The sequence below is a fragment of the Sturnira hondurensis genome, unplaced genomic scaffold (genome assembly GCF_014824575.4).
Source record: "Sturnira hondurensis isolate 20B ecotype Veracruz unplaced genomic scaffold, ASM1482457v3 Scaffold0014584, whole genome shotgun sequence".
Lineage (NCBI taxonomy): Eukaryota > Metazoa > Chordata > Mammalia > Chiroptera > Phyllostomidae > Sturnira > Sturnira hondurensis.
Genome location: NW_028087215.1, coordinates 117,985 through 190,073, shown reverse-complemented (window position 1 = coordinate 190,073; position 72,089 = coordinate 117,985). Strand labels below are relative to the sequence as shown.

Genomic DNA, 72,089 nt, shown 5'->3' with positions numbered 1-72,089 from the left:
GAACATAAAGAATCAATTTAATGGTTGATAGTCCCATAAAGTCTACATTCATCTCTAGTGGGTAATAAAATGTCATTTGTGTTTGTACATATGCAGCTTTATTCTTCTTTAGTTGCTATTCACTCTACTCTGCTCTATTTCAAAGCATCATCTCTTCCAACAGGATAATTAGCTCTTTTTCTCTACTTAATATCCCACTTAGTTCTTTTGCTTATTATGCAATGACTCAAAGAGTTACCTTTACAGTAGTGGTCACTTTAACTTTGTCCACCGTTACCTCTGATGAAGAAAGTCCTAGGACATAATGCATCAAGGCTACATTGTGAGAGATGAACAACATTAACCAAGAGGTTGATTTCCTTATTAGTGAATGGCCCATTGTTTAAACAAAAGTGAGCATCTTTGCCCTGGCTAGTGTGGCTCAGTTGTTTGAGCACTGGCCTGCAAACTGAAACTTGACCAGTTCAATTCCTGGTCAGGGCACATGCCTGGGTTGCAGACCAGGTCCCAAGCTGGGGGAGGATGAAAGGCAACTGACAGATGTTTCTCTCCCTCTCAGTCTCCCTCCTTTATCTTTTCTCTAAAAAATAAATTTAAAGTGTGCATCTAGGTCAAATGGGACTCATTAGCTCAACATATTGATACTGTGAAAAGAGAAAAACAGGAGATGAAGAGATAGAAATGAGACATCAATGAGGTACCTATGTCAGTGGGACTCAGCAAAAATATAAAGGCAACCCAGAGGGACTGAAGAGCTTGCAGAATTCTGAGCATCTGAGTGGTACTACTAGTAAAACGGAGTCCTGATGGTGAGGGACCAAACCAGTCACATCAGGGTCCATCCATATGAGAATGTGTCCTTTCTGAACAAATAAACCACTGTTACTGAAGCAAAGAAACCCATTTTTTTAAAGATCCAGGTCTTGCTTACATATCTGACCCCAACTTTTCCCTCTCCTCACTCCATACACTGTTTTTCACACAATACTCAACAATTCCAGGAACCAAAATTGGCCATGCTCTCTTATACTTCATCACCTTATACTTGCTTTTCTGTCCATGAACAAGGAAGTCGCCCCTTCTCCCCACCCCACTGGTTTTATTTCTACTAATTAACAATATTAGGTCACAGTTTTGAAGTGGTTTCTTTTTCAACTTATCAAAACTACTTCAGAAGTTCCATTCATTTGCTCGCAGAGCAAGTATGTAATCTGTGTTATAACACCCATCGTATTGTAGTTGCTTGTACAACCAATTGCCCGTATTTGGCACTAGACTGAAAGTCTTTGAAGTCAGAGACTATATCTCATTTACACAGTAATCACACCTGCTACTATACTTGACATTAGCATATAATCTATATATTATATGAATAAATGAACAATCAAGTTCCTGAAATAGTAGAGTCAAAAACAACAGGAACTGCATTACATAGAATAAACATTTGCTTTGCTACAGAAGGTATTGTAACCCACGTACCATTTTAGCCCTGAATCTTAGGTAGCTTGGGGTAAGAATAAGGAAAAAACATGGTTGCTCACAACCAAATAACCTCTTTGGAAAGTACTCAGACGTGCCATTTCCAGGCATGTGCGAACAAGCCCACTGCTCTATTGAGCTTCCTGGGAAAGAAGCAAGCTATTGAGTCAAGATAAATTCTTTATAAATTGTGTATTGTCCCAGAAGTGGATAGACTTTTATGAATATAAGATTCTTTTCCTAGTGCTTTTCTTAGCCTGGATAAAGTGCTTCCTAGTGCTTTTCTTGGATAAAATTCTTTTTATCCAAGCAAATCCAGACCAATCTTTGAGGACTCAAGAAGACAGATTAAGAAACTTCATTGAGCCCTGGCTGCTATAGCTCAGTGGATTGAGCGCAGTCCTGAGAACCAAAGGATTGTGGTTCGATTCCCAGTCAGGGCACATGCCTGGGTTGCAGGCCAGTTCCTGGCAGGGGACTCATGAGAGGCAACCATACATTGATACCTCTCTTCTTCCCTTCCCCTCTAAAGATAAGTAAATAAAATCTTTATTTTTTTTAAAAAAGAAACTTCATTGAGTCATAAAAAGTTGGTTTTATGTCCCACTATCCTGAAGAAAATTCCTTCCAACTACCCCTTGTGAAGGTGCTTTTACACCAAGGCTAAAACTAGTAAATTTTTTAAAGTTTATTTATTTTTAGACAAAGAGAAAAGGAGGGGGAATGAGAGGGAGAGAAACATCAATGTGTGGTTGCCTCTTCCATGCCCCTACTGGGGACCTGGCTCACAACCCAGGCGTGTACCCTAACTGGGAATTGAACTGGTACTCTTTGGTTCACAGACCAGCCCTCAGTCCACTGAGCTACACCAGCCAGGACCAAAACTAGTAAATTTTTGAACCATCAACTCCATCACTAGTTTAGATATATGAACTTGGAGATGCAGCTGAGATTCTTCATTTGTGAAATGAGGACATTATTACTTACCTAATTGCTGTGAGAATCAATTACACACATGTGCACACAGTAGCCCTAATATTGATTAAATTAAAGTGATATTTAAGAAACTAGCTGGGATCACTACACAAATCTTTCAGTAATGAAGTTTCCCTCCCAAACTACAAATGTTCACATTCTAAAACTTCATTAATCTTGATCTAATTTTCAATCATTTTTTGGTAAAAAATTTAAATTCTATGTCAGTATTTAAACTAGTTTTTTTGTAAGTGTTCTAAAATTCTATAAAGTTTAAGACTCTCCATACTACAGATTTTTCAACTTGAAAGGGCAACTTTAATTCTAATACAATCAGAATTTGATCTGGGATTTTCATTATAGCAAACTGTAACTTGAACTGATGTCATTTCTATTATATTATGTTGTTACATTATATGCTGTAATCTGATTGGAGTTGGAATTTCAGAAACCACCATTTTTTAGGAATGCTTCTGAGGCAAAGGAGATTTTTAGGAAATGATTGCTGGTCTGCCATTTGGAAGCCAATCATCTGACAAAAATGAGAAATACCAACTGCAGTCCTTGGAGTAGAGGATAATCCACCAGTTTAAAGTTAATCCAGGAAGCTTACATATGTTGACTTTAGCACATATGTGGGTATTACTAAACCCATTTTATGCATGTAGGAAGTGGAACTCAAAAAGTTTGGCAGCCCCCCCAAATTAGGTGTCTGAACCAGAGTTTGAACCCACATGCTCTCGCCATGAAAGCATTTGTTGCTGACCTTTCCATTACTGTTACGTCATCCACCGCAGTTAAGTGGTCCCAGTGAACCACTTCCTGGAACACCAGCACATCTTCGTTTTACCACTTGAGTGTTCCATCTAAAATGTGTTATTTTCCCTTTATCTTTCTTTACTAAAGTCCTCCCGTCCTTCAATACCCTGCTCAAGTCAAAGTGCTTATGAAGGACTCTGCCCTTATGTCCCTCGTGGGTTTAACATCTTGACACCATTTACCTGTTCCGTAACGTGGTTAGGTGTTTAAGTTGCTTTCTTCTGATAGACCAAAGTCATTACTTGATAAATATTTATGGAACAGAATGAAAGGATTCATTCTGTGTAATATACATTAGAACAAATCCTTTGAAAAGTTGTATTATATTTATTGAGAACAGTAATTGTTCCTGGAAACTTTTTTAAGTGCTTAGAAAATAACTTCTCATAAAATGTGCCCTCAATAAAAGGTCAACGAGATTATCTCCTCTTTCATTACTCTAACAGATATAATTTCCCTAAAGAAATAGTTGTGCCATAAAAAGATAGTCATAAATGATCTTACTATAACAGCTGCTAGGTGGTACCATGATAAAGTTACCTGTAAATAGAAAGGAAAACAACTGATAATGTATGCAACTGGGAAGCTCTGTGCTTAAAAATATTTCAAAACATGTTTGAAAACAGACCTCTTTTTTTAAAGAAAATAAACTATTTTAAAGATCTAATAAAACTTTAGTTATGCTGAAAATGTGATAAGAAGCCAAATACAGAAGTCTGATGACTCAGGTTTGCTCACCGAGGTTGGCCGGAAGGCTGCAGATTGTGGAATTTCCTCTGACCTAATACAAGAATAAAGGTGCACATGATCTCCACTGTGGGGATAATATAAAAAGCCATAGGAGCTCTTCATCCAACACAAGTCCTTGGGGACAAGAAAGCTCACAGGCGTCTAGGACAAGAGCCAATACGACACCTCGTGCAGACATGACTTCCAAGCTGGCTGTTGTTTTCCTGGCAGTGTTCTTGCTTTCTGCAGCTCTGTGTGAAGGTGAGCACACTTTCTGATCCCAGGTTTTCCTTAGGTTTAAATGTGATTGGAGGCTAACAAGAGCATCTTTAATGCTTTGATAAAAAAAAATAACATTTTATTCAGGAAAAGAAAATAATTGTCAGTTAATGTTAATTAAATTGAAGTTTCAATGTTTTAGGCTGTACAGCCTAAAACAATTAGAAAACTGCTATACAGCTTAAACAATTAGAAAAGTATGATTTTTGTTTAATATGTGCATTTGTTCTTATCATGCATACTCTGCAGTATGCATTTATTGAATATAAATCTATAATTTAGAGTGTATCTTATTGGGGGCCATAGTTACCCATAATATCTATTAATGTGGAGAAAGAGAAGCCAGGTAATTTTATTCCATGTACTATATTAATGGCAAGCTTCAGACACCTATCAATTCCTGTTTGGTTTAATGATACCCTGACAAATTATAGACCTTCTTGGGATCCCATTTATAAAACAAATATAGTCAGTTCAGAATATATATAGTATATAGTTTAATTTTTCTTTTCTCTGAAGCATTAAGGATTTTTTTAAAGGTAGAAGACATCTCTGTGCAACTCATTGATATGTCTCTATTAATTCTTTCTGAAGGCAGTTTTCATATTGGTGAATCTTAGTTTGCATACTATAAATAGCATTGAATGAAGATATCAGAGAGGGTTATGCAATATTAAGTAGGAAAAAAGTGTCACAAGGATGTCAACATTGCATGAAATCCAAGCCCTTATGTAGAAAGTCTTCCAATGTTGTCAGAGATGACTGTTTTTTAAAACAAAGAAAAATTGAGGTCAGGCACACTGACAATATGCAGCCTTTAATTTCAAGAATGAGTTTGCTCAAGATGTGATGTTTACTAAATACAGTGATCAAGTTATCGTATTGGGATTAAAGAGGAAGGAGTTAGCAGAGCTGTGCCTATTAGGGAGATCAACCTTTAATGGTTTTTGTTTTTTTCACAGCTGTAGTTCTGTCAAGAATAAGTACAGAACTTCGATGCCAATGCGTCAAGACTCACTCTACAAGCTTCAGTCCCAAATATATAAAAGAACTGAGAGTGATTGATAGTGGACCACACTGTCCTAATTCAGAAATCATGTAAGTACTTTCTAATGTGTTGAGATATTTTACTTTAGTAAACCTACATCTGAGGAAGGTAGAAGTATCCAGCAAATTTCTAGTACTAAGAATACTGCAGTGAGCTAAAAAAAAAAAAGGCAGCTGGGCTGGCGTTTGTCACTTCTTCATACCTTCCTGGAAGCACGCTACTGGCCCAAGTTCTGCCATGTTTATAGCAACAATCTTAACCTATTTGCTGACAAAATTATTGTGAGTTCTTTGCATGGCGTTTAAGTATGGTGACTTCCATGATTCATAGCCTGGGCTTAAGGGACAATAACTTAAGGGATGTATGAAACCCCTCAATATTTATTTTCATCATATCCTTTTCCTTTCAGTGTAAAGATCTTAAAGGGAGATGAGGTCTGCCTGGACCCCAAAGAAAAGTGGGTGCAGAAAATTGTGCAGGTGTTTTTGAAGAGGTAAGTTGGTTTTTATAAAACAATTTAGATTTTCATTTATCCTGAGGTATACAGTCCAAAAGTCAGCCTATAAATTTCCTGTTGCTGCTGAAAATCTTTTTTGGGTAACTGCCTCTTTAATTAAAAATAAATAGCAGCAATAGTGGGTTTCTTGTATTCATGACTGGGAAAACCATACATCTCATATGTTCAGGAAAGTCTGGATTTATAAGCCTGTTCCCCGTGTCATTATTATGGTTCCTTTCCATTTTCAGAAGTGTGCTGGTTTGGATGAGAACTTATCCAGTCTCTCTATTAATAGTTGAAAGTATAGAACATTTCTAACACATGACTATCTAAAACTATATTAGTTTTTATTTTGAAAATAAGAACCACACTTTACTGCTTATTAGAACATTGTTAATTTTTAAATTTCATTTTATTTATTTTCAGAGCTGAGAAGCAAGGTCAATGAAAGAAAAAAGCATTCTCCATAGCTTCCAAGAATTCCTCAGTAAAGATGCCAATGAAACTTCAAGCAAATCTACTTCAGTGCTTCACATACTGCATGTGGCTGGTGCAGAGTTGCCAGATAAAATACAGGATGCTCAGTTCAATTTGAACATTAAGTAAAATAATGAATAGTTTTTTCACTGTCTCATGCAATATCTAGGTCATTTATATTAAAAAAACTAATTGTTTACTATAAATTCAAATTTAGCTGAAAATCCTCTATTCTCTCTCTATATTTTTTGATTAAATATTATAACACTAGTCTGCTAGCCAAGATCCATGAATCCCTTCGACTGTGCATTGGTGTTTTCTTTAGGAGACAAAGTATCAGCCACCATCTTACCTCACAGAGATGTGAGGACAGTTGAAAGCAATATAACTTTTGTTCATGGTCATGTAAATTATTTTCAAGTGTAACTTATTCACCTATTTATTATTTATATATTTATTGAGGCATCAAATATAGTTATATCTGTGCATGAATTTGGAAATTAGGATAGTATAATGATAATTGTAAATTTATATTTGTTTTAGATATTAAATAACAGAGAACTGTCTTGATCAAAGTTTTATTTTGATCCAACTTGCTAGATTTAGCAAAATTAAAAACAAAGAAACAGAATACTCTGTTATTTTTATTCCAGGTAAACGATGAATAGTTTTTTAGTCTAAATACATCATTATTTATGTAAAATGTTAAGTAAACCAGCCATCCTGCTTTGGATATCCTCGCATGAGGTCCTGTCGCCGCTGGCGTGGTTATGCGGCTGTTTGTTGGGTCACCAGGATTCTGAGTTAGGGCCATTTTTCTCAAGACAGCAAAAATTCACCAGGCGATATCAACAAAGTAACTTCTTGCTGGTCAAAACCTTTTTATTATGTGCAAAGAAATTCTTATAATTTTATTTAAGTAATTGTGTTTTTTAACAGTCACTTAAAGATACTTTTATGTATTTTCAAAGAAAGTTTTTCTACTGTTTTGTTCATATGGAACTATAACTGCAAACCTAAAACCATTATAATAAAATTTATTGTCATAATCATCAGATGCTGGTGTTTCTTTGACACTTTTAAAAATAATTGTTTTATATTTTTGGTTGTATTACAAACATATGATTTAGAAAATGCAAATGCTCCCCAGAGTGTTCTGTATATTATGTGAAAAATGACAAGCCTTTATTTGTAGAGAAATAGAACTTTCCAGAGATGGCTGCAAACAGGAGTCTTTTCCATAGAACAATGGAAACTTCCTCGACTCCCTGTTGTATGCCATTTTACTAATACAGCCGACTTCAGAATTTCTGAACCAGCTGGGTTGTCTGCACAGCTTAGCCTACAAAGCCCAGGTGTCCAAGAGAGGGGGAAGAGGGTACACGTGATAAGGTGCTTCTTAGATAATTAAGGAGTAAAACTGGCACCTATGAGGCAAAGGAATTTAAAATATGAATAAGACCAAGAACCTGGTTAAAAAAAAATCAAACAAAACTCTTAGTAGAAACTAAGTAAAGACTTAGTAAAAACTACAATAATTTAACTAGAACACTTAGTGGATGAGTTTTATAACAGATTAGACACGGCTAAAAAGAAAATTAGAGATCTAGAAAATAAAGTCACATAACCTTGAATTTATACAAGAGATAAAAGTTAGTAAATTTAAAGAAGAAATGGAAATACATGGAGAATACAAGGATAAGGTCTCCTCAGTGTCTAACTGGATTTTTACAAGCAGTCAAGAGGGCCAGAAACAAGATTTAAACTAACAGGGGCTGAAAAACTTTCCAGAAATGATGTAAAATAACAACCCACAGTTTCAAGAAATCCATTTACCCAATGCTTACATTTACATCCCTAGTAAAAAAAAACAAGGATCTTAGAACTTTGATTCATACTTGTCCACCTCCCAAGACCATTTGTTACTGCTGTTGGGCATTTTCAACGTACTCTGTTTTAAACAACGCGGAGTGAAGAAGGGGGCCCTCTGTTATTTTCTCACGAGTTAGTTGAAATTGCAACCTACTTCTCGCATGTCACTTAGCTCCTCGCAATCACTCTGTGAACCTGCATCTGCCATTCTATGGGTCAACATTATCTCTGGTGCAGAATAAAGCCCATTCTCTTTTCTAATTTCCAGTGCACATTAACACAACAGTGTGCAATATCATAGAGTTAGTAAAAAAATTGTGAGTGATATACAAGCAGAAGCCAAGTGGAAATTCAGTCCCAATATTTGTTGTTCTTAGAAACATTGTTCCCATGAGTGGTGTTTTCTCCCTCCCTACGTTCTTCTCAGGCTGTGTTGTGGGGCTGCTTCTTCTTCCTCAGACCTCTGCCTACATTTCATCTCCATATTTTCCTCTTTAATGTCAAGTTCCCTTGTCCTACCCTCCTTTGCAGCCTTTTACCTTGTGGATCTTACACATGGGAATAAAAACACTCATAAACAAAGAATTTTTGAAAAAGAGTTTGCTTGCATCTGTTAGATCAGCCATGACCTCTGCAGGGTTAATCAAATATTGTAGGAGAGATACAGGGCTCTTCAGAGGAGATATCAAGGTGTTATCTAACTTAACTACCCTAGGTTTTCCTGAGACACCGAAGCTAGAGTGTGATGGATGAGTAGGAGTCAGACACACAAAGGGAAGAGGAACGTGTGGGAAAGACCAGTCTAGATGGCGGAGAAGTATCTGTAAGTGACAGCATGACCCGATTGGAGAAGTGAAAAATTTCGCTGTGACTGGATTTGACACTGAGACAGGGCAAGTCCTAACAGACAAAGTTATGCCAGATGGACGATGGGAAAGTTCTAAAGGGCTTAGATTTGAAATCGAAACCTTCTAGTGGATTCCCATTACCCTCATTTTAAATTGTGAACATTACAGGACATATTTCTGGAAGTAGGAAGCCATGAAAGCAACTCAAAAGTCTGAGTTGCTGAGTTTTGAATGATATTTGGAAATCAAATTATCAAAAAATTCCCCACTTTATATAAAACCTATTAATGTGTTAATAGGTTTAACACTAGTTTAATACAATCAGCGTCCAAACTTGAAAGCAAATTGAAGACATCCGAAAGGCCATTAAGTGAATCAAATGGGTGTTAGGCATCATGTCCACAAGCCAAAATGGAAAAATGAAAAGTGAGAGAGTGTGAGAGCAAGATGGAGAGGGAAGCAAAAACCAGTCACTTTGCTGCAACTGGAAATTTTCACTTAATTTTGCCTCAGTGATATTGGTGAAACTGCTCTACAGACACAGGTTTTATTTATATGGACCCAGATTTAAACACAAATTTAAACATCCAATCTACCAGCTCATACTTTTCATCCATTTGTGTGGGTTACACATTTTGACTCTAATTTTACCAAGTAGTAACATGACTATAAAGATACACACACACAATAAAAGAGGGGTGAAGAGATAATAAAAAAGTGTTCATCTTAAAACTGCATTAATATATTTCTCACAGAACGTACAAAACCAGGCAATTTTCATAATTGCCTTTTTTGGTTTGCTAGAGATGCGTCAAGAAATAGACTCATAGGTTGAAGTCACCTAAGAATGATTTTTCATTCTCCAAATTTTAGCATATGTACTTATTTACTGTAATACATGCATTTTGCCATCCAGGCTATGTTTGGAAAGGTCATAAGAAAAAATTAAAAGAACTACTTTGCTTTTTGCTTGTGGTAGTGATATTGCAAGCAAAAAATTGCTTAAGACTGTATTAACCCTGCAATAACCCAAAAAAAGGCTTAAGAAATCAGTAGTTTCTCCATTATTGACTTAAAAAGACGGCCAAACCACAATTGCCTCAAGTTTGATAAATGTCAGCTAAATTTGCAAAGAACCCACAAAACAAATATGGAATTTTTAAATGTAAATACCAGGCTGATTGCTCCTCACAAGATTTACTGATGGGGCAATCAGGAATTCTCCAGAAGATTACTTAAGCATCAAACAACCCAGCTCTTACTGAGTGCAGACAGAGGCGTGCCATGCTCTTTGCATTCCCATAGATGAAAATCACATTGGAAAAATATAATCTGCCTATCATGTATCACCTCTACATCGACTTAAAAAGCATAGCATGTTGGAAAACGAAGACAGCAAACACTCACAGATATTTCCACTCAAAGTCTGCTCCAGATGTATCTGGAGGAAAGTTCTAATAGCTTTGTAAAAGCTCATGGTGTTGGACCTGAAGATAAACTCTTAATGAATCTAGTAATTCTATTTCCTAGGGCATGATTTAGCTTAAGTTTCAATAATTACATGTGATTCTTTCTACAGTCATCCTAAATTAATCTTCTGCCATTCACCCCATGTTACTCAAAATGCCTTCACATTTATATTTTTAGTGTTCCCCTAAATGTTTATGTGAAAGTGTTCTATATGTAGATACCTCTGCCTAGATTTACTTTTTTTTTATGCTTGCAAAAGTATTCAACATGGCCCGTGTAGGAATTTCCTATAGAAACAGGTTTTATTACAGGGACAGTTTCCGCAGGTCTCCAGTGGCCTCATAATGACATATGGGCTGTCTCTCCACCAACTTCCCACATTTGTTTTAGTCTTCTCTAGTACAAGCCAGACATGTTTGATGGCCAGAACATCCTCAAATTTTCTTAAGTGAAACTTTGTGATTATTAATTTCATTTATAAATATATATGGGTACTAAAAATTCTCGTATTCACACCATCTCTCTATAAAGCTTGGATGAGGCTTCTGTGCTAACATGAAAACCATGGACTTGTACTTGTAAGTCCCTTTTCCAGAAAATGTTTTCCTGAAGGAATCTTTCCACTCTCCCAGTTTACTAAAATACTATTTCATTTTCTTTATTTCAAAATGTAGATATGGGTTAATGTAATCTACTTAGAATTTAAATTACAACTTCGATACATAATATTACATAGATTTATATGAACTGTGTTTTTAAATCCATCTTCTCCAATTACTTAAAATTCTCACAAGATTTTATAGTGAAGATACATGAACTCCAATTTTAAAATATGGTATGCTCTGTACAGAGTTTATAGGGAATAGAATCAATGCCATTTTTTATTGTTTTGCATATAATATAATATATTAACTTTTACAGATTTAACATTGAATTCTGACTCTTGAAAAATCTATGGCGTGCGGGGCAGTTGACAATTCTGATACTGCTACACACGTAACCGAACAGTTTAATTAAACAAGTAAGTGGTTGGCTGCTGGTGGGAGCCACGGTTTTCACTGTTCCAGGAGGAGTTTTTTAGATAGGCAAGGGGAGGTGACTAAAATGGTTCATGTAGTAATGAATTAAAGTTGGGGACATTAGTATGAATTTATGTTTAGCTTAACACAGATACAGATGGATACATATGGAAACACTTACAGATGTATATAAATGAGTTAGGAAGCACATGTATATTTCCTTCCTTTGTCAGCTGAAAGGACCTAAAAGCAAGGACAGTCTAGTAGCAACAGCACACTTGGCACCCCAATCTTGGTTTTTAAGACCACTTCCTAATAAGACGAACCAGGGATTTTTTGTGAAATGTCTGATCTTAGGACTGGGGAAGGAAATATATAAGATGAGTCTTGAGCATTTTTCAGCATCAGAAAATAAGAAATTACTCTCTCTGAATAGGATTATGGAGGGTAAGTCAGAATGGAACAGATCCAACAAAAATCTGGAACAATAGCCAAATGAAACAACCTAAGAACAAAATAAGTAAAGCAATATACAGGATCCAACACAAATAATGTCTCTTTTTTATTATGAAATCTTTTATTATAAAATCATAAGCATGTAATTCTGTAACATAACAATATTACGCTCAAGCACACCAGATGACATTGTAGGTGAATCATTCAAATTAAAACAATAAATTATTACACCCATATTATTAGCCTGACAACTACACTCAAGCAAGCCTTACTTCTGCCAGACCCTGTATTATAACCCAAAATATAAAGCAAATATTTTTGAGTCTATATTGATATGAATGCATGTTGAGTTAAATAACTGAATGGAGGAGAATACATACATCACCCATGCAGAAGAATTCCAAATAACTTACACAAGCACTCCTTCCTCAAGGACGTGGAACACAACTATGTATTTGTGAAGTGAGGACTTCCCATGGGGCTTTCTTTCCAAAATACAGTATTGAAGGGAAAAGAGGAGGAGGAGGAGGAGGAGGAATAACCTCACAGCAGAGAAGGCTGAAAGACACTAAGTTAGCTCAGGTCAACACCAACATATGTGTTGGGGATCAAACGTATCGGGAGAACGTAATGATGTAATGAAAATGGCACTTCACCCCCGGGGTCTTGCTGCTGAAAATCCGTGATCTCAGTCTAATCATGAGAACTACATCAAATACATTCCAGCGGAGGGGCATTTTCCAAAAGTCCTGACCAGTGCTCCTCAACACTGCCAAGGTCATCTTAAACAAGGAAAGTCTGAGAAACTGTTACACCTAAGCAGACCTAAGGAGACATGATGACTAAATGCAATGCATTCTGGATTGATCCTAGAACAGAAAAGATGACATTAGGTAAAATATGAAAACTTGAATAAAATATGGACTTTGGTTAACATTAGCCTTAGTTGGGGCTGCTACAAAAAATGTCCCTTAGACTGTGTGACTAATAAACAGACATTTATTTCTTACAAGCTCTGGAGGCTGGAAACTCATGCCAACATGATGGGATCCTAGAGAGGATTCTCTTCCTGGCTTCCACCTGCGGATTTCTGGTTGTAATTCCACATGGTGGGAAGCAGAGTCTGAGCAAGCTCTCTGTCTCTTATCAGGAGGGCACTAAACCCATTAAGGAGGGCTCCACTCTCGTGACCTAAATTCCTCACAAAGGCCTCATCTCTTAACACGGTTACATTGGAGTTAGGATTCCAACATATACATTGGTATGGGGGGGCACAAACATTCAGTTCATAACAGTAATGTATCAATATTAGAACACCGATTATAATAAATGTACCCTACTAATGTAAGATGTTAATAATAGTGTGGACTGGGTGTGGGATATATGGAAACTCAAGGATGTGGAACACAACTATGTACTTGTGAAGTGTGTAATATCTTCTCAATATTTCTGTAAATTTAAAGCCATTCTTGAAAAATGTCTCTTTGAAAAAAAAGTAGAAAAATGGGACCCAAAGTAAAGAAACAAACAAACCTACTGCATACAGTAACTTGTTTCCTGGGAGTAACAATGAACCTGGTATATAGGCTTGAAGCTGGTGTGTGGAGAGCATGTGTCTTAAGGAAACAGGCAGTAAAATCTCAGACATTGCTTGTAGCAATATTTTATCTGATATATTGCCTCAGGCAATGGAAACAAAAGAAAAAAATAAACAAATGGGACTACAGCAGATAAAAAGGTTTTTGCCTAGCAAAGGAAACCATCGACAAAATAAAAACACAACTCACAGAATGGAAGAATATATTCACCAATACATCTGATATGGGTTTCATATCCAAAATATATAAAGAACTTATAAAACTCAACATCAAAAAAAATCAAAAGCAAAAAAACTAACCACAAAACATCCAATTAAAAACTCAGGCCAAAGACCATGAATAAACACTTCTCCAAAGAGAACGTTCTCATATACAGATGGCCAATAGACATATGAACAGATGCTCAATGTCACTAATCATCTTAGAAATGCAAATTAAAACCACAATGAGATATCTCCTCACACCAGTCCAAATGGCCATCATCAATAAATTGACAAACAACAAGTGCTGGTGAGGATGTGGAGAAAGGGAACACTTTTGCACTGTTGGTGGGAATGCAGACTGGTGCAGCCACTGCGGAAAACAGAAGATACCTCCAATGTCTCACTTCCTGATGATAGAGCCCAACAGAACTTGGAACCTTGGTAACCAGGCAGCCACATTCTAAACTTGCCCATACCGGGCTCATTTGGCTGGAGATTTTGGCACCCGACAGAATGTTTTCATGTTGTCTGCTTGTGTCCTGAGGCCATGGCCCTAAAAGAGGCAGCAGTTCCTCAGTGGCTACTGCTGGGTCTGCATTCATCTCAGACGCCTGTGGCCGAATACAGAGGTAACACAGGGTGGCCTAGGGCGGTTTTTTCCAGGCTAGGCCACCCCACTCAGATCCCACTTGAGCAGCCCTATGTCTCCTCCACTTGTGTGTGTATGTGGGTGTGTGTGGAGGAGGGTTCACATGGGGAGGTTATAGGGAACCAATCTGCCTGGCAATGGCAGATGTAGCCCAGCCCTATTGGAAAACCCATAGGCGCGTGTCGGCATGCAGGATGCCCAACCCACGGATCGGCTTTCCCGTGGGAAATCAGGCCTGCATTGTTCCTAGGCTGCTTTAAGACTTGCTCTTGATAGAAATTCCTCACCGTGAGTTGAAGCAGCAAATACTTACTGCGTATCTTTAAAGTAACTTCCTGAAATCTGTGCTAATTCTCCCGAGGACTGAAGTGTAACCAGACCAATCGCTCTTATTGTTCCCTTGCATTTGCAATATTTTTTCCTTGTTAATCTATAGGAAGTAATCAGTAACATCCTTCCCTTTGTTATCTGTAAAAAGTAGTTACCTAAAGCAAACCTGAGCAAAATGAATGAAACCTTCTCTGACATATGCTATTAGAAAGCCGGTAAAAGCTTGTCAAGGCAAGGGTCGAGGTGCTCTCCCCTTGAGAGAGTGGCCCAGCTGGTCCCTTTTTCTCCACAGGATTTCGGTAGTCTGTGTGAATTTGTTCATCTCATCTGCCACACCGCAAACCCTGCTGGTTGAAGTCCGCATTGGGAGGGCCTGCTGAAGTAGGAATAGGCTGGGTGGGGGAGGGGGCGCTGTTCAGAAGCCCCGTGTGCCTGTCATGGTCACACCCTAGGTAACCCCAGGTCAAGACTGGCTGGGTGGATATGGAGTGTGGGCAGCACCCTGTACATCACCCGGGGCCAGAGCAGATGCAAGGTGACTATGGCCACTGGGGATCTGGGAAACCAGGACCGACACGACACAGCCAGCTCACCATTTTCGACTACAACCTGGAACATGGTGCCTACTTTAAACACACAGGGCCGATGACCTGGGGCCCAAGGAGGCAGAGCCCAAGGGTGAGAAGGTGGGGGAGATCAGAGTGGATTGTCGTTGGGGTGGGGCGCATGGGGAGGGGCCTGTGCCAAACATATAGGGAGCACCCACAGAGGCTGGCCAGGAACAAAGACGGGCCCCAGACCACCTGTGTGCCAGACTGCCTGTGGGAGGACGTCCTGGGGTGGGTCCTGGGCTCTGGCTGTGATCAGTTTTGGGGGAGCACATGGAAATGCAGGCACATGGGTGATTTTTCCCCTCATCTTGCAACTCCAGCACCGTCCTAGGGCGCAGATCGAGGTCTTGCTTCAATATCTATCATACATCCTGAGGAGCTCAATGCTAGGGTGGGCCAGGAGGCCACTCCAGACCCGGAAGGGTGTCCACCTCCAGTGGTCATGCCACTTCCAGCGTTGCTCCAGCTGCAGGTCTGGAGCCGGGGCTGGCCTCTGCAGCATCTCCCGACCTGCCTGAGACCCCACCCACCCCTGCCTGAAGAGCTCTCCCAGGAACTTGCCCTGGTTCCTGCCACCGAGGAGGAGCTGCCTCGGGAAAACGCATCAGGGCCGGCTCTCGAGCTGCCAATGGAACCCGCTGGACTTGTTTTACCTTCACTTTTTGGCCTGTTTTTTTTTATTTGCTTTCATCGTTTTTATTTAATTGTCGTTCAAGTAGTTATAATTTTCTTTTCTCTGTGGCATGATTCAGTTTTCTTTTTAAATTTTTATTATTTGGGGTTCTTTTGGGTTTTTGTCTTGTATTCCTTTTCTTTTTTCCTTTTCTTGTCTTCTGTTTTTCCATGGCAAGATTCATTTTGAACAATAAAAGTTGTCGTTAGTATTTTAAATTTGTGCCGTTCCCGAACATGACAGACATTCACGATGTTTTGTAAGCGTCGCGACCACAATCTAGTTGCAGGACGCTCCACCACCCTAAAGGGAGACCCTTGCTCCCCACCCCTCCCACCCCTGGCAACCCTTGACCTGCTTCTTTCTCCATCCTTTACCTATTTGGGGAGTTTCTATCAATGGAACCTTACAATAAGGAAGCTTTTGTGTCCACTCACATATTTTGTTTGTTTTTATCTGAAATAGCACTTTGATTATTGCAAAGGGAAATTCCAGATGGATTAGTGATCATAGGTTAAAAAAAAGAAAAGTCCTTTCAGTACATGTGTCAATAATCTTCTCTACACGGGGTAGAGACCGCTGTGCTAAGGGTAACCCCCAGAGCCAGCAGCCAGTCAGGACTGTTCCAAAAACTTCAGGAACAGGGATGTCTTTGAAGCTTACTTTACCAGGCCAGCATTCTCCTAACACTAAAGCCAGATAAAGACAACTGCAAAGAGAGAAAATTACATGACACTATCCCTGGGAACAGAAAGGGGAACTGAGAAAACCACCCCATTGGTAATTATTGAATAAAACAATAATAATAAAATACCTAGGAATATAGTTAACCAAGGATGTAAAATACAAGCACTTGGGAAAATTTAAGACATTGGAGAAAATACAAATAAATGGAAGGATTACTACGTTTATGGATAGGAAGAATTAACATCGTTGAAATGTGTAAGCTACCCAAAGCAATCTATAGTTTCAATCCAATTCCCACAGAAATTTCAATGATATATTTCACAGAACTAGAAGAAATATTTCAAAAGTTTACATGAAACCACAAAAGGTCTCCCATGACAATAGCAATCCTGAGAAAGAAGAACAACACTGGAGGAATCATGCTACCTAGAATCAAGCTATAAGGCCATAGTAATCAAAGCAACATGGTACTGACATAAAAACAGACATATAGATTAATAGAACAGAATAGAGATCCCAGAAATAAACCCACATCTTTACAGTCAGTTAATATTTGACAGAAGAAGCAAGTGCATACAATGGGCTAAAGACAGTTTATTCAATAAGTGATGTTGGGAAAATTGGACAGATACATGCAGAAAAATGAAACTAAACACCTCCTTACGCTACACACAAGAATAAATTGAAATGGATTAAAGATTAAATGTTAGCCTCAAAACCATAAAAATCCTAAAACAGGGGTCCCTAACCTCTGGGTAATGGACGGTCTGGGCCTGTTAGGAACCTGTGGCTGCACAGTAGGAGGCGAGCTTGAATATAATGTGCTTGAATCATCCCGAAACCAATTCCCCTCAACCCTGGTCCGTGGAAAAATTGTCTTCCATAATACCAGTTCCTGGTGCCCAAAAGGTTGGGACCACTGCCTTAGGCAGTGAAGAAGCTAATCTTATCATAGACTGCATCGGCACAAGTTGGTCTTCCCTTCCGTGAAGTCTGCTATGAGAGTATGCTGGGCTTTGAGACCTTGTCAAATATCTAGATGCACTTATCAAAAACAGCCTGAGACAGAGATATTCTAGAAATATTATATGCTGCATAGACAAAGGTGAGGAATAGTCAATGGAATTTGGATAAGCTATATTGGATTCCAAAATTAAGAAACGTAAGTCAGAATTCAAGCCTGTCCTATGTGTCTACCTTTTTAATCCAAGTTTGGAAATTTTTGTATAACTCTAAAAATCATCTATCTATCTATCTATCCATCCATCCCTGCATTTTTTATTAAATGCTTTTTATTGTGATAAAATATACCCAGCAAAATATTCCATTTTAACAATTTTTAGGTTTACAGTTCAATGGCATCAAATATATCCACATTGTTGTGCAACCATCACATTACACATCTCTAGAAACTAAAACTCTGTGCCCATTAAACAATAATTCTGCATTTTCCCTCTTCTCCAAGTCCCTGGCAACCACCTTTCTATTTTTCTGTGAATTTGAATCATACACTATTTGAATGATTACAAGCTATGAATTTGAATCATACAGTATTTGCCCTTTTGTGACTGGTTTATTTCACCCAGCATTATATACTCAATGTTCATCCATATTGTACCATATGTCAGAATTTTGCCACTTTTAAGGCTGAATGATATTTCGTTGTATGCATATAACACACTGGATTTAACCATTTATCCTTCATGGGCATCCTCTCTTGGCTAGTGTGAATAATTCCATGAATGCAAATTATGAATAATGTTATGAATGTTGGTGAACAAACATCTGTCCAAGTCCCTGCTGTCAATGGTTTGTGGTGTATGCCCAGAGGAGGAATTGCTAGATCATATGGCAGTTTTAATGTTTTAGGAAACCCAATACTGTTTTCCTCAGCAGCTGAACCACTTTATATTCTCGCTAGCAATGCACAATATTTCAAATTTCTCTGCACTCTCAACAACACTTTTCTTTCTGTTCTTCTTCTTTCTTTTCTCTCTTCTGTCCTTTCTCTCTTTCTTTTTCTCTCTTTCCTCCCTCCCTCCCTCCCTCCCTCCTTTCCTCCCTCCCTTCCCTCCCTTTCCTTCCTTTCCTTCCTTTCCTTCCTATCTCATTGGCAATTTGTATGTATATCTTCCTGGCAATTCAAATATCTTATTGGCAATTCATGTGTCTTTCTTGGAGAAACATCTGTCTGAAGTCCTTTCCTCATTTTTTGTTGTCTTCTTGTTATTGTTGGTGAGTTGTAAGAGTTCTTTATATATTTTAGATTTAATCCCTTATTAGATGTATGATTTGCAAATATTTTCTCTTATTCAATGTGTTGCCTTTTTACTCTGTTGATAGTCCTTTGAGGCACAAAGATGTTTGATTTTGATGAAATCCAATTCACTCATATTTGTTGTTGCTATTGCCAGTGCTTTTGGTATCATATGTGTTAAAACTTCTATAATATTAAATACTTTTAAAATTTGCTCTAAAGTATTTATGCATTATGATTTTCCAGACTTTAAGAAAAAACCTTTCTTTATGAGGAAGCAAACATTTTTGAGAAGCAAAATGCAAAGAGTTTCTGAATTCACCTAGGATCATTCTCTTGCTCATGGGTGCTTGTTTTATAATTCAAGAACCAAGAACTAACAAGAAAAACATACAGGTGAGGAATGAGCTCTCTGAGAAGACTGTCCTCTCTCTCTCCCTCCTGAATGTCCCCTGCCAGTAATCATTGGATATGGGCTGTTATGGTGTGGAAGAGAGCATACAAAAAATATTGCCATATAAAGATATTGTAATCTACACAAAGATTTTAAAAAGTTTATAGTTTTGAGTTGGGCTTGCAATGTACCATTTTCTAACTCCAGGGTTTAGGCATCATGAGACCTTTATAATTTTTCAAGATTCTGCCATGCTGACCAGTTTCTACTTTTGCTATATTCATCTAGGATGTTGAGGAGGGCACAGATACTCATGGGCCACACCAGTCAGGGAAGTAAGTAATGATCTTACCCACCAATGACTGCAAAGAATTGGAAGAAGAATGGAAGGCAACTATTGTTCATATTAGGAAAACACAGAACTAAATATTTTTAATTCAAAGCGTCAGTGGAACTTAATAAAGGAGTAGACTAAGAATCAATCAACAGCATTCTTCGTGATATAATGGTTAAAAAGCAAAACAATTAGAGATCTATCTCTGAAGCAACACGCCTGTGCTGATTAAGAATGAGCACCCCTATCAGAACAGGTAAAATAAAAAGACAGAATTCCAAGTATTGGTAAGAATGTGTAGCAACTGGACTTCTAAAACTTTGTTAATGGCGGGTATAAATGGTTCATTTTGGAAAAATGACAGCATCTACTAAAGCTGACTTACACATTACTTATGAGTCAGTTAGTCCTTTCTTAGGTAAACCTGATAGAAATATGCACATACATTCCTAAAAAGACATCTAATAAAATGTTCACAAAAGTGCTATTTGTAGTGGTGTTAAATTGGAAATTACTGGAAATTTTGTTAACAATAGAATATATACAATAATTATGATATGTTCCACAGGATTGAAGTGTTGACAATAAGCTATAATTATACACAAAAATACGGAGTAAACTCCTGAACATATTATTGAATTTAAAAAGCCAGGCACAAAAACCTACATACTATATGATTTCACTTATAAAAAGAAGAAAAACAGGCTAGAAGCAATGTGTGCTTTTATTTATTTTATTTTATTTTATTCTTTTAAAGAGGATTCTTTTTTTATTTTATTCATTTATTTTTAGAGGAAAAGAGAAGGAGAGAGGGAGAGAAACATCAATATATGATTGCCTCTCATGAGTCCCCTGCTGGGAACTGGCCTGCAACCCAGGCATGTGCCCTACTGGGAATCGAGCTGTGATCATCTGGTTCGCAGGCCTGTGCTCAGTCCACTGAGCCACACCAGACAGGGCTGCAATGTGTGCTTTTAGAAGTCAAAATTAGCCCTGGCTGGCGTAGCTCAGTGGATTGAGCGTGGGCCTGCGAACCAGATGATCGAGGCTCGATTCCCAGTAGGGCACATGCCAGGGTTGCAGGCCAGTTCCCAGCAGGGGACTCATGGGAGGCAACCATACATTGATATTTCTCTCCTTCTCTCCTTCCCTTCCTCTCTAAAAGATAAATAAATAAAATCTTTAAAAAAATAAGTCAAAATTATGGTGAGCCTTGGGACACAGGGTGTGATTAGAAAGAAACATAACAGAGAATTCTGGAGCACTGGTGAAGTTCTGTTTCTTGATCTGAGAGCTAGTTCAGTCTGTTCAAACTCAGTGAGTTAAAAGTGTGCACTTTTCAGTGTGTATGATGCACTTTAATAAAAATCTTAATCATTCTATGAAGTGTGTAGAAGAGTAGAACACAGGTGAGAGGAAAAGAGCTCATCACAGATTATGGACCTAGTGGATAGAATTGAGGGTGACCATGTGTGGGAAGATAGTGATGGTGAACTACAAGGCAGTGTCATAATTTAGAGAGAATAAGCTAGGGTGCAGCTGAAGATGTGCTTTGTATCCTATGTGTGAGTTGGTCTGAATCTTCTGAGAAGGAGATGTCAAGATAGGGTTGTATATGCAAGATGTTTATTAGAGTAAATGCATTGAGAAAAATGAAAAGGAAGCTGAAGAGGGCTGGGAGAGTCATCAGACCATGAAGGTCTGATACCAGAGGAAAGGAGTAAAAGTAGATTGAGTAGAGGCATCTTGGACGGCAGTGTAGTTCAAAGGAAAGTCCTGTAAGGACGTCATGGAATGCTGGAATCAAAGTCAGCTGTCAGAGAAAATTTGCATCTTTCAGGAAGGGGACTACCATGCCTGTCATGCTCAATTGTCAGCTGCACTGGGAAGACTGGTCTTGGAGCAAAAGCAGTGTTAGATTTCAGAGCATAGCAGCCAACAGTCGATTAGGCTCCAGGCAGTTGCACGTCTGACACGTACATTTTCATGATTGGAGCTTGTGATAGTGTTATGCTGGTAAAAGCTCTCCATAATAAAAGTCCTGATTTTTAACATTTGCTAATTAGTGAGGTGTGACTACTCTCATCATCTCTCTTTTCAAGTTACCATGGTTTTATAACTGGCTGGTAAAGTTTCCGAGTGCCTAATAAATAATCTCTCAAGAGCCAGAATCAGTCAGCCCAACAGTGTTTATAAAGTTTGTCATCACAAATCCAGAGCCAAGTTTACAAGAGAAGAAAACCTCAGACAGATTTCAAAATAGAGGGTATTGTGTTTGATTTTTTTCTAAATTAAGATAATTGGCTAAAAGCTGTCATAGAGAGGATGGTTTCCTGAGTAGGCTGACAGACCTTTTAAAGAGGACAGTCCTACATCTTGTGATTTGTGGCATGTACATGAGATGTGTGTATGCAAGTCCTTACACTGCCACCTTCGCCTTGCTGAAGCCAGGTCTGCACTGTGCGCTCACCATGTTTTCTTTCTCTCCTATTTTGACATAGTTTAATCACCTAGATATTGGTTCTGAATAATGACTCTACTAACTTTTCAATACTTAGCTATTAGAAAGGAGGGGAGGGTACGAACAACAAAAGCAATCACAAATGGCAAATATTGATATGAGTTTAATAAAACATAATGCCTTATGCATTGGGTCATCCAACCTCAGCTAACCAAATGCCTTCTTTCAAAACTGATAATTGACTCTTGCTCTCAAGGGTTGACCCAGATGCAAGGATGTGTACTTTCACTACTGTGCAGACCCCCTGTGACTAGCCAAATGTGTTGGTCAATGGGACCTCTAAATTTTGAGTTGTTTAATTTTTTTGTTTGGGTCACAGTGAAGGACCAGCTATAGCTCACGCACTCTAATTCATAGCATGTGAATTAGCCAAGGTAAAAGTCATCTTTTTAAATGAGCCAACATGTCAGAACCATCTAGCCCACCGATGGGGTCAGTATTCCATTCTGCATTCCACTTACCTTGCTTTATTTTGTGTTTGGCTGTAGCACTTATGACCTTTACTATACTTATAATTTACATATTTATCATGTTTGTCATTAGTTGTTATTCCTCATTAAAAACTGTTTATTTATTTTGTCTACTTTTGTGACCCTCGTTTCTACAACAGTACAACTGTGCTTAGAACTATGCAAAAAATTAATAAATGTTTTGAAAAAGGAGGAAAAATGAACTTTTGATTTCGCAAGATGGCAGACAAAAATTTAAAAAATATCATTTGTTTTCAAATGCTTAGAAATGTTGGATAAATATATTAAAAAACCTCCCTATGACTGCATGCACAAAACAGAAGGGATCCTGATAAAACTTACATAACAAGTGAATCAGCAGTGGCTGGTAGTGGTACCATCTCCAATTAAGTTGCGTTAGTCACAACGGAGAACTATAACCCTCAGTACCAGGGTGATCTGGTCAATAATACTGTTTCTTTCTCATGCCCTTTCCTCCTCATCTTTAACCTCTTTCTTCTTCTTAATCCTTTCATTTAAAAAATTTTTGTTCTTCAAATATTTAGCACAGGGCAGCTATTTACTATCTAGTGTCTTGGAGAGAGAGAGAAAAAGAGAGATGACAGATGATAGATGATAGATAATAGGTAGATAGATAGATAAATAGATATGTGTGTATGTCCTGGGAGGTTTTACCTTACTGTACCTTCTTTCAAAACAAAAATTAGAGACAAAGTTGAGCAAGTAATATTTTGCTAAAAAATGTATTTTCAAATAATGTAGGCTTCTATTGTCTCCACCACTTCACATGTCCAAGTAATAAATATGGTCTGGGAGGCTGACATTAATGAGCCTCAAATTAATGCACTCTTCTTAGGGAGCTCCTGGTTTGAGGAAAGGAGTAAGACTGAGCATGCAATAGTGAGCACTATGCTAGGTATTAGAATATAGATGTATACAATCATTACTATGCAAGCTCTTTGAGACTCACAGAGGGCAAATAAAAAACAAGGCAGCATGATGGAGCATAGAGAAAGGAGCTCCTTCCCTGGCTCAGGGACTTTCCCTGGTCCCGCACATCCTTTAGAGGACAGGAGTAAGGTGTCATGATTGGCCCCACATGAAACAGCTGTAAAACACTCACTGCCTTAAAATTTCTCCCAGTAATTGGCCTATTTATTGCCAATTTGTCACAGTCTTTCTCCATGTTGAAAATAAATATAATAATTAATACAATTTTTAAAAATCTGCATTTGTTTACAAATAGTCTAAGTAAGGCCAGTTTACTCTAAGATCATGTAATGACATTAATTATGTCCAAAGCTTCCTTACCCAGATTCATATGTTGAATTCCTAACCATTAGTATCTCAGAAAATCAGTTTTTTTGCTATAGTATCATTGCAGTTATAACTAGTTAAGGTAACGTAAGTAAGGTCATACTGGGGTAGGGTTGGCTCCTAATCAATATAACTGTCATCTGTTGGTTAAGCCACTCAGCCCTGGTACTTTGTTACAGCAGCCTCAGCAAATGAATACAGACCATGTTAAAAAATCCATAGAAAATACTTTAGTGGTAGGCAGTGCTGTGTATTTGTTATGATGGAGTTAAGGGAGACAGTACATATTTCTTCTTTACAGAGAAACTGATATTACAACATTTTATAATAAAGATATTAGCTGGAATTTCTCACAATATATGGAAAAGGAGTGTTGAAAAATTTTTGACAACATGAGCTCATTACAAGACTGACAGTTTTAAATCCTTTTTTTGCCAGTGCATAGTCATGTGAGTTTGGACAAATAATCTAAGACTCTGTTTCTTCATTCTAGAAAACAGTAGATGTTACCTACAGCATAGAGTTATAATAAAAATGATAAAATATGATAAGTGAATGACACATAAATAATAATTAATAAAGGATAATAACTTTAAATGTAGAACCTTAAGTGATATGAAAGGCTTCAAATCCTGAAGATACAAATTTTCTTAAAATTGATTTATAAGTTCAGTATCTCAACAAAAAATTTTAACTGGGATTTCACGGATATTGACAAGTTGATCTAAAATTGATATAAACATGGGTCCATGATAGCCAAGCCACTTATAAAGGAAAAGGAGGGGAAACTTGCCCTCCTGGGTCTCAGGAATTCCTACAAATCTATAGCAATTAAAACAGCATGGCACTGGCAAATGCAGTGAGAGACAAGTAGATTGATGGAACAGATGCAAGAGCTCAGACGTACACACCTGTAGGTAAGGAATACGAACACATTTCAAAGACAGTGCTGGAAATCATGGAGAAAAAGAAGGACTATTCACTATATTGAGATAAAAAGTTATCTATTTATTAAAAAAATTACAAGATGGAGGCATAGGTGGAAACACTGTACCTCCTTGCACAACCAAGTTTAGGAACAACAAATATTTAAAAACCAGAACGCAACCAAAACAGAGAGAAAATTAAACTCTACTGAAGTCTGACAACAATGAAACATTCAGCCAGACCTGTAAGAGGGGCGGAATCAGCGGGTCGTGCAGGAAAAACCTGCGGATGGACCCAGGCATGCACGAGGGGGTTGGCACATCCCAGGTGTAGGGTGGCAAAGGGCAGACCCAGTGAGGGTGCAAGGTGGCTGGCTGACCACGGTTGCACATTCATGCGCAGATAAATCAGGTGAAAAAAGAACAGTGGGACAGACCGTACAACGCAGGGCCCCAGCGCTGGGAAATAAAGCCTAAAGCAACAATTGGAAAAACTCTTGGGGGTTGAGGTGCTGGGAGAGGCTCCCAGGCTCACAAGGAGTTCATTGGAGAGACCCACAGGGTTCTGGAGGGTGCACAAGCCCACACATTGGGGAACCAGCACCAGAAGGGCTCAATTTGCTTGTGGGAAGCAGAAGAGGAGACCAAAATCCGAGAGAGAGCAGAACAAATGTCATTGACCCTCTCTGACCCCACCTCCACATTCAGCATCACAACCCAGCCACTGGGTCGTCCCACACCTAAGGCTCAGCACCTTGTACATAACAAGTGCAAACACACCAAAATGTCATGGCTCAAGAAGAAGAACAGCTCAAAGCCCCAGAGCCAATACTTCTAAGTGACGAAGAGATAGCCAACCTATCGGATGCACAGTTCAAAATACTGGTGATCAGGATGCTTACAGAGCTAGCTGATTTTGGTCATAAATTTGATGAACAAATGAAGGCTTCACTAAGTGAAATGAAGCAAAATGCACAAGGAAACAATAGTGATGGGAAGGAAACTGGGACTCAAATCAATGGAGTGGACCAGAAGGAAAAAAAAATGACTAAACAGAAAAGAAGAAAGAAACAAGAATTCAAAAAAAATGAGGAGAACCTTAGGAACCTCTAGGACATCTTTAAACATTCCAACATTTGAATTATAGGGGTACCAGAAGGGGAAGAGGAAGGGCAACAAGTGAAAAAGTTATTTGAACAAATAATAAAGGACAACTTCCCCAATCTGGCAAAGGAAATAGACTTTCAGGAAGTCCAGGAAGCTCAGAGAGTCCCAAAAAAGCTGGACCCAAGGAGGAACACAGCAAGTCACATCATAACTACATTAGCCAAGATTAAAATGAAGGAGAGAATCCTAGAAGCAGCAAGAGATAAGGGGTCAGTCACCTACAAAGGAGTTCCCATCAGACTGTCAGCTGATTTCTCAAAAGAGACCTTCCAGGCAAGAAGGGGCTGGAAAGAAGTATTCTAAATCATGAAATCCAAAGACCTGCATTCAAGATTGCTCTATCCAGGAAAGCTTTCATTTAGAACAGAAGGGCAGATAAAGTGCTTCTCAGATAAGATCAAATTCATCATCACCAAGCCCATATTTTATGAAGTGTTAAAGGGACTTACCTAAGAAAAAGAAGGTAAAAAATATGAACAGTGAAAGGACAGCAAACTCACAGTTATTAACAACCACACCTAAAACAAAAGCAGACTAAGAAGACAGCTAGATCAGGAGCAGAGCCACAGAAATGAAGATCACATGGAGGGTTAGCAACAGGGGATTGGGAGGAGGAGGGGGAGAAGGTAAAGAGACTAAGTAGCATAGATGGTAGGTAGAAAATAGACAGGGGGAGGACAAGAATAGTATGGGAAATATGTAATCTAAAGAACTTGTGACACATGGACATGAACTAAAGGTGTGGAATGGGGGGAGTGAGTGTGCAGGGTGGAGGGGAATGAAGCGGGGGAGATGGGACAACTGTAACAGTGTAATCAATAAAACATAAAAAAAATTAAAGTGGCTCCTTACCTCTCAGCATAAACACACACACACACACACACACACACACACACACACACATCCAAGTGTAATCCTTAAAACTCTGAGAAGAAAATATAGGTGAATGTTTTTTGACCTTGGGACAGGGAAAAATTTTTTAAGTAAATTGTAAAAAGCACTGTCCAATAATGAGTAGCTATGCTCTCAGAATGGTAACTTCCCATCTAAAATATAATTTTTTTGCCCAGAACAATTTTAGTTTACATCTTTTGAAGTGAAATCTACCAAACTCATTAAATTAGGTAAAGAAAAATATATAAATGTATGAATATTTAATGAGAGACTGATGTTTTATAAGCAATGTCAGATTTTGTATTTTGAGAAACTGATGTTTTATAAGCAATGTCAGAAGATTTTGTATTTCCATGAATGAAGATTCTGACCTACAGACTGTGAAATCATTAAAAATATTAACAATTGTTCTCTCAGTGTTTTTATCTGTATAGATTAAGGTTTTAATAATATAAGAGCATTAAATGGTTATAGAGTGGACATATAATTTTTATTTTTAACTCAATTGACTTATAAAGTGAATTTAGAGAATTCAAAAATTGCTTGTTGACCAAAAAAGTGTCTTCTGACATTCATGGACTTTCATTACCAGATTCTTAAGTGATTTTTGTTTCTGGAGAATAAGTTCCCTCCTTGTTCCTGGAAGATTAAATTATATTTAAGGAGTTGTTCAGCACTAGCTAGCTGAGGCATTTTTCTCTTTAGGACAAAATAGACATTCAGAAAAGGGAGGGAAAGTACTCATCTATAGATGACTTACATAAGGTCTTCTCGATTCTAGACACTCCCTGTTCAGATACTTGGTTCTGATTAAATGTCACGTCCAGTTTTACACATACACACACGCTCACAAATGGACACACTCAGTTGACAGTGGAAAAATGCTGTGTGTACCAACAACACACAGCCACATTTCTGGGTGTTAGCATTCCATGAGGTGTTCAACAAATTCCAAAGTTTGACTAAAGTAGGTGTTTATAAGTGACAAATATGCTGAGTGAGGAAAAGCCACCTTGCAATCACCGTTTTATTAAGATTAAATAATTTTATTCATTATATAAAAATGATATGCTGACTATCAGCCTCAGGTGCTTTGAAATTTCTTAGAACCATTGTTTCTTATATATGCTTCATGTCACAACCAAGGAAGGACAGACCAGGAAATTTTAAGATAGGGAGTTGACCCTCAGGGGTTATCAAGATACCAATGAAGCATCAATGTAAATTTATGGTGTTTTCTTTCTTTAAAGTGTAATTAAAAATTTGGTTAGCTCCCTCTCTCTAGTCCCCTTCAGAGCCTCTGTCAGAGTGGATGTTAACCACTCCAGTTTTAAAGGTAAGATGGAGACTTCTGAGAGAGCTGAGTTGTGGAAAACCTGATCTATGCAAATGCAGCTCTTGAGTTAAAAAGTTTAGTGTTCATAGAACTGGATCACAAAATGATTTTCTGTTGGAAAGCACTCCCTCTTAGGTGGAAAATTAAATAGGAAATTTAGTGAAAAAATAAATATACCTAATATAGTTATGGAAAACAAATCAGAATTGTTATTATGACCATGACACTTACTTCACACCAGTAATCCTGCTTTTCAGGATAACTCCTTTTTTTCTTTCTTTGTCTATAGAAGTATTCTGATGGGAAAAAGTAGGGAGGACCTGATTTACAAATAGCAGCTTATTTAGTATTTAACTTAATTATAGATTTAGTATTTAACTTAATTATTACTTAATTATTAATTATTAAATAAATTATTATCCTGTCAAAGCTAACCAACATTATGCCAAAAAATAGGAGTGGTTATTAGAAGGCTAGAAGTTTTATATATATATTACATATAGTTTTTATATTTTTTATAAAACTAAAATATTTTTTCTTTGCTTGAAGCTATTTATAGCTAGAGATAAGGGAGCATAAAAAGAGTAGCCTCCAATTGCCATACTTTAAAGAAAAATTAACCTTAAGGTTAAAATTACAAGTAGAAAATCTTTCCCTTTGAGGATCCTTTATTACAAGAACTTTTAAGTGAAAAAAAATGAGGCTAATTTTATTCTCTACTATTTAAAATAGGTTATAAGTATGAAACATTAATTAGTAAAACTGTTACTGAACAAAAATAGGGGTTGGCTGCCTGTCGTTACCCATGGGCAAACTCTGGAGGCAGAGGTTGGTGAGGAAGAGAAAAGGTCATTAAAATGTTGCACAGTTTGGGAGGATTTGGACTCCCCATCTCCAGGCTCATCTCTTTTGCAAAACACAAAGGAAAACCAGCTGCTCCCAAAAGGACCAGAGCCAAAACAATGACCAGAATTCCCAGAGCCCAAGGCAGCTAGGTAGGTGGCTCTCTGTCTTCAGGCACCCTCCTCCTGGACACAGACACACCTTCTGGGGTCTGTGTACGTTGTTGGAACTGCTATCACCACGTGGTTTCCAGGAAAAGCTTCTCTCACAAACATTCTGGAGGAAGAAAGCATGTTTCTCCCTTCCCTTAATTTATATTTTTAATTAATTAATTTTTTATAAGTGCTCAATGAATATTATCTATTTACTTATTTTAATTTAATCTTTATTGTATTTTTTCCATTACCATCCAGTCCCTTTATGCCCTTCTCCCCACAACAACTTCTAAAAGTTCTAAATTATACTGTAATTTCTTTTATACTGTGATTATTTATACTGTGGTTAACATAGATTGCTTATTCTGTGCTAGTCATTGCGCTAATGGTTATATTTTTATAGTAACCCTACCAGGGAAGTACTATTATTTTATACTTTAACAAATGAAAATACTGAAGCACAGAGAATTTATATAGTGTGCCCATTGTTACATGACTAATTAATGTTACAGAGCTGAGATTCAAAACTAGAAAGTGTGAGTCTGGCTCAGAGCCTGCCTTGTTCTCTTAAACATGATGCTACAGTTCTTCTCTATGAAATGAATAGGTAGGTAGAGAGGTAATAGTGAGGTTTATTAGAATAGGTTAAGAGAACATGTATATAATATTGAGGAGTAAGACTTGAGACTCAGGATAGAAATGAGACAATTGTAAAACTTTTTTTACTAAGTTTCAGTGAAATTAAATTAGCATATGTAAATGGTCTAAGATTAATTTTAAACATGTAATTTTAAAGACTTTCAATGAAGGTTTTATGCTTCTACAGTCAGTATTCAAAATATATTACAAAGTGCAACATATCAATGAAAAACACAATCCAATAGAAATTTCTATTGGAAAATTTCTATTTAAAAATAATTTATAGAAAACTTAGTAGATATTTAGTTTCATTAGTTTTCAAATATCAGATTTACACTGCATCAGGGTAGTATTTCATAACCATCATATGGGCAACAATTGGTAAACCTGGTGAACTGACTTTTGGTGAGGGTGTGGGGAAATGAGACCTCAGACACGACTGGAGGAAATATAAATGCATACAGGGTCCTTGGAATGCAGTTTGGCGATACTTAGTTGGAGTTGAAGATGTGCACATCTTACCCTTCTGAGTGTCTATCCTAGATGAATTCTCCACCATGTACATAAAAAGTGATGTATAAGGATGCTCGTGAAGTACTGTTGTGTTTGTAACAGCAAGATGTAGAGACAACTACTGTCTGTTAGCAGTCAAACTGACAAATGATCCCGAGACATAGAACTAAAATGAACAACTCAGTTTAATTGGATTAACATGGGTAAGACTTTAAAACATACTTTGGATTTAAAAAATAGCATGTTCAGTACACTACCGTTCTTTAACATGTAAATACCACCGAGTAGTTGTATTGCATCTATTATTTATTGAAACATGCACGTATAGTAAAAGTTTAGCTCATTAAGGAGACTGACACTATCATTCTAGGATTTGGGCTTGTGAAAGGGAAAAATGATTGATGAATAGGGCTTAGTGTGTATATATTTTTAATTAAAAAAACCCTGAAACAAATACCAAGGGATATTACTATTTCTTAATTTCAGAAGTAGATAGATAAGTAGGTGACATATGCATATACATATTACTTTTTTAGATAAAGTTTTTATAATTGAATATTAAAGGGCTTAATATGTTCACGGAATTTTTCTCTTAAAGGGAAAGAGAAGGGAATTGAAATATTTCCTTCATCAAAAATCCCTTTGAGTTTTTATTTGCTAAACTTCCTTCTTCCTTGTTATGGGTATTAGTAATCTTAAACCATATTTGCTTTTGTGGTTTCATTTTGAAAAAGAAAAACTGACTGGTTTAGTAAAGTTCTCTATTAACCTAGATTCCAAGCTAGCATTTCTAATAGGAAAATATTTTCTGCAGGGAAAAGTCAAAACATTTTGATGTTGACCCAACTCTGGTGAAATTCCATAAAGGTCACCAAGCCTGTGATCCTTCACAGTGTGGGCAATGTGAGTCTTGCAACTATTAGGTCTCTTCCATCATTCAGTGTAGGTCTTTGGAACAGAGTGGAAATTTTCTGAGAACATGCATGATACTGTTCCAGGATTAATACTTACTTAATGCATTGCTTTTACTTCTTGTCAAACTTTTACTTTGAGAAGCTATTTCAATGAAAATGTATGATTTTGCAAATATAATGAAAGACATCTAACCTGTATTATTTGAAGTCCTTGCAATCCAAAAAATGCTTCTTAAAAATTACTTATCAATATGTAAAATGTATATTTAATATATTGGGTTAGCCAAAAAGTCTGCTAAGTTTTTTCCATAAAATAAAAGATACATTTTTCATTTTCACCAATAAGTTTATTGATTTGGGTATTTTGAATATGTCGGCTGTCTCCTGTGTGGTATAATGTTCATAGTTCTCAATTAATGTCTCGGATTAATTGCTATCATCTTCAACTGCTCTACCCAACCACGGAGCATCATCCAGGGAGAAATCTCCAGCAGGAAATTTCACAAACCACTTGTGACACTGCAGTCAGTCACAGCACTCCATACACTGCGCAAACCTTTTTCTTTTGCATTTCAGTTGCACTTTTTCCTTTCTTGAAATAATAAAGCATAATATTCTGAAAACATGTATTCTCTTCCATCTTTGTTATTAAAAATTCTACATTAAAAATTCCCCAATTTTGATATGTTTTTACATAAACTCTGATATGACACAATACAGTTGAATAAAATTGTTTTGAATGAAGTTAAAAACAACTAAACACTACTAGAGCCATTACAGAAAAAGCCAAACAAACTTTTTGGCTAACCAAATATTTTACATAATATCTCTAGAAGTTGTATGTAATTGATGTTCTTAACTACTCCAGGAAATTATTATAAAATATGATTCAAAATACATCAGTGCTTGACAATTTGTTTAAATCACTAGAGAAATATAAAAAAACATACTACTTTTGCTTTTTGGATATACTTAATTTTAAGGACATACTCTGTGTTGCGCCAAAACAAATAAAACCTTTTAAGCTTGAGGGAGAAAAGGTTATAAATGGTGACACTTTTATATTTCTCATATTTTAAATTTATAAAATTGTACTATATTTACTAAATACCTTTTAAAATTAACCTCATTTTTTGCTTCACATTTAGAATGTCACGACAAGTTTAAGAACCTTTTAAAATTATTTTATTTGGCTCTTTGTTTAAATATATTATTTATTTATTTTCAGAGAGAGGGAAAGGGAGGAAGAAAGAGGAAAAGAAACATTAGTGCGCAAGAAATACATCAAAAAGTTGCCTCTTGCACGCCCCCGAATGGGGACCTGGCCTGCAACTCAAGTATGGGCCCTGACTGGGAATCGAACCTATTTGATTTGTCTTGGCTGGGTTTGATCCCTGGTTGTGACATGTGTGGAAGGCAATCCATCTGTTTCTCTTTCACATGTATGTTTCTCTCTATCTCTCTTTCTCCCTCTAAAATAAATAAAAAGCATGCCCTCTGGTGAGGATAAATAAATAAATAAATACATACATACATAAAGATTTTATTCAAATTATGTTTTTCAGAAGAGAAGACACTATGTTAGTCATCTTTGAAAAATTTGCATGTCATTGGTGAGCCTCCCTTGCTGGAAGGAAAGTTTCAGACAGGTTTGGTGTCATATGAACCTTAGAAACAACAAACGATGAAGCAAAGTGGTAGGAAATGCCCCACGTTCTGTGGGTGACTGGGTGAATGAGTCAACTAAGGATACTGTGGCATTGCCAACAGGAGTCTTGTGTCTAGAAACCTTCTGAATGTTTTGTTGGTGTAACAGGTGGAGTCTGGACAATATTCATGGCTCCGAAAGAGTGCTGGCTTCCATCTCCACACATAAGACCTGAAATTTTGAAGTGAAGATGGCACTTTGTTTCTCATGTGTGACAAGTTCTGGAGGTTGCCATATTGGCATTCCATTTGAATAAGGAAATGAAACAAGCAGATAGTTCCAGACAGAGCATCTTACATACAGTAAAAACCATCTTTTTTAAAGTGGTGATTTTCAACCTTTTTCATGCCATGGCACATATAAACTAATTGTTAAAGTTCTGCAGCACACCAAAAGTTATATTACATTTTTTGCTGATTGGACAAAAAATGGTATAATTTTTATTTACAAAAAATTAATTACCTAGCCTTTTTGCTCTAAAGTGACTTTTTAAAACATATCAGGTGCCTGTGCTTGTATACAAAGATTCCCCCCCCCAAAAAAGTTGTGTCCAGTTGTGTACTGACTGGACACAACCTCATTCTGTGGCATGGCCAGGAAGATTCAACTCTATTATGTGACCTACATATTTACAGTTCAAGACAAGGCACTCACACCAGTGCCTATCATATCATTGTGTTGGCTGTAGTAATTTATTTTATTTGACAATATAAGAGAAAAGAAGTCCGTGCCCCTGACTAAATAGTCAGGTATTGTATATTTTAAAACTTCTTGCAGCACACTGGTTGAAAATCTCTGTTTTAAAGTAGCGTTTGATGAATTTTGATAAAGGTCACTAGCCACTAATGATCTTGAATACCTTTTCACATGTTAATTGGCCAATTATATACTTTTTCCTATGATGTACCTATACAAAACTTCCCCCTACTTATTATTAAATGGTTTGTCTTCTTATTAATGATCTGTATGTTATATAGTTTGATCACGAATCTTATAAGATATATGTATCACAAATGTGTTATCCCTGTTTGTGACTTTGACTTTTCATTTTCTTAACAGTGTTGTCTGAGAAGCAGCAAATTTGAATTCTGATGGAGTCAGATTTAATCAATTTTTTAATTTATGACCTAGTACTTTTACCATGTTGTCTAAAAAAATGTTTATCTACTCCAAGATCACCAGAATCTTCTTCTGTGTTTTCTTTCAGAAATTTGAAAATTTCAATTTTTATGCCTAGGTGTATGAAACATTTTAAGTTAATTTTTGTGTTTGGTGTGAAGCAAAGATCAAAATTCATTTTATTCTATGTGGGATATTTAGTTGTTTCAGCACTATTTATTTGAAAGTTTACCTTTCCCCCATGGAACTACCTTGGCACCTTTGTAGAAAATCAGTTGACTATATATGTGTGTTTTAAAAGTTACTGGTTAAGAATTCAGCTCCTGGGACACCTCCCTGTGCTCCTTAAGTGTCTGACATGGCTAAAGCTTATGACCACCTCTTCAAGTTGTTACTGATCCAGAACTCAGGTATGGACAAGACTTGTCTGATCATTTATTTGCTTTGCAGAGGGTAACTTCACCAACACTTATACCTCCACCATTGGAATTGATTTCAAGATCTGCAATGTGGGTATAAAGGAGAAGAAGATTAAACTGCTAGTCTAGGACACAGCTGACCAAGAGTCATTCAAGAAGATAACGACAGTCCATTATCATTGAGCCATGAGTCACTTAGAAGACAGAGGGAAGCCTAAACAGAGAGTGTGGTCCAAGGCTCCATTGTGAACTCTGCCATCCTCCAGGGCATTATTCTAGTATGTGACACCATAGATGGGAAATCTTTTGTGATTATTCAGAACTGGATAAAGAGCAGCAAAGAGAAGGCCTCAGCTGAGGTGGAGCACCCACTGCTGGAGAATAAATGTCACATGGGGGCCAAGAGGGAGGTATAGAAGCAGCAGGCAGATACATTGTCTCCAGAGCATGGAATCTAGTTTTCTGAGACTAGTGCTGAAATCCGTATGAATGTGGATGAGGCCTTCAGTTCCCTGGTACGGAACATCTCGCTCAAGTCTGGAGGCCAGAGATCAGGAAACAGCAGCAAGCCCTCCGGCAATGACTGAAAACTTGTGACTGGAAGAATACCAAAAAGTGCTGCTTGGGTTGAGATCTCCTTTGTGTCTCCCGACCTTAAGCCTGGAGGATGAACCTGAGGGAGGGAGGGCTGAGGGGCTGTAGGGAGGAGGAATAGTAGGTAGAGCTTACTATTAGTAAGCTCTAGTAGAGAGGTAAAAATGGGTAGATGGTAAAAGAATGGGGAGAAAGTAGAGAAGAAAAAAGGAAAGCAAGAGAAGGAAAGAGGAAAAGAAGGAAAGGAGGTAGACTAAAGAAGGAAGAAGGAAGAAAGGAAGAAATTGAGGAAGTGAAAAAAGTGAGAAAGAGGTAAAAAGAGAGGAAGGAGAAAAGGAAGGATAGATAGCTCTGGGCCTCAGATCTTCCCTGGGTTTTCAGGGCAAATATAAATGTAAATATATAATTTGAATGGATAAAGTTGGTGCCATTTGCTATCGTGGCACCATTTGCTGAGCAGGCCTACAAACTTGTTAAACATGACTGCCGTTTTACTCTTCCGAGCTTAGGTTCCTAGAACTGGAAATTACTGGAAGGCAGGAACAGAACCAGACTGACCATTCCCCCATAGCCTCAGGCAAAAGATAACATTGGAGCAAACTGGAGCTTATGAAACACCAATCAAAATTTCCAGTGTTGGATGCCCCCAACAGCCCAAGGGCTTCATGATAGCAACCCTCCACCCTTTTATGATATAATTATAATCCAATAAAAGCTCAAAGCCCCATGCCTCAAAGCTGGTGTATCTCTCCACCCCACATTCCTCTCCTCTCCTGGAGAGTGAATAAAAACTTTGCTCTCTGCACTTTCTTCTCATTGAGAATTCCTTCGCAGTCTGTGTCACCCACCACCATGATGTAATTGATTTATTTTGTTACTGGATCGGGATTTAGGGTGGGTGGATTCCTGTCATTCAAATCCCTCCTGTCAGAGGCTGGCTTCGAACATCCTCTGGAAAGTTTGGTCCTGTCAGTCTCTATGATCTTTCTCAGTATTAAAAGCCAACATTTGCATAAAAGTCCTCCGGTTAGGCACCTTTCATCGTTGCCTGAATTGCTCTCTACTCACAAACGTAATCCTGTTTCTATGGCAGTAAGGCCACCTCTGTCTGGCTGAGTTCCAGAGATGCCAGGACTAGCCCTACAGCTTTCTCATTTCACCAGCTGTTTAACTGACAAGGAAAACAGCAAAGAATAGAGATTCTCTTAACTTGAAGGTGTGGATATATTCCTTCTTTTATGAGTTTAGAGGATTGTCTTGGGCAGAGCCTTCTCCAGGAGGTTGCAGGACTTTTTTTTTTTTAAAAAAGAAGGGCTCTTTTTGCACATCCCCAGGGGACTAATAGCCCTAGCCTCAGGGAAATAACAGGGCCTAGTATTGTTACCCAGTCACATTTGCATGCATCTTTGATTCTGCCAGCAATCCATTTAAGTAGCTGGTAAGCATTACTATCAGATTGTATAGATGAGGAAAATGACACAGAAAAGGTTAATTTATTCATTAATATGTGCCAAGCACAGCAGTCAAGTTAACAGAAACTTTGGGTGGTACTTACAAGAGGGACAAGCAGGTTTTAACAGAAACAGCCTTTAACTACTAACACAAAGAGACAAAAGTTTGGCACGCAAAAGAACCACCACCAAAGGAAATACCAGGCTCAATACACAGCCCCCTTCACACGCATGATGCCCTTTTGCTATTACACAATATTTTTTAAGCAGTGAAATTATTTCACAGACTTGATCTTTCATTAGGATAATGAAAATGTCAGATTAAGCTTAAACAAGATACTGTTAGAGGTTTTTTAATTCATGGATATGATGTTCCAGGTGTTTAAGAAATCCCTAAGCCTGCGGTGTAGAAGTAGGCATGCAGCCCTGGAGTCAGCAGTTTTGCTGCTTGTTCTGTTGGTAAAAAACAAGACTCAGGAAAAAGTCTGACAATGCTGGAAAAAGAACTTGGAAATTAGTAAGTGTGGAAAATAATTTGATAAATGCATTAAGTATCCAAGTTTTGATAGGGTAATGTCCTTATCTGTGGCTTATTTTTTGAGCTCTGTAGTCAATTGTCCAGTTAGTTTGATTTGCTTGAGATGAGAGAAGACGTGAATTTTGTGAATCTCAGGAAGAGTGATGTCTTCATCATACCCCAGAGCAAGTACTTTTAAAGCTCAGTTCCAGTATAGAGACCTTACTCAGTTTATTGTATGGCTACTGGAAGGGATATCTTACAAGGTCTCACAGCTCAGAATGAGACATGGTATGATTGCACAAGGAGTCGCAGAATACTGGATTGCAGCCAAAACTTTCATTGTGTCAATGTAGAAACATCCAAACCTGTAGGAATTTTTATGAGTTTATTTGAGCCAAACTGATGACCACTGCTGGGAAGAAAAACCTCAAAGGATTGAGAAAATGCATTGAAAAAATGGTAGTTTTGCACCTTATTTTACACATTGCAATAAAACAAGGAGGCATAAGGAGGTTACATGAAATCCATTGGTGATAGATTAGGGAGCAGGAAAACACATGGGGGAAATCTCTAAGACTGGGTAAAGAGTGAAATGATAGACACATACTTCTTTTAGATAGGTGGGCATAAGATCGTTAACAGCCAACAGTTAACAATATCAATGAGATTTGTTGTCTCTGCTCTACCCCGCGGTTGTGCCCGAGGGGTACGGATGTAGAGAAGTTACCTTGACATTCAAAAGGTATGTTATCATAGATGGAAAAAGACAATAGACAGGCTCACTTAAGGTAAAGACTGACCTTTCTTGGAGAAGATTCTAATTTAGAACAACACTACTTGCCATGAACTGCTTTTAGTTAAAAAAATTTAATTTCAGACCATCTTATGTGTCTACTTGAGGTCTCTGAGTTCATAAGGCCACCATGTGTGCCTCTCCTGAGCTTGTGAGATTTAGTATGCAGCCTTATTTCATCCACAATTCTAGCTAAAAATACTGAAAAAAAATCCACACCCTACTTTATGTATCATACAACTATTGACACATAAAGACAAGTAACTTAAAGGAAAAAACTCACAAGCAAAATTAAACCTGAGCCCTTAACAACAAAAGAGCTAATAGAAAGAAATTCAGTCCCTGTAATTAGACTCTCTAGATTCAAATCCTGTCCCTGCCCTACAAAAGGTGACCTGGAGCAACTGCAATAAGCTCCATCTTATAACCAAACCCAGATTCAGCAGCCTGCCACCACGAGAACCAAACTCAGAGACAGTTGTTGGCGAGAAGGAAAGAAATGTATTGGACTGCCAGCGTCTCAAAGAAGTGGGTGGATTCCTGTCATTCAAATCCCATTTTAATATCTCTGGTCGAGTCCGTGATTCTTACAAGGAGTTGGTGGAAATGTGGGAGGCGGAAACTTCCCAGGAGGAGGGAGGATGTGAAGGCGCAGACGAGAGAGGGAAGTGGGAGTAGGGAGAGGCGGCTGAAAGCGGTGTCCACAGTTCCTGACCGGGCTTACCTCTTCTGTTCTGGAGTTATCTCCGAATTTGCATTGGCATTCCTTCCTTTCCCAGATGCCTGTGGTTTACAGTTCTAAGAACTAAAGCACAGGGTTGACTAAATACTCTGATTTGTTACAAAATATATAACTTTGATTACTAGTTGGGGGATATTAAATCATGGTTACGACTTAACATCTTAGTATGGGCAGAAGGTTTTTAAAGATTATTACTCTCATTTTATTTTAAGTATACTTTATTGATTTGCTATTACAGTTGTCCTAATTTTTCCTGCTTTGACCCCCTTCACCAGTACCCCCATTCCCTCCCAGCAGTCCATGGGTTATATGTATAAGTTATTTGCCTTCTCTATTTCCTACACTATTCTTAATAACCCCCTGTCTACTTTGTACCTACCAGTTATGCTTCTTAATCCCTGCACATTTTCCCTCATTCTTCCCCTACCCCCTGCAGAGTTGATAATCCTCCAAATGATCTCCTAACAGGTGCTCTAAGGCAGGGAGTCAAAGCAGCTCTACCTAATGATATACAGAAACAAACATGGGAGGATGCCAAACTGAGGAGACAAAGAAATACCGCCCAGATGAAAGAGCAGGCAAAGGTTATTAGAAGGAGGAAGTGGGGGGAAAGCAGAACAAAGCCATCTGGGGGACGTGCAGGCAGGGTCCTTTCTGGTCCTGATAGAGATCTTTACGGTCATGTCCTTGGGTTAGTCATCTGGTCTTTGTCAGCTTAGCAGGACTGTAAGGTTGGGCTCTTTTTTTGGTTTGCACAGGAACTGAACTTGTTTATTTAATAAAGTATACTTAGAAAAAAAGCTTTTAACATGTAGGCTCTTGTTTGGGGAGAGAAAAATAAGATTAGAGTAATAAGCTGGCTTTATTATTATTTACTAAGATTAATATGGGTCGTTTAAAATAAGTATAGTGCATTCATTTCTCATTACAATCTTACTTCTTTTATTCTAGGCAAAGAAATTGCATTGAGCTAAAGTCAAGAAACCCTTAGTAACATGAATTGCTCAGGGTTACACACAAAGATTAAATGCAGAGCTGGGATTTGAAACCAAATAATTTATTTGACCATTTGTTTATAACTCATTGGGCTCTAGTACATTGACTTTCTTAATTTTTCCATCTTTATTAAGAAATAATTTACATGTGCCCTGGCTGGTGTAGCTCAGTGGTTGAGCGCGGGCCTGTGAACCACACGAATGTGGTTCGATTCCCAGTCAGGGCACGTGCCTGGGTTGCAGGCCAGTTCCCGGTTCCTGGCAGGGGATGCACGAGAGGCAACCATACATTGATATTTCTCTCTCTCTCTCCTTCCCTTCCCCTCTAAGATAAATAAATAAAATCTTTAAAAAAAGAAATAATTTGCATGTAATGTTGTGTGAGTTCAAGTCATAAAATAGTACTGATTTGATACACTTAATTGCAAAATGATCCCCACCAGAACATTAGCTAACACCTGCATCACGTCACATGATGACCTTCGTGTGTGTGTGGTGAGAAAATTTAAGATCTACTTTCTTAGCAATTTTCTTTCTTTCTTTTTTAAAATCCCATTTGATATAGCAACAAGAAAAATAAAATACCTAGGAATAAACCTAATGTAGGAGGTAAAAGACCTGTACTCAGAAAACTACAAAACCCTGAAGAAAGAAATCAAGGAAGACACAAACAAATGGAAGCATATACTGTGTTCATGGATTGGAAGAATTAACATCATTAAAATGTCCATACTACCCAAATCAACTTATAGATTCTCTTAGCAATTTTTAAGACTATAACACAGTATTCTGTTATTTTTGCACTCTAAATGTTACTAAGGACTTCTTTCTATGAAAAAAATGCTGAGTTGTCATATTAGCCCTGATAATAAATTTTACATAGCCTGTAACGAGTACATATGGCATGAAATAAAATTATACTACAAGCAAATTTGGTTTGGTAATGTAGTTAAGAGGCCACAGCATAAAATTTGTTTCCCTTGAAGTATCCTCTTCCCTGTGAAATATGTGAATCCAAAACTTTAAACACCAGGCCAAAACATTTTGAAAACTTCCCTTTTCAAAGATGAAGTATTGCATAAGAAAACATTGCCTCCTTCAACCAAACAAAACACAAAACCTCTGTGGCCAGAGATTCGGGATGGAAGTATTCAGAGTTGGTTTCCTGATTGTCAGTGCTTGACTCAGTTCCCCTCTCAGGGCCTTCGCGCCCTGACTCCTGCTGCTCTTGTCAGCTAGCTCCATGGGTTTGTGCAGCTCCCTGGATGTTGGCCCCACAAGTGGACAAATCCCTTGCTTTGGGGATTTGTTTTCTTTAATATCATGAAACATTTTTAAAAGTTATCAAATAAAAAGAAAAGTATAGGCAGTAAAAAATATTCTAGAAACACTTCAGTTCACAAAGTCGTACACCACTCTGCGGACACCTTGTTCTACTCGATTTCTACAATAAGGTGTATTTCTGGGTGAAGGCTAGGTATTACCTGTGACCTGATATCTTAGGAGTTCCTTTTAAGCCACTTTGACCTTATACGGTTAAAACCAAAAAGATAGATTCCCAGTCACAAAATTGTCTCTCCCTCAGTTATAGTTTATTTAAGAAATAAGTAGACACAGTGGGGTCCAACAGAGATTGGAGCTTTTTTTAGGTCCATCTTGCATAGCAATTAAATGCTATATAACCACACACACAGCCACAACAGAACATCAAAAATTCCACATGATAGCTCTAGCTGAGTGGTTCAGTTGGTTAGAGTGTCATGCGGTCCACCAGAAGGTTATAGGTTCAAACCTCACTCTGGGCACATACCTAGGTTGTCGGTTTGATCCCCTGTTGGGGCACATACGAGAGATAATCAGTTGCTGTTTCTCTCTCTCTCTCTCTCAAATCAATAAAACTTATCCCTGGGTTAGGATTAAAAAAATATTCACATGATAGATAGGATAATCTTGTAATTTAACCATTTATTAAGCTTCTACTGTGTGCCAGGCAGTATACTAAGTGCTTTACATGCCGAATTCTATTTAAGACAAGAACTACATACATTTAAAAAATTCGTTTTTAAATACTTAAATAAAGGTATTTTTAAGCTACAAAACGATTTCACTTATTACAAAAAAAGTTTAAAAAATAGTGTGTGGTAAAGTACAAATCACATAAAATTTACCATTTTAACCATTTTTAAGAGTGAAGTTCAGTGATATTAGTGCATTCACATTGTTGTGCAGCTGTCACCAGCATCACCTCCAGAACTTTTACATCCCCCCAGACGGTAATCTTGTCTCCATTGAGCAATAAGTTCCCATCTCTTCCTGTCTCTAGCAACCAGCATTATACTTTGTCTCTATGAATTTGACTAATTCAGGCACCTAATATAAATGGAATCATATAATATTTGTCTTTTTATGACTGGTTTATTTCACTCAGTACAATGTCTCAAGTTTCATCTATGTTAGCACGTGTTAAAATTTCCTTCCTTCTCAAGGTTGAATAATACTCCATTGTATGGAGGTACAATATTTATTATTTTATGAATATGTACTGATAGACACTTGAGTTGCTTCCACCTCTTGGCTACTGTAAATAACGCTGCTATGAACACAGGTGTACAGAACTCAAAGTTTTTCTAAATGGCTTCATTTTTATTTTTTTAAGATTTTATTTATTTATCTTTAGAGGGGAAGGGAAGAAGTATCAATGTTTAGTTGCCTCTCGTGAGTCCCCTGCTGGGAACTGGCCTGCAACCCAGGCATGTGCCCTGACTGGAAATCAAACCGCGATCGTGTGGTTCGCAGGCCGGCGTTCAATCCACTGAGCCACACCAGCTAGGGCTAGAACTCAAAATTTTAAGATTTGTTTAAACCCTTGACTAGAAAGTGTGACAACAAATTTCTGTTGATTCTCAGCAATTCCTATATTTCGTGGAATAGGAAATGTAAGAATAGCAGTCTCTGTAGCTGACACATCATCTCAATACTTAAAAACAAATAAAACATTTTGGAAAGAGTAAAAAGGAAATATCTAGGAATACTTACATTGAAGTTAACACATAATTTATTTATTTATTTTTAATTAATTTACTTATTTATTTATCTTTAGAGGGGAAGGGAAGGAGAGAGGGAGAAAAATATCAATGTATGGTTGCCCCTCATGTCTACCCTGCTGGGAACTGGCCTGCAACCCAGGCATTTGTCCTGATTGGGAACCGAACTGCAATACTTTGGTTCACAGATCCGCGCTCAATCCATTGAGCTACACCAGCCAGGGCGCACATAATTTATTTTTAATGAAAGTATTTTAACACTATGCTGTAAACCTGAAACAAATACAAAATAATATTGGATGTCAAATGTAACTAAAATAAAATTGAAAAAGTAAATACATTATATTAAAAATCTAGATTACAGAAGATCTTATAATGAAAATCTTTTCCCTCTTCCCACATTAGGCCCCCAAAGCAATCATTATTAAAACTTTTAGCTGTTTTGTTTTGGTAGATAGTGTCATGTCACTAAATATTGTGTTTAAATCAAGATTTTTAAAACTGTATACACATTAAATGACTTCCTACTGCCTTTTTCTATGAGAGCTTATTTTGTCCACCACATTCTGTTCTATGGTCATAAGCCATATGTACCTGTGGACTGTATAGATGTGTAACTCATTAAAAAGTGTTTAACTATTCTATGAAAATATTGTTAACTGGAAGGAAAAATGTTATCACTGTGTTATATATGATAATGTAGATTTTATTTTCACAAAGAATTATGACCCAGGACCTCCAACTTCCTACTCTAATATGAACAGGTTATTCTCTGACCACTTTGTTCTCTGACTTAATTCATCGTTTGCTGGAACCTGTGTCTTTCCTCATTTAGGATATAATTCCAGCAGTGGAATTGCCGGGTCAAAAGGCAGGTCCAGTTTTAGTTTTCTGAGGAAGTTCCATACTGTTTTCCACAGTGGTTGCACCGACCAGAAACATTGAAATAAAGAACAAATTGACAATAACCGGAGGGGAGGGGGGACAGAGATAATGGGGGGAAATAGGGGAAGGGTCATCAAGGAACATGTAGAAAGGACACAAAGCCAAAGCCAGAGGGGGTAGGTTCCAGGGTGGGAGGAGGGAATGGGTGGGAAGGGCACTGTAGTCAGTTAAAATGGATACAACTGTACTTGAACAATAAAAAAATTTTTAAATTAAATAAGTAAATGAATAAAAACAAGGATTGGCAGAGTAAAAAAAAGAATTACTTGCTTGTTTTATTGAAGCACATCTTTGGGTAAGAGATAAATTTTCTGACCTTTTACATGTCTGATAGTATATTTTGTCTTCTGGCATTACACGTGATTGATTGTTTAGCTGAATATAGAATTCTAGGTTGAAATTATATTTCTTCAGAATATCTATGTCTTCTAGTGTCAAGTATTACTTGGGAAAGCAATACTTGAAATATAGTCCCAATCTGGTATTTATTTTTTCTGGGTAATTTGTATGTTCCCTTAGAAAGCTTTAAGATTTATATCTTAGACTTTTTAAACTTCATAATTTGGTACCCAGATATGTGTGTGTGTGTGTGGTTTATTATGCTGAATACCTGCAGAATCATTTCTGTCTGAAAATTCATACCCTTCACTTCTAAATAATTCTTTGGTCATTTCCTTGATAATTTTTTCTATTTTATTTTATTCAGTTTTTTCTGAAATTCTTATTAGTTATTGGTCTGATTCTCTATGTTTATTTTCCTTTTTATTATATTTTCCATGTGTACACTTCTACTTTGTGAAATTTAAAACATTTTTACCTTCCAAACCTTGTATTAAATTCATTACTTCACATACAATTTAAATTTCCAAGACCTTATTTTTTATCTTTAACTGCTGCTTTCTACAACATCTTATTCTTGATTGTGAAATGTCTTCCTTAATCTAAGAATATTAGGATTATAAGGTACTCTTCCATTTTATTTTATAAACTTTTATTTTAATATAGTTTTACATTTACAGAAAAGTTTTTTTCAAAGACAGTATATGATGTATTCATATATCCCATACCCAATTTCCTCTATTATTAATATCTTACATTAGTAGGTGTATTTTGTCACAATTAATGGGCCAATGTTGTTTTTTTAAATTTTTTTATTTAATTCTTGTTCAAGTACAGTTTTCTGTCTTGTATTCCCAGCCCTGTCCCTCCCAGTGCTCCCCACCTCCCTCCCATTTCCGCCCCCCACCTTCGTTATTGTCCATGTGTCCTTTATACTTGTTCATGTCAGTCCTTCCCCTTTTCCCCTGTGATCCGATGTTGTTTTTATCTAATATCTTCTCTCTGCTCCAGGATCCCTCCTATCACATTACAGTTGTCAAGTTTCCTTACACATCTGTTGCCTGAGAAGCTTCTGAGACTTCCCTTATTTTTGATAACTTTGTCAGTTTTGAGAAGTACTGGTCAGATATTTTATAAAATGTCTCTCAACAAGCATTTATCTGATATTTATCATGATTAGACAGGATGATTGTTTCCTGAGAGGAAGTTCACAAAAGGAAGGTGTCAGACTCATCACATTTTTTGAAAGTGTCATATTAACTTTATCATATTGACTTTATCAACATGACTTAATATTATTGATGTTAAGCTTGATCATCTGGCTGATGTAGTCTTTGTCAGTTATCTCCACTAAGAAGTTGTTAATTTTTCTGCCTTTTCTGGACTATATTTTGTGGAAGGAAATCACTAAGTACAACCTATACTTACATTCTACCTCCTTGAAGACTGAATATCTACATAAATATTTGAATTTTTTTCCTGTGAGACTTGTTTATCCTTCTTCATTCATTTATTTATTAAACAAGTTATTTTTATCAGAATGAACTCAAGAATATTTATTTTAGACTTTGGTTTTAAATCTTCTATTACTTTATTTTGTTGCTCAAATGTTTCCAGCTTTGAACATTAGGATCTCTTTCAGTTGGCCTCAGTGCCTTCAGGATGTCTGTGTGTGTGCTTTCTTTTAAGACTTTCTTGCTCTCTGTAACCAGAGAGACTCCAGGTTCACATAATATTTTTGTATTTTAGTCTTAGAATTAGCCATGTTGCCAGGATCACTGGTGCATTTTATTAGAGAATGGCATCAGAAACCAAGATCTGGACATTGAGTATGCTTGTTGGTGCTGGGATATTGTTGCTTAGAGACCCATTCAACTGTCAAAGCAAGAAAATGTTACACAAATAGAATAATATAGTACATAGCCCCTTCGATACTGGCTTCTTTCACTTAGAAATATTCATGTAAAATTTCTCCATGTCTTTGTGTGACTAAATAACACAATCTTTACTATTGCTGAATAGTATTCCATTGTATTGTTAGACCAGTTTGTTTATACATCCATCTATTAAAGGCATCTTGGTTGCTTCCAGTTTTGGCAGCTATAGATAAAGCTACTGTAAACATTTTTATGCAGGTTTTGCTGTGGACATAATTTTTAAAAGCGTTAGGTTAATACTTCAAAATATGATTTCTGGATAGTATGGTAGGACAATGTTTAGCTTTGTAAGAAAACATCAAACTACAGTTCAAAGTGTCTGTACCATTTTACATTCCCACCAGCAACGAACAAGAGTTCCTGTTGTTCCATATCCTTGCGAGCATTTTGGTGTTCTCAGTGTTTTGGGTTTTAGCCATTCTAATAGCTGGCATCTTGTTGTTTTAATTTGCAGTTCTTGAATAATAAATTATGTTAAGCATTTTTATATGCTTTTTTGCCATCTGATTACCTTCTATAATAGAGTGGCTGATTAGATTTTTTACCCACTTTTTATTTGATTGTTTGTTTTCTTGTTGATGAGTTGTAGGGATTCTTTGTGTATTTTGGATACAAGTCTTTTATAAGATATGCAATCTTCTACTACTCTTTAATTTAAATACAGCGATAATATATCAAGCAACTACAATTGTAGTGGCAAGTTACTCAGAATAATTCATGTGGCAAGTTACTCAGAATACAGAGAGAAATACAGAGAGAAATATGGTTCTTTTTTCATAAAGAGCTTATAATAAACAGGACATGAGAGAGAAAACAGGTAAGAGATAAAATGAAAAAAATAGCTCATCAAAGGAAATATATACAACCACCACATACATTGCGTAGCCAACAAACAACACTGGAATTCACAGGGAAAGAAAGAGAGTTGAAGGGAGCTTGACAATGCAGAATCATAGAAAGAGCTGCTGAGATAGTAAAAAACTAATTCTTTTAAAGGTAGTAGAGGTGGGAAAGAGTAAAGGTTAAATTATCTTACTTCATAGCTGATAGAGGAGAGAGTAGAAGCCTGGTTTTTTGTGGTCAGGAAAAAAGTGGAACTTTACAATTTAATGTTTTTCTGCTTTTCTAAGTAGGTGACTTATAAACGTGTCATTTGGAAAGTAAAATCATAAATTAATCACAACATAATTATGTAACAGTGTTTAACTTAGTATAATAAAACTGGTATACCTGAGAAAATACAGAAAACTGATCCCGACATGGAGCAGTATTGTCCAAGTTTCAAAGCATCCAACCCAAAGGAGCTTAAGTACCTTTACAGCACAGGCCCTGCAAAATTTTTGTTAGCAAAACCGTTGCAATTGCACGCTCTAACTGGAAAGTACCTCTTTTCTGATGACCAGTGACATTGAGCATCTTGCCATATGTCTATTGGCCTTCTATATGTCCTCTTTGGAGAAGTCTTTATTCAGGTCCTCTGCCCATTTTTAATTGCATTGTTGTTTTTTTTGGTGTTGAGTTTTATAAGGTCTTTATAAATTTTGGATACTAACTCCTTAATAGATGCATCATTAGCAAATCAGAGAAATGCAAAATAAAACCACAGTGATATATTACCTCATACCTTGGAAAAAAGGGGACACATGCACTATTGATGGGAATGCAGACGGGTGCAACCACTGTGAAAAGCAGTGTGGAATTACCTCAAAAAATTAAAAATGGAACTGCCTATGACCCAGTGATTCTACTTCTGGGATTATATGCAAACAAACCCAAAATACTAATTTGAAAGAATATATGCACCCCTATGTTCATTGCAGCATTACATTGGTGAAGATTCATAAGCAGCCCAAGTGCCTATGAGTAGATGAGTGGATAAAAAGTTGCTGTACATTTAAACAATGAAATACTACTCAACTGTTAAAAAAAAAAGAAAATCTTACCTTTTGTGACAGCATGGATGGACCAGAAAAATATCACGCTAAGCGAAATAAGCCAGTCAGAGAAAGACAAATACCATCTGATTTCACTTGTGTGTGGAATCTAATGAATAAAGTAAACTAACAAACAAAATGGAAACAGACTCACACAAAGAACAGACAGACAGTTGTTAGAGGAGAGGGTTTGGGGGCTGAGTGAAACAGGTGAAGGGATTAAGCAAAAAAAGAAAAACCCTCATAGACAGAAAACAGTATGGTGATTATCAGGAGGAAAGGGGTGAGAGAGGTAGAGGAAAGAGAGGATACATGACGATGGAAGGAGACTTGACTGTGGGTGGCGAACATGCAATACAATAGACAGCTGATGTGTTGTAGAACTCTATACCTGAAACCTATATGATTTTGTTAACCAATGGCACCCCAATAAATTCAATTAAGAAAGAAAAAATAAACTATGTCTAATGCTGGAAATTCTTTTGTGGGAATAAACGCCCTTCAGTTTTCATTAGATGCTTTGATTACAATGCTAGACACAATGGTCCTGCTATATAACATGACATATGACTTTATAGTGAGACGTACATGACTCAGGTCAGATTTTTTATCTGAAGAAAAATATTTTGATTATGGTAAAATTCTAGAAAAAATGAAGATATTTGGGGAAAGTAGTTAGGTGAAGAGGAAGACAAAGTCCCCTTCCTCACATCTTGATCACAGACCAGCCTTGCCTACAACCTCTGGGGCCATTAGTCTCGGTTCCACGCGAGTGCCCTAGGGGTTCACTCTGAAAACATGGCCAGTATTTCTTGACCTGTTTAGTGTGGAAAGGAAAACCATCAGAATTTCAAAAGGCAAACATATTTGACCCATTCATCACTCTGGGTGGAACAAGATGTTAAGCAGATAGAACAAACACAGGTGTGGCTTTGCATTATATTTTATACTGACTCACAATGAACAGATTCTTTAAGTAATGATACTTTCCTTTATAACTCCCAAAAGAGTTCTGGAAAATATTATTCTTGGAAGAAGCCATTTCATTTTCTCTCTGTGACTACTCTATAATGGCAAGTGATATTCCTCAAAGTTCATTTGTGTTGCTTTCAACTATCTTACCTGTCCCATATGTTCTATTGCCATTAAGGTAAAAAAAATCTCATTTTAATAAGGATATAAAAGGAAAAAGAGCTCTTCTGTGAACAATCCTGAATTTTTTGCATATAACTTTTTCAGCTATGTTTTTAAAGAGAACACCAAACAATATACATAGTTTTAGGGTAAGGCAGTTTTGTTGCATAATTAAGATGGCAAAGTAACTATGAGAAACTAAAGAAAAAAACATGAGGAGTGGGACAGACAGTAGGAAAAGACCTTTGGGCCACAGGATACCAATCTTACTACAGAAACCACCTTTGTGGTATATTTGTTTTCTACCTTATAGTTTTTTGTTGTTTAAAAATAATCACAAGATTGCCCTGGCCAGACAGCTCAGTTGCTTAGAGCATCATTCCTATATGCCAAGACTGTAGGTTTGATCCCAAGTCAGGGCACATACAAGAATCAACCAATGAATGCACAAATAAGTGGAACAACAAATCAATGTCTCTTCTCTTTTCTTTCTTTCTTTCATCTCTCTCTCTTATCTCCCTTTCTCTAAATTGATACATTAAAATTTTAAAAATTAGCCCTGGCTGGTGTAGCTTAGTGGATTGAGCGTGGGTTGCAAACCAAAAGATCGCGGTTCAATTCCCAGTCAGGGCACATGCCTGGGTTGCTGGCCAGTTCCTAGAAGGGGACGTACAAGAGGCAACCATACATTGATGTTTCTCTCCCTCTCTCCTTCCCTTACCCTCTAAAGATAAACAAATAAAATCTTTTAAAAAATTTAAAAATTACAAGATTGCTTTTTAAAACAAAGATAACAAACATATATTTTTCATAATGTTGGAGCCATTTCTTCTGGGGGGACTATCATTGATTCAATACGTATAAGAGCCAGCTCTGCATTTACCATACCCTCAGAGAGGGAGTAAAAATCTTTATTTGAATTCCCACCTTCCCATACATTTAGTTTAACACTAGGCCTAAATACATCTTCTGTGTTTTAGGGAATGGATTATTAGAATGAAGGCTGTGGAGGTGGTTTTGGCAACTGAAATATAGTGAGGGTTACCATCACTGCCAATAATAACTCATGGTATCACATCTCTGCTGTTGATCTCCTAAAAGTCCCTGAGGAAACTCCCAACCTCACAAGAAAGTTAGGCAAGGCTTGAGTAGGAATTAAAGGGCAGAAATTACCAAGGCACTATATAGGTATTGCCACAAGTAGAGTGAGAAAGCCTTACTGAAAGGTATGTTGAGTACCTGCCCTGACATGAAGATGAATAATACTGGACATATCAGGGGACCACTTTTTATAGTACAGATTCTGTTCAAAAGATATCCAGCCATGTAATATGAAAAACATAGACATTTACTGAAGAAGATACCAGATACAAGAAACATTGTACAAAAGACAATGATACCTCAGTCCCCTTCGAAGTAGGCACCTTGGGACTTCGCACAGTTGCCATCAACTGCCTGGTCATATTTTCCTGAATCTCATCAACAGTCTGAAATTTCTTCCCTTTCAAAGTTAGTCTTAGTTTTGGGAAAAGCCAGAAGTCATGGGACACCAATACTGGGCTATTGGGAGGCTAAATCACCTGGGTGATTTGATGTTTCACCAAAAAACTCTGTAGGAGACATGAGTGGGTGTGTTGTTGTGATGAAGCTGTCAATCACCAGTTGCCCATAGCTGTGGCCTTCTGAATCATCTGAATAATCTCTGCGGAGGAGTGTTCAAGCTTCACACGAAATTCGATGCAGATTCATTGCTCTACTTGCTCAGTCATTTTGAATTTGGTGGCCACACGTACACATGCTGACTCAATGGCATCTATGGCCACCACTGACTAGTACAGTGAAGCCAGCCATCAGTACGTTCACATATGTGGATTATTCACATATGTGTATTCCAGTCCACTCCTCTTGGCTGCCAGGTTGCATTGATGTTGTACAAACCATTCTCGTTGTATTAACAATGGCTGGATTTTTTCTGGACAGATCTCATATAATGACTATCTAATCACAGTAGTATACACCTGAAACCAACATAAAATAATATTGAAAATAAAGTGTAATTGAAAAAATTTTTTAAAAAGAAAGGAATGTATATGAATACCAAGTAATAAATAACTTTGAAAGGAAGCCAACTTAAAAATGTTATTTTCAAAGAATGTCAATAAATGATAAAAAATCAGAGCCATGACCCTTTCACCAGTTTTCTCTTTCATCCTTCATAAACGTGGGATTCATCAGTACAGCCTCAAAATGAATTCACTTCATAAATACATTGAAATTCGTTATCTATCAGGCAGCCTGCTTGGTGGTGCTGGAATTTTACATGTTGGCCCCTTTCTCCCATTCTGCACCCCCACACCTCAGATAAGCACCAGTCTGTCCTCCATAATGATTAAGGATGTCAAGCATCTTTTCACGTACCTGTTCATCATGCATATCTCCTCTTTAAATCTTCTGCCCATTTTTAATTAGTGTGTTGCCATACCAATTTTAATAAGGCAGAAGAACATATTGTCAAAATTGTGAGTATATTAAAGAGAAATTAATACAGAAAAACTTAAAAAATGTGATTTTGAGGAAAGGAAGCACGTTGGCTTGTGACCTGAAGAAGGGATAGGATTAAAAGACGTTTTTGCAAACATGGGAAACTTTGAACAAGTTTGTGGTAGATAAAAGAAAGAGTAAATCAATGGGAGAAATAAGGTCATTGACGAATGAAAGTCCCACAGAAGTTGATAATCACCAGCATGGATGATATCTTTGATGCCAAAACCCTCCTCTGAGAAGAAATAAAGTTGAGAGTAGGGGTTGGTGTTGACAGATATAGATATGAAAAAAGAACAGTTACCTTCATGTTCTCTTGAGGCAGGAAGGAAGATCATTTTCTTTTTTTTTTAATATTTTATTTATTTATCTTTAGAGGGGAAGGGAAGGAGAGAGGGAGAGAAACATCAATGTATGGTTGCCTCTCGTGTGTCCCCTGCTGGGAGTTGGCCTGCAGGGAACTGGCCTGCAACCCAGGCGTGTGCCCTGACTGGGAATCGAACCTCGATCGTCTGGTTCGCAGGCCCGCGCTCAATCCACTGAGCTACACCAGCCAGGGCTAGGAAGATCATTTTCTGAAATGAGAAGAAGGAGTCACAGTAGGTGAGGTGCTTCCCAGATGCCATTCCCAATGGTGCTCTTTCCTCCTGGCAGTCGCATCCTCAGAAGAACCACCTCAGCCTCCATTCTCATCCACACACTTTCCCAAAAGTTGAATCTGCTTTAGTGACTCAGATCTGGTCAGTAAAAATATCACATCTCTCTGTACAAAATGATTGATGCAGGGACAGATTGGAACATCAGTGGGAAAAAATAGCAATTTTGCTAGGAAATTCACTAGATGAATTTAAGAGCATGGAGGGACTGAGATTACCAGCAAATACCCTACAACTACATGCATCCTGAGAGTGAGCACCAGCGGGGGGAAGACAAGAAACCAGGGACTGATGACAACAGTAAGGTCCTAGATTCAACCAGACTTGAAAATAATTGTGAACAACAATATTCAGTGAAATAGCCAAATAATTTCCTTTTTTGGGAAGCTAGTTTAAGTTAAGTTTTTGGACATTGGAGACAGAAAACTTAAACTGGAAAAGTAGGAAAGACTGGAAACAGTGATTACGAGAGTGAGTAAAAGAGCTACCCAGGGAAAGAAAGAAGAATTCCCAAGCTCAGATGAGACACCGATTCACTAGTTCTGATATCATCTCTAAATTTTCATAAATCTCCAGAAGGAAAAAAGCCAGATTGTTCTACTATAGTTTTCACGAAGGCTTGAATTTCTAGAGGTCTTCTCAAGAAATAATGCAACTTACAGTAATATCAGATTTCCTGAGCTAACCATTTTACTTGACATATGTCAACAAATGCATTTCATTGCTTATTTAAACATTATTAAAAATAAATAAACATTCTGGGAAGCCTTGTTGTTTTTAAATACCAGGTCAGTAAGCCCACAGAATGTGCATTGGCAAAGCTAGTCTGGCCCTACTATAAAGTATAATGTTACAGGCTTACCCTGACCCAAATATAAATCTCACATTTGTTTTTACCCTCCTTTCTTCCTTTTAATATGCTTTGAGTGCTTAGTTAGGTAAGGGCTAGTCATTTGATCCAGGCCTGTGCATCCAGTGGAAAGCTAGAGGACACAGTCCTTTGGTCCCAGGGGCTTACAGCCAGACAATAAGCTAGTAACACACACAGACACAAAATAGAGCATATCATCATATTACTGCACACAAAACAATAGTTTATAATATTTATCCTTACTATTCACAACCCACTCTGACATTTTTCCATTCCATTCTATTCTACTTCTTTTTTTTTTAAAAAAATGTTCATGGCGAACAAGGCTACTGGCAGACCAGGCAGTCCCACATTTGGGTGCAGATAAACCAGGCAAAACTGGGGAGCGACACAGACCATGCAACCCAAGGTCCCAGCGTTGTGAAATAAAGCCTCAAACCACTGATTTAAAACACTTGTAGAGGTTGATGCGGCAGCGTGAGAAACTCCCAGCCTCATAGGAAAGTTTATTGGAGAAACCCACAGAGTCCTAGAATGTACACAAGCCCACCCACCTGGGAATCAGCACCAGAAGGGCCCAATTTGCTTGTGGGAAGTGGGGAAATTGACTGAAATCTGGCAGAGAGGGAAACAAGCACCATTGTTTCCTCTCGGACCCCTACCCCAGATACAGCATCACAACCCAGCGACTGGGTTGCCCTGCTCAGGTGAACACCTAAGGTTCTGCCCCTCACTATGTAACAGGTGTGTCAAGACAAAAAAATAGCCCCAATGAAAGAAAAGATCAAAGCTCCAGAAAAAATACAACTAAGCGATGAAGAGATAGCCAACTTATCAGATGCACAGTTCAAAACACTGGTAATCAGTAGGTTCAAGAATTGGTTGAATTTAGTCAAAAATTAGATGAAAAAATGAAAACTATGCCAAGTGAAATAAAGGAAAATGTACAGGGAACCAATAGTGATGGGAAGAAAACTGGGACTCAAATCGATGGAGTGGGCCAGAAGGAAGAAAGAAACAACCAATCAGAAAAGAATGAAGAAACAAGAATTTTGAAAAATGAGGAGAACCTTGGGAACCTCCAGGACATCTTTAAACGTTCCAATATCTGGATTATAAGGGTGCCAGAAGGAGAAGAGGAAGACCAAGAAACTGAAAACTTATTTGAAAAAATAATGAAGGAGAACTTCCCCAAGCTGACAAATGAAATAGACTTCCAGGAAGTCCAGGAAGCTCAGAGAGTCCCAAAGAAGTTGGACCCAAGGAAGAACACACCAAGGCACATAATTACAATACCCAAGATTAAAATTAAGGAGAGAATCCTAGAAGCAGCAAGAGATAAGGAGGCAGTCACCTACAAAGGAGTTCCCATCAGACTGTCAGCTGATTTCTCAAAAGAGACCTTACAGGCAAGAAGGGGCTGGAAAGAAGTATTCCAAGTCATGAAATCCAAAGACCTACAGCCAAGATTGCTTTATCCAGCAAAGCTTTCATTTAAAATGGAAGGGCAGATAAAGTGCTTCTCAGATAAGATCTAATTCAAGGAGTTCGTCATCACCAAGCCCTCATTATATGAAATATTAAAGGGACTTATATAAGAAAAAATATGAATAGTGAAAGGACAGCAAACTCACAGTTATCAACAACCACACCTAAAACAAAAGCAAACCAAGAGGACAGCTAGATCAGGAGCAGAACTACAGAAATGGAGATCACATGGAGGGTTATCAACAGGAGACTGGAAGGGGGAGAGAGGGGGAAAAGGTACAGAGAATAAGTAGCATAGTTGGTAGGTAGAAAATAGGGTAAAAATAGTATGTGAAATGTAGAAGCTAAAGAATTTATAAGTATGACACATGGACATGAACTAAAGGGGGGCAATGTGGGTGGGAGGGGGTGAGCAGGGTGGAAGGGAGTTAAGGGGGGGGAAATGGGACAACTATAATGGCATAATTAATAAAATATTTGAAAAAAATGTTGATCATAACTTCCTTCACAACCTCCTACCATGGGAGTATTTAGCTTAGTCAAAAAAGTAAGAGAGACTTCCTTAAAAAATGATGATTAAGCTGACTCAAAACATGAGTAAGAGTTAATTAGGTGAAACAAGGGAAGAAAAAGTGGTCAGAGGATGCAGCAAGGACAAAACCTGGGGAAAAGAGGAAGTAGATGTGTACCAGGAACTGAAGGATGGCTAGTGTTTGACTGCAGTGGAGAGAGGAAGGGAGGCGTCTGGTGCTTGATGAGACAGAAGGACACATGGCCGACATCAGGCAGGACCTTACAGGCCATGTCAAGGATTGTTGCCTTTGAGAACAATGAGAGGACATCAAAAATTTAAACTTGGAAAAGATTATGTGAACTAACTGTGCAAAAACAGAGGTAAGGATGGATGTGGGTAGAGCACTCATAGTAAGGAAAAACCTTACTATGGTTTTCCATCTATGAGTAGATGGCAGTGGATATGGGGAGAAGTGTCTTCTCCGTATTAAAAATTAATTACTTATTGTAACACAGCAGAATAGATTATAATACTGATTCCCAAACACATGTCAGTTTCCACACAATGAATTACCTGGGGAAGATTTTGATTTGAGGAGTCTGTGGTTAACCTCTGATATGTGTATATATTTTGAAGTCTATGGAGACCCTGGTGTGCAGCTAGGCTAGAGAACTAGTAAGAAGATGCTTTCCTTATTTTACACTTGCTCTTATGAGTGATCTAATCCAATTCTTTGTAAATATCTCTCATATGATAATCACTCTCAAATTTATATAATTCAAGCCCAAACCTCTCTGCTAAACAACACATTCCTGTATCCAACTGTTTAATATTTTATGTCTTTACTTGGATTATCTAATAGAAATTTCTCACATTAACATGACCAAGTAAAACTTTAAATCCTTCTCCATTTCACATCTAATCTTCCTGAGTTTCCCTATCTCAGTAATGGCAACTTCATGCTTCCACTTGCTGAGACGAATCTCAGGGCCACCCAAACACCTCACGTACACCACGCCTCACACTCAACCCACCACAAAGTTCTGTTGCGTCTTCCTTTCAAAAACACCCCCAACTCCAAAACATCTTACCAGCCCCAAGGATCCCATGACAAATGAAGGCATTATCATCTAGGCACTAGAACTGTTTTAAAAGCCTTCACCCTGGTCTTTTTGCATCTTTCTTTCCCTCCCCATGATCTTTTTTTTTTTTTGCATAAAGCATGATAAACCTTTCAAAAGAGAGACCATTTCAACAAATTGCTTTATAATTCACCCTTGGAGGAAATTCAGTGTTCTCATTAGACCCTGCAAGAAATAAAAGCTCCAAGCTTACCACCTCTGATCACTTCTTACTAATTATGCTCTGCCCTACTGGTTTCTAAACACACCAAGCAAACTCTTACCTTAGGATCTTTGGATCTGCTGTTTTCTCTGCCTAGAATAAAACTTATTTTCCCCACAGAGCCTGTAAAGCTTGATCTTTACTTCTTTTAAATTTTTGCTCAACACACACACACACACACACACATCTTATTTGTGTGTTTGTCGATTGTTACCCCCTACAGAATAACTGTTTCTTGAAAGAGAAACTTCCTTTGGTTTATGGCTATATCTTCAGCATTGTTCAGTACTTGGTACAATAGAAGCTCAATAAATAGTTGATGAATGAATGAATGGCACAGAGAAAGAAACAGGTATGGAAAAATGAATGGGGACGGGCAGCAGGAGCATGGAGAGTGCACCATAGCATCCCTGACACACCTGACCTGTTGTTGGAAAAAGTCAGATCCCACCCCTCTTGGCAAGCAAAGTTGTACACATGCAAAGCAGACCTTGGGAGAATCAAGGAAGACTACCAAGCAGCAGTTACCTGTATTGGCTCTGCTGTCAAGCAGGCTGGTTCTAAACTCTAGTTCCACCACATTCCTGTGCGATGTTAGTCAAGCCACCTGACCTCTCTAACCCTCTACACATTTACCCCAAAAATGGGCTAAAAGGAGGATTTTTCTGGAGGAGAATTAAATGAAGACAATTTATAAAATATATTCGGCACAAAGTAGTTGTCATCAAATATTAGCTGCTATTTATTATTATATAGTAGGTGTGATTGGCTAATAGTAGAAAGATGAAAAAAGAGAAGAGGGTTAGAAGAGGCAAAATATTGGGTTTACTCTGCAGCAAATATTTAGATAAATAACATTTCTCTTATCTGTTAAAATGCTTGTTTAGAGTAAGAGGTAAATAGAACACAAGCAGTCACAATCTTTCTAGGGTTGACCTAGTTAGCCCTTCAGATTTCATAAAGGTAAAGCATAATCTGATTACATTCCAGGTGAAAAGAAGAAGGCGGCCTAGAAAAATAAAAAACCTGATTCAGCAGCAAATTTAGTATGTCATGTTCCATGCACCACATCCTGTTATTTTCGTAGGGCACTGACCCACATCCCGGTGTGTTCTAGTAACAAAGGGGTAGTTAAGGCCAACTTCACTCAGTATCAGCAATCATGGCCAGAGGGAGCTAACTCCTGCTTTATTCAACATAGTCATCAAATGATGTGAAAATGTATAATCCGGGCACTTGGGGAATTGATAGATAGAACATTATGTATGTATAGAATTATGTTTTCATATTCAAGAATAATGGTAAACAGATCAAAAGCACTTAAGAACATTTAAATATTTTACTCTGTTATTTCTATTTCCTCCCCATTTTCCAAAACGTATACCTTTAATAATGTGATTTTCAACTGGTAAGTTGCAAGAATTTTTAGAACATGCAATACCTGACTGTTCAGTCAGGGACACTGACCTTTCCCCTTAGACTGTCAAATTGAAAAACTGACAAGAGCCAGTGCAACCAACAATAGCCATCCAGTGTGAATGAATCAGATTTATACCTATTTTTTGTTAGATTGACAACAAATTTTTTTTGGTGTGCCTCAGAATGTTAGTAATTGGTTTATGTGTGTCAGGAGACAAAAAAACATTGAAAACCACTGCTTTAATAAGTTGATAAATCTTCTCAATTATAGCTTACATCCAATGATAACATTTAAGATTCTTATGATTCATAAGCTTGCTTGAATAGATTTAGAGTTAATTCACAATTTCAGTATTTTCCAAAACATCAAATACTAATCACAGGTATCAACAGGATGAAGGAACCAGGCTGGCAAAAACTCCCTCAGAAACAACTGATCTCAGACGTGGATATGTGAAATTGGGCGTTAACATTGTTTTTATTGGGGATCTCTGCTTTGGCACTGTAATGCCGCATAATGCTAAGTCAACACAGGACTCATTCTGACCTGTCGCGAAGTAGCAGGGGGTTTCCGTAGGCCCTGAGAGTGGATGAGTAGACCTGTAACAAATGAATCTTTAAGTCAGACACCGAAGCAGCAAAGTCTCACTCTGAACATGAAATAAATGTTTCAAAGTAAAATTCAAGGTTTAAATCATATCTACTGTGGGACTCGGGAAAAATATTTGCATTGGAGATGAGTAGAAGGAAGGTCTTGAAAAGACTGCCCCTAAGCATGACCACATGGCCATCCATGCAGAAAGAAGGCTAACCCAGCTCCTTGTTGTGTGGGCAACTCTGGATTAAACAAAAGAACTACCAGCCAACCAAACAGGAGTGGAGGAGGATGAGGTCTGGCCCTGGTTTACAGCTGAATCAATTCCCCTGGCAGGTTTCTCTGTGATAAGGAGAGAACAAAGAAAGAAGTTAATGAGGCTCCCCTGATGATAAATGAGAAAAATTCTCGGGTGTTCTTTAACTTCTCATACAAGGCAGAGAGTTGGCCTAGTCACTGAGGCGTGGAAAGGTGATTGAAGGGCAAGACGATGGGCAAGCATGAAATGCTGCCCCAGTAGACTCTCTCCCAGACAATGCCATTCTGCATCCTGAGAGATCAAATATAACTGGGGCAACTTCTCTACCTACTGTAAACTAACACACCTGGAAATGGTTTAGGGGTGAGAGTCATTTCTAGGGAACAACAGACTGTAACTTAATAACGTTTCAAATGTCCACTTAACTTATATAGTCTGATACTTTTAAACATTGTGCATTTCAGCCTCATAGGATGTCTTAAGCATAAAGGAAGAGAGAAAAGTCATCATTTCTCCATCACAGACACCACTATCCCTAAAATAGACTGCATTAGTGAGGACACCCTGCCCATGGCTGCCAAACTATAAACTAAGGAGTTCTATGAATTAAGATAACTCATGGGTTTATATGAACCCCTCCTATATCTGCTGGTTTTGACAGTACTACCTGATGTGGCAACTGGTCAGCTACCTTTCCCTGCATCAGAGCCCTTAAATAAATACCAACATGTTGGACCATAAGACATACTTAGGTTTTAGAGGAAAAAAACAGGGAAAAATTGTTGAAGCAAGAACTGTGGTAAAATATTTAATAACATAAATAACATAGGCCATCACCACCCCCCTGCCCCAGCGAGCCAGGTAAGCTACATTCAGACTATAAGACTCACCCCCCCTTTCCTCCCAAATTTGGGGGAGTGCATCTTATAGTCCAAAAATACAGTATGTACTACATGAAAGAGAGGAAGGCCTAGGCTTTGTGGGAACTGTTCAAAATGGTAAGGGAGGAGGGTCCCTAGGAACTAATAAATAAGTTAATATTTAAGTCACCAAACTTTAAAAACAAATTAAAAAGAAGTAATTTTTTTCCTACAGCTAGAAGTTCCAGATTTTTCTTAGTTTTTCAGACAGGCTTCTCTTAATATTGAGCTATATAGTCCAGTACCAGGGTTGGATAGGTCTTTATGTTCATGACAGAATCTCTGATACATCAAAAATGGTGGTTGTAAGTTACAGGATGACACCTTTCTGGCAGCAGGTTAAGTCATTCCTAGAGAAGTCTAGCAGAAATGAGCAATTAAAAGAGGAGACGGATAAAAATCCATCGATAAAGCCCTCCTCTAGAGGTTGGTCAATGACCAAAGAGTATCAGGACTGCTAAGACTGTAGTCTTACTATGAAAGACTATTGAATGGGTATGTGGAGCATAGAGAAGAGACGGAAGGAAAGGGAAGGAAAGGGAAGGAAGAGCAAATGAGTGGAAAAGAAGCAATGTGTATGTTGTTAAGTCTTTTAACATCCAGCAAAATGTAGGGGAAAATAAAAACTTCTCATGTGCTGATGCTGAAAATGTTATTTCTGAGGAGAGTTGAGAGAAGAATAACAGAGTGGATTCTGGCAGGTTAAGTTCATTTAGAAAACAGGAGAACAGATGCTAGCTGTAGCTAAATGCTTCTATGGAAGCCTAGGTAAACTGAGAATGCTCAGTGACCACCCCAACCCCCTAATATTCAGTGGTAGTAATTAGAATTTGGAAGATGCAAGTGAGGTTAAGTGCTATGAGAGGCTTAAAATAGAGACAAAAGGAGAAGGACACAGAGTCATTTTGGGGACTTGGCACATACCTCGGTTGTAAGCCCTGATGTCATGACAGCATGTAGAAGTTATACCCTCCACAATAAAAGCTTTGGGAGTTGTGGCTGACCAGATTTCTTCCCAACAAATCCTCAGTCCCTGAAGACAAAGATCCTGCTGGCCTGCTTGTTTCTCTGCTACCACCATGAGGCCGCTTTGTTACCCACCAGGAAGAACTACTCTTTGGAACTGAAGAAAACAATGACCTCTCAGAATTAGTCAGAGAAAGGCCACAGGGATAGATATGATACAAAGCTTTCATCTCTTAATGAGACAAACTGGATTTGGAAGTACTGACGTCAATTCTCTAACTGATCAGAGATCAGTTACTATTCTCTATCAGATAATAAATCTTCTCTCAGTTACAGAATAAAGTGAGAATAGAAGAAAAAATAATGTTAAAGAATTTTTTTATTATTATCTGCACCTCCTATTGCTTAATACTGTGAGAGAACAGGCTTGTCTACATCTTCTTTAGATATCCTGGCCTACCCATCATATTTCTCATCTATACCAGGGCTTGATAAACCTTTCTATAAAAATTAATATTTTTGCTTTGCAGGTTATATAGTCACTGTCACAATTATTTAATACTGCCATTGTGTTATGACAGCAACCATGGACAGTCTTCATTATCTGTTTCAATAAAACTTTACTTATAAAAACAAGCAGCAAAGCCCATAGATGATATTTTGTCTACTCATCACCTAAACTATTACAATTGCCTTTTAACTTGTATTTGTTTCCAAATTGTACACTATTATAGTTCCATACACAAGTCATAGGTTTTTAAAAAGAATTATTTATTTATTTTTAGAGACACAGGAGGAGAAGGAGAAAGAGAGGGAGAGAAACGTCAGTGAGTGGTTGTCTCTCACGCACCCCCACAGGGGTCCTGGCCTGCAACCCAGGCATGTGCTCTGACTGGGAACTGAACTGGTGACCCTTTGGTTTGCAAACATGTGTTCAATCCACTGAGCTATACCAGCCAGGGCTGAAATCACATAAAGCAGATCATGTCTTCTTGCAACATAAAATCCTGAAAAGGCTTTTCATTGCAAATAAAATATAAACTCTATACCTTGGCTTAGAATTTTGGTATGAATTGACTCTTATTTATTTACTCACGCCTACTCATATGGCTTCCCCTTTCTAACTACAGATCTTCCCCTACTTACAATGGTTCAACTTACGATTTTTCGAGTGTGCACTGTTGGAAAAGCAATATGCATTCAGTAGACACTGTACTTCACATTTTGAAGTCGATCATTTTGCACAGCAGTGATAGTACACCACTCTCTTGTGATACTGGGTGGCGGCAGCAAGGGGCAGCTCCCGGGCCAGCCCCCTATCAGAAAGGTAAACAGCAAATTCTCTACTATGTCCTGTGTTGCTGGATTTTTTGTATATTGTGTTCTGTGTTTCTGCATCCCATTATGTCTATAAAATGCTCATCTGTGTCTCCAGCTTCTGTTTAGAAGAAAAGACAAAGAATTTTGAGGTGAAACTCTAGATAATTGCCCAATTGACATCTAAAGTTCTGAGCACATTTGAGGTAGGCTAAACCATGCTGCTCACCTGTTAGAATGATTAATAAAAAGACAAGAGTTATATGGTGTGGCTCAGTGGATTGAACGCTGGCCTATGAACCAAAAGATTGTGGGTTCAGTTCCCAGTCAGAGCACAGGCCTGGGTTATGGGCCAGGTCCTGGTTGGGGATATACAAGAGGCAAGGCAACTTATTGATGTATCTCTCTCACGTTGATGTTTTTCTTCCCCTCTGTCTCCCTCCCTTTCCTTCTCTCTAAAAATAAATAAAATATTTTTTAAACATTACAAGAGTTAACAAGTGTTGGCAACAGTATGGGTATATGAGAACCTTGTGCACTGATGGTGGGAATATGAACTGGTGCAGCCATAGAGGAAAAGATTATGGAATTTCCTCAAAAATATTCTATTGTCTGAATGTAGAGTTTATTTCTTCATTCACCTATTGAAAGACACCTATTGGTTGCTTCTACGTGTTGGCAATTACAAATAAAGTTGCTATAAACAAGGTTTTTATATCAACATAGTTTTCAACTTCTTTAGGTAGATACCAAACAGCATGACTGCTGCACTGTACACTGCACATGTTTAGTTTCAAAAGAAACTGACTGTTGTCTTGTCAATGGCTGTACCATCTGGCATTTCCAACAGCAATGTGTGAGAGTTCCTGTGGTTACATATCCTCACCATCATTTGGTGTTGTCCATGTTGTGGATTCTGGTGATTCGAATAGGTACGCCATGGTAGCTCACTGATTTAATCTGCGTTTCCCTGATGACATGTGATGTGGGCCATATTTTCATATGCTTATTTGCTGTCTATACATCTTCTTTGGTGAGGTATCTATTAGGCCTTTGTCTTATTTTTTAAGAAGGTTATCTGTGTTCTTATTGTTTAGTTTTATGAGTTCTTTGCATATTTTGGAGTAACAGTTTTTTTTATCACATACATTTTTTGATAATATTTTATCCATCTGTGTCTTGACTTTTTCTTTTCTTGGAAGTGTCTTTTGCTAAACAAACATTTTGACTTTCGTATAATCCAGTTTATAAGTTCCTTCCTTCATGGATTTTACTGCCGCAATTTGTGATGAATTTATTTTTCAGACCATCATGGAAAGCTACGTGGATATACTTCATGTAAAATGTTCACCACCTTACTACAAAAACCAACTTGCCAAAATGACATTGTGAGAGATACAAGCTTTGATCTGTTTCTAATACATTAGTCATTACTATCTTTCTCTTTTTTCTATGGCACAATCCTTTGTAATAGGGTTGACTAGCATGGTTCATAAATTTAAATTGGGGAAAAAATGAAAGCTGTCCCCAAGGAACATTCTGTTTCCAAAGAAAATCATTTCCAGTCTGATATACTAATGCTGAATATTTGGAAACCAAAAGTATTCAAGTCAAAGCACTTTGTAAAGTGGTTTGGTCAATGTACTCTCCAGGGGAAGCCATGCTTTAAAATTCCAACTGGTTAGCAAGGTAGTCATAGTCTCACAGTCAGAATTTCTAGGATTTTATGACATTCAGTTTAGCATTGCAACACCTCTTATGATAGTGAAACCTATTTACTAATTTCCTATTCTTATGAAAATATTTCAAAAATGCATAAAAGTAGTTATTAATGGGAAATTTATAATCAGATTTTTGAAAAAATTAGTGGTAAGAAGTCAACTATAAAAATATTGTATTCCTATTCTCTTTTTTATCTTTGTTTTGTTAATTTTTTTTATCTTAGTCCATTCGGGCTAATGTAACAAAATACCACAGAGTAGATGGCTTATAAATAACAAACATTTACTTCTCACAGTTCTGGATATTGGGAAGTCCAAGATGAAGGTGTTGCCAGATTAAGCCTCCAGTGAAAGCCTGCTTCCTGGTTTATAGAGGATGCATTCTTGATCTGTCCCCACATGGTTAAAAAGGGCAAGGAACCCTTTGGAGAAGACACTAATACCATTCACCAGGGGCACCTGCTAATACAATCACACTGGGGGTTAAGAATTCAACATGAATTTGGGGAGGAACACAAACATCCAGGCCATAGCATTGTTTTTATTATCGTTGGTAGTCGTGGCGGTAAGGTGTATGTGTTCGTGTGTACTATTTGTTCAAGTAACGACAAGAGAGGTAAAAAAAGGGGTGTTATTATCTAGAAAGTATATAAATCACACACAGAAACACATCACAATGACTCCTATGAAAACCTCAATCAGTGAGGTTCTAACATACATTAAATTGAGAATGAAAGCTATTGTGAGTTCATTGTTCAGAAAAAGGGGTGTGAAGTTCAATGGTGTCAAAAACAGTATATAGTAAGTGACTGTTATTAAGCACACTATTAGAAGTGTAACTTCCATAGAGAACATCTGTAATATCAGATAAAACACTTCTCAAAAAAGTCTTATTTAAGAGTAGGCATGGAATTTCAGGGGAAAAGGGGAAGGATTCACAGGAATAAGTATAAGGGACACATAGACAAAAACTAAGGCGGGGGGGAGAAATGGGAGGGAGGTGGGGAGCACAGGGGGGTGGAGTGGGTGGGAGTAAAAGACAGAAAATTGTACTTGAACAATAATTAAATTTTAAAAATTTTAAAAAAGAGTAGGCATGGAGATCTACATTGGAGCATAGGGAGTATAGCCAATAATATTGTAACAAATATGTATGCAACGAGGTTGGTACTCCAAATACCTCTGTAAAGTACATGATTATCAACCCACTATGCTGTACATCTGGAACTAATACAGAATAATATGTAATACAAGTCATAATTGAAAATTTTTTTAAAAGTAACCCAAAGACTTCTTTTTTTTTTACTTAGCCAAGACAAAATTTCTGAAGAAAGCAACGAATGCTTCCTATTTCTGAGAAGCCCAGGGCTTTCTGATACATTTAAAACTTTAACCTTTGTCTTTTATTTATACCTATCATCTACTGTCAACAGAACCTTTTTGCAGACATGCACAGCTGAGTAAGAGATAACTAGCTACCCCCATCCACATGGGGGGGGGGGAAGAAAAGGCTCACCTATTGTTACTTGGAGCCTAGCTCAGTTTGGTTAGTCAAGATTCATCCATTTACTTCTTTTCTTAAGCAGATTTATTCTAAAATAGGCATAAAAAAGATAGTGGACAAAAGGAGGGAATTCATCCTGATATTTCACAGTAAATATTTCTGCAACTGTGAAGCAGGATTGTTACTTAAGGGCACTGCCTCTTCGCTGGACTGCCAAGATCAATGTGGGAAGAGAGAGTCTGCATTGATATCACAAAGTTAGCCCAAGAGGAGCTGGCTTTTCCCTTTTCTTGTGCACACAAGAAAGTAATTCTATCCTCCACTTAAACGCTTATTGAGTAATAAACTCTTTATTGATTTTTTTATGATTTTATCTATTTATCTTTAGAGGGGAAAGGAAGGAGAGAAGGTGAGAAACATCAATGTATGGTTGCCTCTCATGAGGCGTCTGCTGGGAACTGCCCCGCAACCCAGGCATGTGCCCTGACCGGGAATCAAACCTCGATCGTGTGGTTCACAGGCCTGCACTCAATCCACTGAACTACACCAGCCAGGGCCTTTACTGATATTTTTGATGTGCTTAACCTGATAATGATATGCCTATATCTTAAAATACTGCAATTATATAGCATTCCTTGAAGGTAATATCAAGCATAGTGGGTATACAGGAAGAGAGAAACTTAGAAACACATTTGAAAAAGCTGAGGTCTCTGATTCGTTAGAAAAGATCACTTTAGAATTAACATTCAACACAATACAACTTAATCGGAATTTTCCCTTGTCACTTATTTTCTTTAATCTCTAAATCACATAAAATATTTAATTTTGTAGAAAGTTTAATTATATAATTTTCTTTCTTTTAATATCAAATATCCTACAGGTTTCTGAGCATTCTTTTGAATAGTTCAGATTTTTTAATAGAATTTTTAAAAAGATTTTATTTATTTTAGAGAAATGGGGAAAGGAGAGAGAAAGAGAGGGAGTGAAATGTCAAAGTATGGTTGCCTCTAGCACACTCCTCACTGGGAACTAGCCTGCAACCCAGGCATGTGCCCTGACTGGGGATCAAACCCACGATGCTTTGCTTCACAAGCCTGCACTCAATCCACTGAGCTATACCACCCAGGTGAATAGTTTAGCTTTAAAGACTGGAAATATCATTTGAATTGGCCCTATGAATAACCAAAAAACAATTTTAAGTATAGGAGTACACTAGTTTTAAACGGAAGAATTCAAATGATTATCAACAGCAAACAATCCTATTCATTTCTCCCCTTAACTTTAAGATTCACTTGTAATTTAAAGAACACTGAAAACTGAAATGTCATTATCTGTCATCAAATGCTCATAGACTGCCTGCCACTGAACTTGAAATTTGTGGGAGGTTACATGAGAAATATAAGATATCACCCCTAACTTTAATGAGTTTGTAGTTGACTTGAAGGAATCAAAAGTAAAATTAATAATTAAACTCCAATTCACGAGATAGCTATGACAAGTACATTCATGTTCAAAGAGCAAAGGTAGAAGGAATACATTTCAATCAGCTTTGTCAGAATGAATGTTCTCAAAGAAAATAGGACTTTGCACTGATCTGGAAGAGAAGGGTTTAAACAGCAGGTGAGTTTCAGGCTGGTTAGCCTGGACGGCTCTTGGACTTTTGACATCACTGCAGCCTCAAAGGCAAGGAGTAGAGAGACAGGGTTTCAACAGCTTAAAATATGGCTGTTGTGCAATACAAGTAAAGCGGTTAACCAGATGTGGAGAGCCATGGGGCATTTGCCAGTGACTGTGAAGAAAGTGGTTTGCAATCTGGAAACCATTAACATTTTGTAGTGGCGGATTCTGTAGTGCTTCACTTCCAATCCCCGACTTTCTACTTCTTATCTCTGTCTCTGGCCTTCCTTTCCCTAGCTGGAAAATGAGGATGGGAGACTTTTTCTTATCTGCCAAAAAGAATTAATATGAGGCTCAAAAGAAAATAGCATAAAGGTGTTTTAGAAGCTGCAAACCCTTCAGAATGTTTTAATTCATATTACATTACTCTGTGTATCATGACTAAAATTTCATTGCTTGGGACAAACAATAAATCATTAATTTAGGCTATCCAGATATCAGTGTCATTCTGTGGATTTTTTTAATAGCTTGGGACAAAAATATACTGTGCCTTTCTCTATTATCTGGGCACAGTGCAGGTAAGGCAACTGCCTTCCCTTTAAAAACAGTGATAAAAACACAATTGCTTTTAAATAGCTCTGCCTCCCATGGCACTTGGTGCTGTCATTCTCAACTGCAGGGAGCCTTGGACCATCCAAGATACTTTCTGTCTTTGCACAAGACCCACATCAGAGATGCCCTGACAGGAGCCAGACACGGGCCATGGGCCTGAACGATATTTCAAGGAGAACCCAGGTTATGTTGCATAGTGCTTCCTGACTAGGTTGGGCAACCCAACAGCCCACTTACATGGGGATTTTCTGTTTGCCAGCTGGAAAAATATTTTTCTTTGTATTCTGTAGACAGTGCATGTTAAGTTGGTTTAGAGCGGCAATGAGGTGAAGCATGATATCTATAAGATTTCAAGAGGACCAGAGGAACTGGAAATCACATCTCATGAACTTTCTCTGATCTTAACACTTAGTGCCAAAACTAATTCATATGTTCACTTATATTTAAAATAGGTTATTTGGAACTCACCAACACACACACACACACACACACAATTCAATAACTTTTTTTCCTCACAAAGTCCTATTATAATGTGGATTATTCCCTATGGGTAAGTCGAATTTAATTGTCTAAGACTTGTAATCACATTGTTGAAGTCTTGTCTCATCTACATTACCTGAGATTTATCTTTGGTCTTTAGATGCATGCTAATCTTTAAAAAGTCAGTAATAAATCTGCGGGCTGCTTTTCCTGCTTTCCACTCCCCAGGCAGATGAAGGATTGCATTAGCTGAGTCAGGTGTGATACTGATAATACCAGGAAGCTGTGCAGGGGAGAGACCTTCTCATTTTTCTTCCCACAAAGTGAGAACAAACCTCTAAACCTTCCTCGGCAAGAGAATTTAATTTCCCTTCCAGACTAAGTGCTCTAATGGTTTACGACACCTCCTCCTTGCTCACCAATTGAGATGATGTCCTGCCAATGAAAATGAGTGAAGAAGTTAATAAAATTCCCCAGGGTCACAGGGGACAAGGAAAAGAAGTTTGTACCATGACTGCTTTATGATTGCCATTATGTTGACTGATTGTCTTGACCTACTGTGAGGACATGGGTCTTGAGAATAATCCAGGAGAGTATCTCGTTAGACTTTCATGAAAGAAAGCCAACATGCTATTCCAATGTCAAAGCTATGCACGCCATGTTTTTAGACATGTAAAAGACTTGGCCTTTAAAACTTCAGCATTCTAACTGCAGAGACAAAGGAGAGGGGTGAGAAGCTGGAAGCTACCTCAGCCCTCAGATTCAAGGGGCAGCTGTGGACTCACTCCAGGCCACAGCAAGCCTGCTAAAATGGCCTTGGTCACAGCACTGGTCATGAAGTTGGATGGTTCCAGAAGTCTGTGTGTGTGAGTCACCCTTCTCTCCCATGAAGTTGTTTGAGTGAAGCCAGAGTGGGTGCTGTCCTCCTGACAAATTAATTCTAATCTTTAGGCCAAATCAAACCCATCAGCCTTTCACAGTTTCTCTGCACTGGGCCAATGACACACCTGGCTGAGGAGCCACAGCTAGAGCAGGCTGGGTCTCCCTGGCATTCCTTAACCTGCACTCGCCCCATCCGATCCCATCCCCAAAGAAGAACGTACTTCTTCCAATTCAACTGTATCAAACTGCAGAAAGCAAGGTATCATCTTGCAGGGCAGTATGCTTGCAAAACTACAAGTGTAGGATTTCCAGTCAGCAGACTTGAATTTGAAGCCTTTTCCTGCCACTGACTTAAAGTGGGAATACAGACACTTTCATCATATTATCTTGGCTTCTAAAGCTGGCTAGTGTTCAAAGAATAATAAACTAATTTGTGAAACCTAAAATGACCCACGTGTAAGGAGAAGAGGTTGGACTTTCAGTTTAGTGCAGTTGTAATCGCAGCTTACATTTCCTGAGTAGTAATAATATTTAGAGTTAAAGATGATCACCAATGTTTCTAAAGTCAAACCTCCTGCTCTGGTTCCAGTCTTCCTAGTTAGATGGAGATGAGGGGCAACTCCTAGAGGAACTTGTCTCTGCTCCCCAGGAGAAGCTGGTCTTCAGGAGCCCTGGCTGACCCAGAGAACCAAATCTCCAGTGGACTGCCCCACCTCCAGCGGGAGCAAGCAGCTCCATCCACCGGGATGCCAGGTTACCGCGGTGCTCCTCGGAAGGGTGCAGACAACTCCTCCCACCTAGCCTCCTTCCCAGCTCCCGCTGCCTTCTCCCATCCTTCATCACCTCTTCCCCTCCCCATCCCTCCGCCCAACCCCCGCCCCTTCAGTCTAGGGAATTTCCCAAGCATCTTAAAGCTTGAATTTCCTGCCTGGGGGGTAGGGGCAAATGAAGATATAAGGGATAAGGAGGGCTTGGGGACTCCACAGTGCACTGGAGTTTCAAATCCTCGCGCCTCCTCCTTCTTGAATACGCTTCCTCTTGCCGCGCGCTCTTCGCGATATGAGTCTCCTGCGCAGCTCCGCTACCCGCTTCCCCGGCCCTTCAGGATCTCTTTGCGCGCTGCTTGCGCTGCTGCTGCTGCTGCTGCTGACGCCGCCCAGGCCCCTGGCCAGCGGTGAGAGCTCACAGCCCCTGGGACGCACCCGACAGAGTGGTGCGCCCCAGCCTCTGCAGCGGCGGAGTCCTGGGCGCGGGGAAGCGTCCCAAGCCGAGTTTACTGCAGGAAAGCTTTCCCAGCAACCTGCCCTATAACAGTGTCTCTCCTTCTGCCCCAGCTGGTCCTTCCTCGTCCTCAGTGAGAGAGCTGCGTTGCCAGTGTTTAACCATCACACCCACGGTGCATCCAAAAATGATCAGTAATCTGGAGATGATCGTTGCAGGCCCGCAGTGCCCCAAGGTGGAACTCATGTAAGTCCTTGTGCACCTCGGTGTCCATTGTAACATTGCCTGGGATTTCAGCTCCTGCTGCTCACGGGCTCATCCTCATTTTCCTTTTCTTTCTTTTTCTTTTTACCCCCCCCTCCCCGCCCCCGCCCCTGCAGAGCCACCTTGAAGAACGGGAAGGAAGTCTGTCTGGACCCAGAAGCCCCTTTGGTCAAGAAAATCATCCAGAAAATTCTGAGGAGGTACCTGGCACTTTGATCTTTGTGGTTTTTAAAATATCTCTTAGGCTGTAGCCTTTGCAAGGTCGTTATATTCTCTGCATGTGTTTGGCTACTACTTCTCAGCCCATTCTTGAAATAAAAGGGTTGTTCAGGAGAAAAGGGAAAGTTATCTCCGAACGTCCTGGGAAAATCTGTATCCAGAATCTTGCATGTAATAGCGTACCTAAGTGATTATGCAGAATTCATGACTAAGACGTATGTATTTTGTTAGTATAGTCCTTGAGTCCACCCTTTGCTCTTTATTGATCTTAAACTCTGTGTTTTGCAAACTAGTCGGAGTATACAAAAGTGTGGAAATTTTGTTAAACTGGCATTTTTTTCTCAACAGTAGACCGCAGAAAAATTAAGAAGGATCGTGCATTGGAAAAATTGCCCAGCTCATCAGCAGGGCAGTTTTCTGGGGATCCCTGGACAGAAAGAAAACAAAAATAGCAAAGATTTAATCTCCTCCACTGAGTTAGGTTTCCCCATGAATTCCTCACTTTGAGGGAAGGTTGGGAAGAGGAACCTATGTTTGTTTTTGCAGCTTTCTGTTCATCTTATGAAATATTTTACGTAGTATTTACTGTTCTTTGTTTGTTGTTACTTTATCTGCTATGCTATTGAAATTACTGGCAATTGATTTAATAGTGAATCAAGAATCACTGGTTGCTACTCTTCCAAGGCAATTAGTTTATTTCTAGACTGTGTTCCCTAGAATGTTACTGAAAAAACTGTGGATTTAATATGTGAATGGTATTTTTTAGAATGCTATATATAAAGTTAAGCTGTTTCCCCACTCTTCTTATAAAATTGTAACTATTTCAGCATTGTTTCTTAAGGAATATATTAGAGAATTTCCTTACTCTTAACCTTGGGATCCTACTTCAGTTACATTGTCTTAGAATACTAGGCACAGCACACAGTTATCATTGCAGAATATATTCCCTTATTTAGAATGTCTAAATATCTGACCTGCACAGTTGGGAATAATATATTCTTTCCTATAACTTTAGACATTTGATGTCTTCTTAGTATGGCATAATGTCATGACTTACTCATTAAACTTTGTTTTTTTATATTGTATTTATTAACTTTTTATTAGAAGTGTGATAGTTTTAGTCACAAAATATCTGCTTTGGATGAAGAAGGTAGGAAGTAGGTAAATTTATTATGGCTAGTTTTTATAGAAATACATTCTTTTAGGTTTTTTTTTTTGAGAATGAAGCAAACTCAGCATAACCTGTGCTCTGAAGGTCTTGAAAATATATTTACGCTATCTGAATATAAACTCATTATTTAGGTTTCAAAAAAATACACAACACTGCTAAGACTTGCAGATGCTTATGTTGTATCTTTTGACCATTTTGCTATAAAGAATTACAGATGCATCACCTTTACTGTGTTAAAATTGTGTCCCATTGGTTTATAGTACTTCTTTCACTCTTTGGAATAAATAAAAGGTTTTAAAAATTTACTCATGCTGTTTCTCCCTTCTTATATTGTTGTAAAAATGTATTTTTCTTGAATTCGACCTTATTTTGAAAATTAACTATACTCTTCTTTGGCTCTCTGGCATTAGAGAACCAATGTGATTGCATTAAT

At 37.9% G+C, this 72,089-nt stretch overlaps 2 protein-coding genes and 1 pseudogene across 2 annotated transcripts; all 3 read left to right on the top strand.

Annotated features, from left to right (window-relative positions):
- Positions 1–4,109: 4,109 nt before the first annotated feature.
- CXCL8 (C-X-C motif chemokine ligand 8) lies at positions 4,110–7,355 on the top strand. The gene is made up of 4 exons (XM_037063427.1): positions 4,110–4,263; positions 5,244–5,379; positions 5,739–5,822; positions 6,255–7,355. The coding sequence occupies exons 1-4, from the start codon at positions 4,200–4,202 to the stop codon at positions 6,274–6,276; spliced, it is 306 nt and encodes a 101-aa protein (XP_036919322.1). The 5' UTR covers positions 4,110–4,199; the 3' UTR covers positions 6,277–7,355.
- A 27,231-nt stretch (positions 7,356–34,586) lies between these two features.
- Positions 34,587–35,278, top strand: LOC118999120 (ras-related protein Rab-13-like; annotated as a pseudogene).
- Positions 35,279–69,731: 34,453 nt separating this feature from the next.
- On the top strand, positions 69,732–71,961 carry CXCL6 (C-X-C motif chemokine ligand 6). The gene is made up of 4 exons (XM_037063426.1): positions 69,732–69,955; positions 70,116–70,248; positions 70,383–70,466; positions 70,834–71,961. Exons 1-4 carry the CDS (start codon positions 69,841–69,843, stop codon positions 70,850–70,852), a joined length of 351 nt encoding a protein of 116 aa, XP_036919321.1. The 5' UTR covers positions 69,732–69,840; the 3' UTR covers positions 70,853–71,961.
- The last annotated feature ends 128 nt before the right edge of the window (positions 71,962–72,089 follow it).

What these genes read in the sequence shown, in the direction of transcription:
- CXCL8 (XM_037063427.1), top strand. Translation starts at nt 4,200, where the DNA reads ATGACTTCCAAGCTGGCTGTTGTTTTCCTGGCAGTGTTCTTGCTTTCT. An exon ending in TGTCCTAATTCAGAAATCAT is followed by an intron (nt 5,380 to 5,738) that starts GTAAGTACTTTC and finishes TTTTCCTTTCAG; the next exon opens with TGTAAAGATCTTAAAGGGAG. An exon ending in GTGCAGGTGTTTTTGAAGAG is followed by an intron (nt 5,823 to 6,254) that starts GTAAGTTGGTTT and finishes ATTTATTTTCAG; the next exon opens with AGCTGAGAAGCAAGGTCAAT.
- CXCL6 (XM_037063426.1), top strand. Translation starts at nt 69,841, where the DNA reads ATGAGTCTCCTGCGCAGCTCCGCTACCCGCTTCCCCGGCCCTTCAGGA. An exon ending in GCCCAGGCCCCTGGCCAGCG is followed by an intron (nt 69,956 to 70,115) that starts GTGAGAGCTCAC and finishes CTTCTGCCCCAG; the next exon opens with CTGGTCCTTCCTCGTCCTCA. An exon ending in TGCCCCAAGGTGGAACTCAT is followed by an intron (nt 70,249 to 70,382) that starts GTAAGTCCTTGT and finishes CCGCCCCTGCAG; the next exon opens with AGCCACCTTGAAGAACGGGA.